Raw genomic sequence first — 61,807 nt, 5'->3', positions numbered from 1 at the left:
ATTGTTTGCATGACAACTCGGCTAATTGTTGGTTGGGATGGTCCCAAATCATCAGCACTACACTGCTGCATTTTTCCTGTAGCAAGAAAACGAAGCATCAGCACTACTTTTAATTCAGCTGGGATGGCGTTGCTGCGTGTAGTTGATGGTGAGATGACATCTCTCACTAAGTCAGTGACAAATATGATTCCTGCTCTGTCCAGTCTATATCGTTTAATTAACTGAAAGTCATCAAACATTTCAAAGACATTCTTCCGCTCTTGGAAGGTTCGCACGCATCTCTGTCTTCTAAGTGCCATCTCTGCCCCCCGGTGGTGACTCTTAACAACTTAAGAGACCTCTGGAGCAGTCTTAACTTTTCAGGAGAGTAAGAGTGATTCTTAGACTTCAGAGTTTTGATAACTGCCACTTACACTTAACTCGGTGATTAGGAGCAAATCTAAGAATTTTTCAGCACTTAAGTCCAAAATTCCACGCTAAGAAGTTTGATACATACGGGCCCTGGTTTCTATTTGCTTTTCTAATATAAAATCTGTCAAGTCTAGCTGCACTTATTTTGTCCCCAGAGATTTTTATCCAAGTGTACTGTTTTGTATGTGGATTTTTTATCTCTCCATACATCTGTCAACTCCAGTTGCTTGTTATTTGATTCAGTACTATGGAGGACTGAATGAGGCTCTTCCGCATTTCTGTCCAAAATAAAATCTGTAGTGCAGTTCTAGTCTCCTCCCACAATCACAAAACTTTAATTAATAATATCTTTTAGGAAGTCCCTCAATGTATAAAACAAACTTATTCTCTCTCTCTCCCCCCCCCCCCCCCCCCCCATTGGGGGCATAGACATTTATAAAAGTAAACTCTGTGTTTCTTATTTTGGCTTTAACCATTAAGACTCTACCAATTTCTATTTCAACAACAAGTGTCTGGGATACTATTAACTTTTTTGAAAAAAGTATTGCCACTCCTGCACTCAGACTTGACCCATGGCTTAAGAAAGAACTCCCCTCCCACCACATTCTTATTTCACTTTCATTTAATTTATCACTATGGGTTTCTTGTAAAAAAAATTACATCCATGTGCTTTTGATTGATCATTTCCATTATTTGTGCTTTTTTGAGTCTATCCCTGCCTCCATTAATATTTAGTGATCCTATCTTTAACAATTCCATAGAAAAGGAAGGGGAGAAGGAAAAATGGAAAAAAAGAACGTATAGAAAAAGAGAAAAAAGACAGTACTGCAGGGAGCCCATATGTGCCATATATATATACAGTATATACTGTATATATATATATATATATATATATATTTTTTTTTTTTTTTTTTTTTTTTTTTTTTAATTCAAAATTTATTTACCGTAATTGTTTTTTAAAGGGGTTTTTCCCCTCCGCAATTTCGTAATCAATTTTCTAAGTCTGTACCTTTTTTGTTGACTTAGCTCGTCAAAAGTTGCAGTTTTTCTTATTTTTGCTACTGTTGCTAAAACATTTTTTGTATCTGGGAAGAAACTAGCCACTTCCACAGACTTACCAAAAGTCTCATCTAGGAAATAGTTAATTTCGTTAAGGGTATAGAGCTGCTGATCTCCACCAGTTTGAGATATCTCAGAGATATCAGAAAACGTATCATCATCTTTGTCATTGTTAAAAACACTATCCTGTGCAATTAGAGCAGCCAGCGATTCCCCTACCATCCCAGCATCCTCACTGACTCCACACATTTTGTGTTTTTCCACAGTTAATTCTTCATTTTCTACATTCTGTTCCATGTTACTTACTTCACCAGACAGTACCACCGTTTGTTCCCTCTCATGACTTAGCACAACACTATCTATGTCATCAATTTCGTTCATATTTTTAACATTTTCATGAACATCTTTATTGTCTGACACCTCAGGGCTTGTTTCGCATTTTATGCCGTGACGGAGTGAGAGTGGCTGGGCACCACTACTCAGGTGCGCCGCCATCCCCACCCCACCCGGGGATCAGCAGCTCTTACTCCAAACAAACAGGTAAAGTTTGAAATCAAACGGGAGGAATTGCGTTTGTTTATTAAATAATTGTTTTATTTATTATGTGCTTAAAAGAAGAAGTTCAAAGGATCTGAAAAAAAACAAAAAATAGATTTTAGAAAATTTTTGACAATCGCTCTCACACCACGCTCAAACAAGCACTCTACCCTGCGCCACACCGAAAAACTCCCAGCATGCAACACAAAGAGAGAGAGAGAGAGAGAGAGAGAGAGAGAACAGAACAGGATCAGATCAGTTTCACTTCTGACTTCTGCTGAACTAAAGGAGAAGAGAGAGAGAGAGAGAGAGAGAGAGAGAGAGAGAGAGAGAGAGAGAGAGATGGAAAGGACAGCATACAGTTTTTTTCTTTTTATCACCTGGTCAGGGTCACGGTGGGTCCGTCTTTAATAGGTAAGACTGAATGTAATTCAGAAATACACGCTGGACAGAACGCTGATTTATTGGAGGAAATAATTTATCATTCAGTTTGATTTTAAATAAAACACAAACACATATTATTGTCATGCCTTATCCTGCAATTGTTTTCAATGCATTTTAATTTAAATCAATATTTGTTCATGCTACACTTCTGGAGAACTGGACATTTCAAAACTTTTAAGCCAAATTCTGGACTTTTATATAGTTTTGAAAGTTGATTAGCTCATTACATTATATCTTTTTTGTTAAGTTATACATGTAAATGTTACAGTAAAAGTCTAATATAGCCACATTTAGTAGTTTAGACCATTAGGTTTATAGTAGACGTACATAAAATTGACGTTATACACAGAATATTAAAAACAAAATGATGAAAAAGACAGATTACTGCAATAATTATTATTAAAGAAATTGTAAGTTGTAGCAATCAGCTATTGTGAAAATGAACATCCATGCACCTTCATATATTCAGTGAGTTTATTTATTTATTATTTAATGTTATAAGATTTTGAGGCTTGTTGATCCTGGTCATCCGTGTTCTACACTTCTCATACAGCTGTGTGGATCAACAAGGGCGGCACCTCAGTGGAGTTCCTCTAACCAGTCACACACAGATATCCACAATTCATCATTCTGGTAACAAAAAAAGGGATGGTGGAGAAAAACAGCTGCAATAATCATTAAAATTTGAGTACTACACTGAAACACAAATTCTTTCCAAGTGTATGTAAACTTTGAGATGGAACGTTTCCTGATTGGATGGCGCCACCATCGTCCCTCCTTGTCGAGCCGAAACTGCGTTCTAGCCTCCACTTCGAAATGCTCAGTCAAATCAGCCCCCATGTTGTTTGTGAAGATGTGCTTATACTAAACATTACTACGGTAAAAGCGTCTCGCTTATATATAAATATATCAGTTAAAAAATAAATACATAAATAAACTGTAATAAATTTCTTGCTACAAATTGTATTTGGAATACCATTTCAGGCTTTGAAAAAAAGGGTTGGTAATAACTGGACATTATGATTTAACTTTAAATTTAAAGTCAACTTAAATGTCATCTAAGCTCATTTCCATTTGAATTTAGATTGTTATTTAATGGAATAATCTTGATTACATAAATTGTTATTAATATTAAAAGGAATCTACTTGTTTTTACAATGAATTAAAAATATGACCGCTTACCTCTTGATGAGGTGACATGAAATGAAATAATGACATGAACTTTTCATGATATTCTGATTACCTGAAGTGCACTAGTGTACTGCACATCTTGTCTTATTTGTATCTTAATGTATGTTTCTAATATATATATATATATATATAATATATGTATATAATAAGACCTTTTCTCGTCCAGACAGCTATTAAGAAGGACTAGACATTTATGACTCGGGTAATGTTTGTAAATCCAATTTCCAACGACAGCAACACGAGTTCCTTAAGTTTTCCACAAACAGAATTTATTTTAACTTTCTTCTTACATTGACTTATCCGTTAATCCAAGTTTCTTATAAAAACTCACTATGTTCGCAATTGGCGTATAACAAACAAAACTACGATCATAAATCTGTTGCTCCACGTCCTCTTTCTTTCCGTATATTTGATAAATATCGTCGGTATATAGAGTCAGTACAATTCTGCCCCCCGCAGGCTCCACCGAAGAGGACTAATGAATACACTGATTACCAGGAAAAATCATCAATAGCTGAAATACCAAGTCACCTCAAATAAGTATTCTTTAACCAAACAGAAAATATTTATGACAATAAACATAGATCATTACAATTAGTGCAATATGGATCTTACAATATATATATAAAAAGGTTCACAGGTTTAGCCATAGTTGTTTGCGTTTGCGATAAGGTTCGTTTGGCCCCGGAAATGACGCGTGAGGAAAAACATTATTCTGGCAAAAGTTATAGAGGACCTGAAGAAGAGTAAAGCCCAATGTTCCCTTCCTTCTGGACCTGAAGATGTGGAGTGTGATTACTGTACAGAGAGAAAATCCAAAGCAGTAAAATCCTGTCTGATGTGTTTGGCCTCTTTCTGTGAAACTCACCTTCAGCCTCATTATCAAATTCCTGCTTATAAGAATCACAAGCTGGTGACAAGCTGGTGACAAACTAATAATGCGTTGGACAGTTCTTAATCCGATTTAAGTAGTTTCAGCTTCTCCTTAGATGTTTTCTCTGCTTAATGCATGCCAATAATTTGACCCTTCTGAAACAGATAAACATCTTTTCACATTCTGGTGGTTCTAGCCTATAATTTTGGATTGGAAGGGGCGGCAACAAATATCAGAACAACCAAAAGCCAATGCATACTGGAGCAGGTTGTACCCGGATTTAGATGTTAAAAGCATTTGGAAAAACACATACCAAAACTATAAAAACTTACAGCTGCAAAATTTAGATTTTTTACTAAAACACAATAAAATTTTTAACGAATTAAGATTATATAAAATAAACTTGTCAGAAACCCCAACATGCAAAATATGTTTTAAAGAGGATGAAGGTCTAAAGCATATGTTTTTTTATTGTGACGAACTAAAATGTTTCATTACAAAGTTAAAAATAATAACAACAAATTTTTTAGAGGACATAAAAGAGGAACAACCTGCATGGGAAACCCTAGTACTGTTTGGATATGAGACTAAATCAGATAAAAAATTTGTTTTAAACCTTATTTTGTCAGTGGCAAGATACTCAATATATGTACGTAAAATAATAACTAAACAAAGAGGAGCTGTTGTACCAATGTGTCAGATATTTAAGCAAAAACTTCAAAACACTTTTAAAGACTTATACTATTATTTTTATAATGAATCAAAATTAATTGATTTTGAAGAATTGGTATTGGTTAATCCCTTTATTATTTTCAATGGTAAAGAATGTAATGTGGTTTTACCGGATTGTCATGAAGAACACGATATACTGTAAAATATGAATATGTAAGGAAATGAATTTTTTTTAGAATTTTTTTTTTTTTCATGGTTATTGTAACAAAGCCCTTTTAAATGTATTAATATTTAATGTATTGAAATGTAATGATGAAAATGTAATAAAAAAAAAAAAAAAAAAAAAAAAAAAAAAGGTTGGGCTCAGTCAGTACCTAGATGGGAGACCGCCTGGGAATACTGAGTGCTGTAAGCTTTTCATTTTTTCTTAAGCCCCAAGAAAAAAAAAAAAAAAAACACCCGATCTCGGAAGCTAAGCAGGGTTGGGCCTGGTTAGTACTTGGATGGGAGACCGCCTGGGGGTACCAGGTGCTGTAAACTTTTATCCACACACACCCACCTTCACTCCAAACCTCCTGTTACACACTGACCCAGCGGCTTTTTCTTCATCAAAGCTACACAATGAGACAAAAATCAGCTGATACTTTCATTCTTACTACAGTAAAACACTTATTTTGTTCAACAGAAAATATGATGCTGATGTAATGACAAAACCTGCAACAAAGGTGAAGTTACAAAAGTTTAGAGTATTTTTAGTTTAGAGTATTTTTGGAATGTTACATGTTGAAATATGTGATGCATGTAACATGAGAGCAAGTTGGGGGTGTTAACGTGCGTGCTAGTTTAGAATTAGTTCACTTAAGGTGTGTTTTCAAGTTATATTGGGACGGTACCCGTCATGTGACTGTTATGTAAAGTACATAAGTATAACCTGTTCTGTTCGAGTGCGGATCTGTTCCGTGTCTGTGTTTGTAGTTTTGTTGATAATTGAAGTTGATGAACGCAGGTGAGTTTATACATTTCCACACTTCTGTACATTACTGTGTATTGTTACTTTATGTAGTTCAGATTGTTGATTTGATTTAAATACACTTGTTTTGAACATGACACTCACAAACTAAACCAGGGAGTCTGAGCTGCTCTAAATAACTTGCTGTGTTTACTGGTGTTTCTGTGTAGAAAAATGGCCGATTCAAAAAATTCAGTAACTCGGGGTGAGTTCAGCTGTTCAGTCTGTCTGGAAACACTGAAGGTTCCAGTAACTATTCTATGTGGACACAGTTTCTGTATGGTGTGTATTAATAACTGCTGGGATCAGGAGGATGATAAGGGAACATACAGCTGTCCACAGTGTAGACAAACTTTCACTCCAAGACCTGTTGTAAGGAAAAACATTATTCTGGCAAACGTTGTAGAGAACCTGAAGAAGAGAGAATTGCAGGGTTCCCTTCCTTTTGGACCTGACAATGTGGATTGTGATTACTGTAAAGAGAGAAATTCTAAAGCTGTTAAATCCTTTCTGGTGTGTTTGGCCTCTTTCTGTGAAAGTCACCTTCAGCCTCACTATGAATCTCCTGCTTTTAAAAATCCAAAAAGACGACTCCAAGATCAGATCTGCTCTCAACATAATAAACTGCTGGAGGTTTATTGTCATACTGATCAGCAGTGTATCTGCACTTTGTGTATGCTAGACAATCATAAAGGACATGATACAATATCAGCTGCAGCAGAAAGAACTGAGAAACAGGTAAAAATATTATGCAGTAACAACTCATTAGCATTTACACTGATGTTGTTTATGTGGTGCTCATACACAGTACAAGTAAATCCTGAATTATTTTACTTTGTTATTGTTTTACTCCAGAGAAAATTTAAGAAGCAAATCCAGAACAGAGAGAAAGAACTTTGTGAGCTGATAAACGCTGTGAAGTCTCACAAGGTAAGTTTTATAAACAAAAAGCTCTCAGGATAAGTCCGACTCTCCTCCATAAAACCAATCTCCATTAAAAATTAGATATTTTATATCTCAGGTAACTTTGTAAATGATGGAGCATTTTTGTTCATGAATTAAAAAAAATCTTCAAATTCTCCCTGGTTAGTTGGCGATAGATGCTGTACAACAATTTTGAGGTTGTGCTTATAATTATAAGGTTAATAACATCAGATTTGGATCAAGATGCTTAAACATAAAATACTGTATAAGATTTCTGGTAAAGACTTGAGAAGATCACTAAATTGAATTTCCCAGTCCTGTCCAGGTTGCTGTTTTCTGATACTCAAAAGAATTTCTGTAACAGTATGCTACCACCAGCACATTTTACAGTATATATGGTGTTTTAGGGTTTATTAGGTTTAATCCACACATATCATTTTGAATTAAGGACATACAGGATCAGGTGTGTTGTATCAAAAATATGTGAGGAAATAAAACATGCTGATAAATGAAGTAAAAACTAAAATGATGATGAACACTGAAGAAGTGCTGAAGTTTAAGGTATAAGGTAGAACACTGGAACTTTTTCTTATATTTGGGAAGTAGAGTATCAAATACTGCATCATGTGGACAAATCAAGCCATTTAGCACCATCACCAAGCTATGAGTGATGAAAGTCTTAGTCTGGCCAGTGGCTACATATGAATGTGAAGGATGTACAAATATCTGAGAGAGAAACATTTCCTCTTTCTGAATCTTTTAACAGTGTTCTGCACAGACAGCAGTGAAAAACATTGAGAGGATCTGTACTAAACTAATCAACTCAATTAACAGAAGATGCTGTGAGCTAAAAGATCTGATCAGAGATCGAGAGACAGCAGAAGTAAGTCGAGCTGAAAATATCCTGAAACAGGTGAAGCAGCAGATTGTAGAGCTGAAGAGGAAAGGTGCTGAACTGGAACAGCTTTCACACACAGCGGATCCCGTCCATTTCCTCCAGGTAACAGCACTAAACATAATTATATTATTGCTGCACCAGTCCAAGTAATAAATTACAGCGGTACCTTGTAACTTGACGTCCCCTAAACTCAAAATCTTTGAAACTTGATGCTTCATGTCTGTCGTCCATCATTTGTGATTCATCATCATCTTGTTGTTTCTCTGTGAACATTATCTGTCTGGATGTAGAATTTTCAGTCTCTCTCGGCTCCTGCTGGATCTGCAGAATCAGCCGCTATCACAATCAGTCCTTTCCTCTCATTTGATGATGTTACAAAGTCTGTATCTCAGCTGATAGAGAAAGTAGAAGAATTCTGGAAAGAGCAGTGTGAGAAGATACCAGATGAAGGTGAGTTCAAGCCCTCAGTGTAACATTGTCTCCAAAATGCTTTGGTACTCAAACATCAAACAAAACAATCAAATCCACCAACATGAACATTTTACATCTAACATCATCATTCATTTACTCATTAACCCAGTACTTGTCATGGTCACAGTGAGTCCAGGGCTGAATGAAATACACTCACACTTGGTCATTTACTCAGATTTAAGGTCACTTTAGACAAACACTTGAAGAACATGCCAAACATCTTACTGGCTATACATGTGACCGTTTCTGGTGTAACTATGTATTTACTGTGATTAGTGATTGTACTGTTATTCTTTCTGCAGTGAAGAAAGTCCGGATTACTTCACCTCCTGAACCTGAAATCAGAGAAGATTTTCTACAATGTAAGTTTCTCACAAGCACACAAACATACACAGTGCAGTAAAAAAGTATTTGCACCCCCCCCCCCCAGTTATCTGTATTTTTACATATTTGTCACACTTCAGAGGTCATGAAGTTAAAACAAGTAAAACAATCATTTAAACTGCTGTCTGTATATTTTTGATCCAGGAAATTTTCTCAATCATTTAGTCACAGAAACCACTGAAACACACACACACGCTAACATATACCAACACTCATTTACACAGACACACAAATACTCACACACATACTTACACACTCTTACACACATTCACACATTAACAGACACACACACAATTCAAAGAGCTTCATTGGTTTGTTTGTTGTTAGATTGTTTGTTGCTGGTGTGTGTCTGTGTACTGTATGTGAATGAGTCGTGTTTGTGAGATGTCTCTGTATGTACATGTAGTGTTTGTTGAGTGTTGATGTATGTTTGTGTAGTGTTCAGTTTAGTGTGTTTGAGTAGATTTTGTGTGTATGTGTAGTGTCTGTGTGTATTTGTGCAGTGTTTGTGTAATGTACTGGTGCTGGTCATGAAATTAGAATATCATGAAAAAGTTGATTTATTTCAGTAATTCCATTCAAAAAGTGAAACTTGTATATTATATTCATTCATTACACACAGACTGATATATTTCAAATGTTTATTTCTTTTAATGTTGATGATTATAACTGACAACTAATGAAAACCCCAAATTCAGTATCTCAGAAAATTAGAATATTACTTAAGACCAATACAAAAAAAGGATTTTTAGAAATGTTGGCCAACTGAAAAGTATGAACATGAAAAGTATGAGCATGTACAGCACTCAATACTTAGTTGGGGCTCCTTTTGCCTGGATTACTGCAGCAATGCGGCGTGGCATGGAGTCCATCAGTCTGTGGCACTGCTCAGGTGTTATGAGAGCCCAGTTTGCTCTGATAGTGGCCTTCAGCTCTTCTGAATTGCTGGGTCTGGCGTATCGCATCTTCCTCTTCACAATACCCCATAGATTTTCTATGGGGTTAAGGTCAGGCGAGTTTGCTGGCCAATTAAGAACAGGGATACCATGGTCCTTAAACCAGGTACTGGTAGCTTTGGCACTGTGTGCAGGTGCCAAGTCCTGTTGGAAAATGAAATCTGCATTTCCATAAAATTGGTCAGCAGCAGGAAGCATGAAGTGCTCTAAAACTTCCTGGTAGACGGCTGCGTTGACCTTGGACCTCAGAAAACACAGTGGACCAACACCAGCAGATGACATGGCACTCCAAACCATCACTGACTGTGGAAACTTTACGCTGGACCTCAAGCAACGTGGATTCTGTGCCTCTCCTCTCTTCCTCCAGACTCTGGGACCTTGATTTCCAAAGGTAATGCAAAATTTACTTTCATCAGAGAACATAACTTTGGACCACTCAGCAGTCCTTTTTGTCTTTAGCCCAGGCGAGACGCTTCTGACACTGTCTCTTGTTCAAGAGTGGCTTGACACAAGGAATGCGACAGCTGAAACCCTTGTCTGTGCGTGGTGGTTCTTGAAGCACTGACTCCAGCTGCAGTCCACTCTTTGTGAATCTCCCACACATTTTTGAATGGGTTTTGTTTCACAATCCTCTCCAGGGTGCAGTTATCCCTATTGCTTGTACACTTTTTTCTACCACATCTTTTCCTTCCCTTCGCCTCTCTATTAATGTGCTTGGACACAGAGCTCTGTGAACAGCCAGCCTCTTTAGCAATGACCTTTTGTGTCTTGCCCTCCTTGTGCAAGGTGTCAATGGTCGTCTTTTGAACAACTGTCAAGTCAGCAGTCTTCCCCATGATTGTGTAGCCTACAGAACTAGACTGAGAGACCATTTAAAGGCCTTTGCAGGTGTTTTGAGTTAATTAGCTGATTAGAGTGTGGCACCAGGTGTCTTCAATATTGTACCTTGTCACAATATTCTAATTTTCTGAGATACTGAATTTCGGGTTTTCATTAGTTGTCAGTTATAATCATCAACATTAAAAGAAATAAACATTTGAAATATATCAGTCTGTGCGTAATGTAGCGGAAACGTGATAGAAAGGATTATTACTGGATTAAAACTGGACGTTTATCTCGTTTCTCTGCATATTGAGATCTCCAGCGACAGTTTATCTTCAAAGACTGTTTATGACGTTCCCCTGTTGGAATGTCTCCAAGTTTACAACCCCACAGAGGGAACCCTAAAACCTTTCGGCATGGACATGTTAATCCCCCAAGGGACATTTATGATTGGTCAGAGCTCTAAAGTTGCCAAGGTAATTTGTGGGCTTCACCAGATCTGGACATTAAGTTGAGCTTTTGGTGCCGGCAAGACCAGCCAGATGCCACCATTAAACTCCAATTGTTTACATTTAAGGATGGTAAAGACTTGAAAAATGTGTATTCCATTCAGGGACAGGCATTGTAAAGGATAGAAACCTGGTTTTTAACCCCCACACTGGCTGCACCTAATCCACTTTTACGACCCCAGAGACAGTATGTGTCCTGACACACACCCACACACCTACTCTGGAATTCAGGGACTAGGACAATATGGAAAATGAACTAAAACAAGTTAATTCTAACCAAAGGACCTTTAACAATTACCTTGTGTAGTTTTGTTTATGTTTCTATTTACTCTTTATCCCCTAGAAGTGCTAAGGACTGCTATCATATATGAAGATGTGAACATCTGTTTTGTATCTGTTTTAATTTCCATATGTATTGCTCTCTGTATGTTGTACTTGTGTGATCCATGAATGACTGTTTAGATTTTCTTTTATAATCTTAGTTACTATTAAGAGTTGATTTGGAAGAACTTCCACAAAGATTTAACTCTTACAAAACTTAATTTGTGAACGAACTTAATCAACTCATGTATTGTTGTATCTTAGCGCCACCTGCTGGTTGTCAGTAGTTAAAAGTACATGGTGGGAGGAGACCTGTCGCCACATGACCTCAAAAGAGAAGTTTAAACTGATTGGCTGTGCCTTAGATAACTCCGCCCTTCGTCGAGTGGTTTAAAAAACCCAAGGTGGGCTTTCAGTTCAGAGTTTGGAGGTGGCAGAACTGCAGTTGAAGAGCAAGATGGAGTGAGTTCCAGTTTGTTCTAGAAGGCCACAAGGCCTTTGAACAAAAGGGAACACATGGTAGCAAGCCTGCTAACCATTAGCATTCGCAAGTTTGGGTTAAACAAAAGTTCGCGTTTGGACAAACAAAGTCCTTATTTGACTGCGTGTAGGAATCCAACTTTTTAAGGGAATAGCACAACACGTGGTGACCGGAGAATCCGGACCTGTTGAGAGACAAAGCGAGGAAAGGTGCATCAGTTGGCCAGAAAGAACACCCCCTGTACGCGTGTGTGTTTGAGATTCTTTGGTGAAGAGACGGACATCATTCTACATCAGAGACGGCCATCATTCTACGGACCAAAAAGCCCGAAATAGAGTCAACAAGGACCACAGCTAGGTGATCTAAAACCTGGGCCTCTCTCGCTTCTACCTCCTACTGCTGACGTCTCCAGGTAACACGGTTTATGTGCTCTTGTTAAAAGGTTGGTTTCACTGCAAATATTTTATTCGTTTCACTATTTTCGTATATTCTTTAATTAGATCTTAGAAGGGTTTCCTTCCATCATTCCATCGTAAATCTCAACCTGATTTCACATAATAGTCCATCTAACAATGTATGCATGAATCTTAGACCATTTAAGTAATAAGCATTGTATTCGTAGTGTTCTTGTTCGATTAATAAACCTTATAATTGTATGTAACTTGGCACGGTGTTTTTAATTACTTGATGCGAGAAATAGTCCCTTTTAAGTACTTACATTAGAGAAAAAAAGACTGATTCGTCCAAAACTGAGGTTTCCCAGGGATCAACCTTTAAATCCAAAATCGCTGGTGGTGCTCCGTTCTAAAGGCTATTAATTATATAATTAATTAATCGATTATTATTTTATCCCAAATAACAATATAGTAATGAATGAATATAATATACAAGTTTCACTTTTTGAATGGAATTACTGAAATAAATCAACTTTTTCATGATATTCTAATTTTATGACCAGTACCAGTATGTGTGTGTTTGTGTGTATGTGTAGGGTTTGTATGTGTTTGTGAAGCGTTTGTGTGTTTGTGTAATGTATGTGTGTGATTGTAGTGTCTGTGTGTACGTGTAGGGTTTGTGTACTGTTTGTGTAGTATTCATGTGTGCTTGAGTAGTGTCTGTGTGTTTGTGCAGTATTTGTGTAATGTATGTGTGTGTTTGTGTAGTGTTTGTAGTGTTTATGTATGTTTGTGTAGTGTTCATGTGTTTGTGTAGCACTCGTGTGTGTATGTGTAGTGTTTGTATGATTGTGTAGTGTCTGTGTATGTGTTGTGTCTTTATATGTCTCTGCAGTGTCTGTGTGTTTGGTGTTGAATAATGTTGTACTGTATTTGTGGTTGTGCTGTGTTTTTGTGTATTTGTGTTTTGTCACACTCACACTCTCACATGCACACAATTAAACACACACACACACTCTCTCTCTCTCTTCTATGTTAATTGGTTTATTTTGTGTTTCCTCTTCAGATTTTTGTCAGTTCACACTGGATCCAAACACAGTAAATAAAAACCTCCGTCTGTCTGAGGAGAACAAAGTGGTCACCTGGAGTAAAACATTACAGTCGTATCCTGATCATCCAGATAGATTTAATATTTGGCCTCAGGTTCTGTGTAGAGAGAGTGTGAGTGGACGCTGTTACTGGGAGGTTGAGTGGAGTGCGGATGAGTGGGTTGATATAGCAGTGTCATATAAAAGCATCAGCAGGAAGGGAGGTGGTGATGAGTGTGTGTTTGGATGGAATGTTCAGTCCTGGAGTTTGTTCTGTTCTCCATCCAGCTTTTCATTCTGGCACAATAACAAAAAGACTGTAATTCCCATAATGCTGAGTTCCTCTAGAATAGGAGTGTATGTGGATTATGAAGCAGGAACTCTGTCCTTCTACAGCATCTCTGATACAATGAAGCTCCTCCACAGAGTTCAGACCACGTTCACTCGGCTCCTCTACCCGGGGTTTTATCTTAATATAGGATCAATGAAACTGTCAGATTTAACAAATTAAATGTAAAATTTACATGAAAGTGTAACATTAAACTGTTTGAGTGATTTTAGAATCTGTGAGGCAGTGATACATTTATGAAGATTTTCTTTTTCAATTTATTAACCACCATTTATTCAGTGCTGTGAAAAAGTATTTACCCCCTTTCCTGATTTCTTCTTTTCTTAAATATTTATCATATAAATGGATTCAGATATTAAAACTAAATTAAATAAAAGACAAACTGAATATTTTAAAACATAAAAGAGAACATTTGTATGCATTACAAAATGGTAAATGTGATCATTTCCACCTTAAACTTCTTTCTTCCCAAGTCTATTTTAGGAAAAATCTTATTATAAAAATGAGCATTTTCCTTTTGAACCACAGGTTGGTCATTTCAGCAGTAGCGAGCGCTTATGAGCAGTAATAACTGAGAGACGTTTGGTGTTCCTAGGCTGTTTAGTACATTAAGAGACATTAGGTGTTTTAGAGTCTCCTGAAGAAGCTGATTCTCACCTGATTTCTCCTGAGCTGTAAAACACAAGTTTAAAAGTGAAACCAGCACATGGTGAGGAATAATACAGCAGAACTTAGATATGTGTGGATGGTTTCAGAGGGGATTTGATTCTGTCACAGAAATAGTTATTTGTATTGTGGTACGTTTGTTCAGCCTTCATCAGTTTATTTCTGTTTATTCAGCCTACAGCAGTTTAGACCCGCCCACTTATCCACCAATTTGCCTCCAGGATGAGCCTGTATAGAGAGAGAGATTAGATTTTTTTAAATTACATTTTATTACAATGTGCAAATTTACAAATTACTTTTTAACAAACAATTTTTGTACAGTAAACAAATATAACAGTAACATTCAAAATTAAAGTGCATAATGCTTTTCTACAACACCATGTTTTGGTCTTGCTCAAGGGCCCAACAGTGGCAACCTGGCTGATGCAGGGCTTGAACCAGCAACCTTCTGATTACTAGTCCTGTACCTTAACCACTGTGCTACCACTGCCCTCAGTTTATAAAAACGATAATGTATCAATATTTTACACTTAACCAGAACATAAAATAAAACTACTGCATCATGTCCAGGTTGTTTTTCTATCTTGTTCTTCCTGCTGCTATAAATGTTCATGTTGGCTTGATCTAGAATAAAATTCAGTGGAATCAGTAAAATCTGTATGATGTGGTAATATGTAGAGATGGGACGATCGATCGGCTATGAATCGGTATCGGCCGATTTTTAATCAAAATATGCTATCGGCGATCGGCGATATTTCCTAAAAGTAGCCGATTCGATCGTGTGATATATAAAGACCACGTTAAGTTAACAGCTCAGTGGATTGATCCAGACTTTGAGCTACGACGCGCCAACCATCACATCACCATTCATCAACCATCGTACAGAAACCACAGTGAAAGCTCTTCATGACCTAAAAAAAACATCATTAACGTTGTGCATCGTACATACGATGTAATTTTGCTGATTGTAATATTTACTTTAAAAAGATAATTCAACCCGGTCACATCTGAGTCGATTCTATCAGCACGTTATATAAACTCCTGGTTCACTTTGGTAAATCGTAAGTGGTTCTTACTTGTGATGTAGATGAGAACAGAAAACGTTACAGAGCCAATCAGAGGCAAAAGTTTATTCATTACCAAATTCGTTAGTTCAGGATCATCTGCTAAACTTTTAGGGTAATCAGAACTTGTAGCTCCACAGACGGAACGAGTCTGACTCGGTGACCGCTCTGTGGTAATAGCGGTTTAATTAAGCTTTTTAATGAAGCTTTTTAATGTAAGAAAGTCACACAAAATGTTCTGTAGTAGCTGGTGTTTATTTAAAACCACAGCATTTATTAATAACAGTAAAAACGGAGAGAGAAACTTACGCGTCACATTCGACTCCTGAATCAGAATCATTTAAAGCGACACTGTGAACAAAGCGTTTTTTTTTAAAGAAACACACACACGCTGTTGCTTTCGGTTTATCTTCACTGTGAGGCTCTTTTTAAGGTTTTTTTAGACTAAACTGGATAACATTAAACCTGTGTGTGTGTGTGTGTGGTCAGTTAGACTAATAAGATATGTCTCCTGTGGGTGAAAAAAATAATTGTTTGGTTACTTTATTATTTACTGCTGATTTTGCGCTAAAAATTGCATGTCAACGCCCCTCGAAATCGACTATCGTCCGATTGCCCTGAAAGGAGATCGGAGATCGCAATCGGTGCCAAAAACCCCGATCGTCCCATCTCTAGTAATATGAGATCTTCTAACCTTGTTGGAAAAAAAGTATTATTATTTTATATTACTTTTTTGCAATTCTCCAAAAGTACCACATGAGGGCGACATGTGCAGTACAGTATAAATGAGCCTCATAAAGTCAGTAGAAAAGTAAGTATTCTTCAAGTGTCTGGTGGGGTGATTTAAAAATAAATTAATTTGCTTATTTTATTAGAGATCTAAAATTGGTCTATAACACTTCCTTTAGTTTTTTAATGGAATTTTAAAATGTGCATAATTTTACCATGTTATGTCCTTATGTTGTCAAAATATAAACAAAAGTATTTATAACAAGTAGATAAGAAAATGGTTTTTAAAAATACAGAGATTTTATTGAAATTTGTGTTTTAATAACAGAGAAGGTCTGAATGTCCACATTTTTAGATCTACATATAGGTTGTATGCATAGGTTTCTATGCATCAGAATAATGCTTGTATATTAAACTGTAAAGAGATTATTTACCTTCTTCAACGCTTCACAACTGTATTACCGTAAAACAGGGTTTAGACGTGCAGTAAAAGTGACAATAATGTGACCGCGGTAGGACCCGGGTTGTTAGCTCTGGGTGGGATTTTTCATCTTTAGACCTAAATATACTACAAAATAACAAAAACACCACAGTCCTTCTAAATTTTGTATCTGGGACAGCAAAACTGGCAATATGGAAAACCAGAAAGAACAAAATGCTAGAACAAGGGTTTTAGCACTTAATTAAAAAAAAAACTGTGGGTGGATAGAATATGTAATCGTTTTTAAACAGATCATGGGCATTACAATTGCCCATCACCCAACGCTTACTTCAGAACACCTACATGACCATGTACATGTGGACAAAAACAACATCTGGATGTTAGCATACGATCTGGGAGGAGCCGTACAAAGCCCCGGGTTAATGACACCTTATCCTTAAGACATAAACCATAGGCCTAGGAGTACAGTGCAACCCAAGAGAGGCAGATCAAATAGAGCCACTCCCAGTAATGCAGGACACAGTAGAGCCACATCCAGCAACTCAGCGTCCACCAAACCCCAGCGTCCCACTGCAGCATCGACCAGATCCCAGCATCTCACTGCAGCACCGACCAGATCCGACCCAATGAAGTGCTGATGCATTTTTAAATAAATTATAAGATAAGATATACTTTATTTGTCACATATACAGGTGTACAGTACAATGAAATTCTTTCTTCGCATATCCCGGCTTGTTTTGGAAGCTGGGGTCAGCCATCGTACGGCACCCCTGGAGCAGATAGGGTTAAGGGCCTTGCTTAAGGACCAAACAGTGGCTGCATAGCAGAGCCTGGATTTGAACCGCCAATCTTCCGGTTGATAGCCCAAAGCTCTACCTACTAGGCTACCACTGTCCCAGTATGCTGTCATTTTAAATTCACCGGCTAATTCCATGAAATTGCGACTGAAAAGTAAATGATGTAAATACAAGTTAGTTCAGCGGTACCATGTGTTTGTTCAAACCAAGTACGAGTAAAAAAGAAAAGTGGATCTCGAGCATATAAAATTTAACCCCGAATGGACATACAAGTATTTTCTCATGTCTGGTGTGCTTGCGACCACATTAATCAGTTGGTGTCCACTGACCATTAAGACATTTCTTTTAACTACCTGATTTTATGTAACTGTATTTAGTGCTGGGCGATTTTCACGATTAATTCGGTTAATTCGCATGAACGTTTTCACCCGATGTTAGAAATGTGACAATCGCGATTGTTTACATACTTTATAATTTAATTAAAATACCAACATGTCACCAGACGCTCGCGGAATATAAATCAGGGAAAGTTTTATATCAAAAGGGCAAAAACAGTGTACAAAGTCAAGTAATGTCCAAAATCAGAGGATAAACAGACAGGCAGCAAACGGAAGACAACAAGGATTATACACGGTAATGGTTAGATTTAGAAATAAGGACGCAAACACGATCAGCAAAACTTCACAACGAGACACACAAACAGAAAAGTTTAAATAAGATGTGCATGGAACCGAACACAGCTGAACTGAATCAAAACTCCGGAGCCGATGGGCGCGATCAGGATTGGCTGACCCGGGACATGTGATAGTCACGTGAGAATCCGTGGGAGCATGGGAATTGTAGCACATATTGTTAGAAGCAGCCTGTGCCTCCTCCATCCACCCCCCAGTCACAAGAGGACAAAATCAAAGCTGAGCTGACTGCTTACTCAATGTCCTCCAGTTTAGATACTGATACAGACTCACTTATATGGTGGAAACAGTAAACAGGCTCGTGTTCCTTTTTGTGAACTTTTTGTGGTTTTGCACTTTTCTTATGCTGCTTGTTGTTTGTTGTTTGTGAGCTTTTTATATAAAGAATATAGCTAGTTAAGATGTCTATTTTGTTTAAATTATTGTTAATTATTATTATATTGTTATTGTTATAAAGTTTGAGTTCCTTGAAAGGATAATTAGGTGGTGCTGTTACTATTTTTGCATTTCTGCAGTCTTTTAAATTAAAATTTTTCAATTGCATTATACAAAAACAAAAAAATTCACAATCGTGAATCGTTAATACATTTGAAAATAATTGAGATTTTCTTTTCACCCAGCCCTAACTGTATTACAAATTCACGTGGACAGGTCTGTAAAAATTTAATTTGTGGCCCTCTGGTTTAAGTGTTTATGTGAAATCGGCCCTTGGTAAAAAGAAGTTGTGCACCCCTGGTATAAGGACAATTTATCACCATATTTGTCAGAAACTAAAAGATATTCAACACATATTTGGCTAAAATTAAATAAAAACATAATTGAATGTGAAAATGACTTGTACATATGTGCAGTTTACACCCCCCCTCTATAGAGTCTCTGTACTATCAGGATTGTTTCTTTGAGAATCTTCAGCAGGAAATCAGACATTTTCAGGCCCAGGGGAATGTCATGCTTGTTGGAGATTTAAATGCCAGAACAGGCAATGAGAACGATACCATCGATTCTACTGGTAACAAATATATATTTAAACAAACCTCCATCAACTTCAGCACTATCTTCTCCCAAAGAAACAGTCCTGACCACGTCCTGAACAGGAATGGTAAAGAGCTAGTGCACCTCTGTCGATCCTCAGGTCTGTATATTCTTAATGGTAGGATCCGAGGGGACTCTTTAGGGAGGTTTACATACTGTTCAGGTCTTGGAGCTAGTGTAGTCGACTATGCGATCACTGACATGGACCCCTCCACTATTAGTGCGTTCACTGTCAGACCACAACTCCCACTTTCTGATCACTGTCAAATCAATGTTTACCTTAAACGACTCAGTCAGCATCAAACCATGAAATATGAGCCCTGCAAAACATCCCAGTTAAACCGAACATTCAGATGGAATCATGACAAATTTAAATCTGCTGTTGGTTCCTCAAAAATCACTAATAATTTTTTAATCAGAATCATTTGAATTAAACCAATCAGGGGTTAATAAAGCTGTTTCACAAATTAATGGAATATATTCCATTGATTACCAAATTTCACAGGAAGAATTGAATACCCAAATTAAAAAACTTAAATCCAGAAAAGCCTGTGAACCTGACAGCATCAGGACCGAGATGCTGAAGTGCAGCAGTCCTCAGCTGCAGCAGGCTCTGCTTGGGTTGTTCAATATCGTTCTCCAATCCGGCTGCTTTCCTGAGATCTGGAACAGGGGGCTTATTTCCCCAATCTATAAGAGTGGAGACAAATTCGACCCCAACAACTACCGAGGCATCTGTGTGAGCAGTAACCTGGGGAAGGTGTTCTGCTGTATCATTAACGCCCGGATACAGGCCTTCCTTACCGAGCACAGTGTCCTGAGTAATGGACAGATTGGCTTTTTACCAAATCATCGCACTACTGACCATATTTACACCCTACACACCCTAATCCACCAACATCTACACAAACAAAATCATGCTAAAGTTTTTGCATGTTTTATAGATTTTAGAAAAGCATTTGATTCAATCTGGCAAGAAGGATTATATTATAAAATTATCCAAAATGGTGTAGGGAGTAAAGTCTATGACATCATTAAATCAATGTATGTCAATAATAAATGTGGAGTAAAAATTGGCAATAAAATGACTGAGGTCTTCACTCAGGGGCGTGGTGTCAGGCAGGGTTGCAGCTTGTCTCCTACTCTATTTAATATCTATATCAATGATTTAGCGGTGTTATTGGAGCAATCTGCAAATCCCGGCCTGACACTAAATAAAACGGAAGTTAAATTTCTTCTCTATGCGGATGACCTGGTGCTGATGTCGCCCACAGAAAAGGGGCTTCAGCAGCATCTGGATCTGCTGGAGAAGTACTGTCAGACCTGGGCCCTGACAGTAAATCCTGATAAATATAAAATCATGATCTTCCAAAAGAAAGCCAGATCTCAGGAGAACAGGTACACTTTCAATCTAGGAGACACCGCCCTAGACCACACCCTTTCTTATGATTACCTGGGGCTCAAAATCAGCGCCTCAGGAGGCTTCGGTCTGGCAGTGGATGCACTGAAAGAGAAGGCCTGCAGAGCCCTCTATTCAATTAAAAACAAATTCATTAAGATTGACGTCCCAATTGGAATCTGGTTAAAGATCTTTGATAGTATAATCCTGCCCATTGCGCTATACGGTAGTGAAGTATGGAGTCCACTCAGTCATCATGACTACACTAGATGGGACAAGCATCCCGCTGAAGTCCTGCATGCAGAATTCTGCAGAATGATTTTACATGTACAAAGAAAAACCCCAACCAATGCATGCAGGGCTGAATTAGGCCGATACCAATTAGTCATTAATATTAAAAAAAGAGCCCTTAAATTCTGGATGCACCTAAAATCCAGTCCCACAACAAGCCTGCAGTTTCAGGCACTCCAATCCCAAGAGCTCTACCCTGAAAAGAGTCCCCTGTGTCAGCTGGTCCAGAGACTGCCCAACACTCTGACCCCTAACAACCCTAACTCTCTGACCAGCACTGCTTCCCAAACACCAATCAGGATCACCCAAATTATCAAACACCTCAAAAACACTTATCTGGAACATTGGAGAACCCAAACTCAATCCCAAAACAGACTGAACTGCTATCTGACCCTAAAACATGAATACAACCTGGCCACGTATCTCCTCACTGTCCGAGATACGAAGCAGAGACACATTCTCACCAAATACAGACTGAGTGACCACAGCCTGGCCATCGAGAGAGGCAGGTTAAAAAAGTCCTGGATCCCCAGAGAGGAGAGACTGTGTGGTCACTGCAGGACAGGTGAGGTAGAGACAGAGGTGCACTTCCTTCTAAACTGCCCAAAATACACAACAATTAGACACAAATATTTTGATCAGTTTGGAAGAGAGGTGAGCGGCTTCAGAACGCTGACAGACAGCGAGAAACTGGCCATTATATTAGGAGAGGGACCATCAGCCTCCACTGCAGCCAGATATGTACAGGAGTGTCACACACTCCGGGACAGTGAGTGAAACACCAGATCATCCCCCCACCCACCCCCCGCACACACACCACACACACACCACACACACAACACACACACACACACACATCACACACACACACAGTAATATTTTCTCTTTTTTTTGTGTGAATAATTGTCTAATTACATAATGAATATTTTATTACCATTTTTTTTCTATGTATATACTTGTTCTTTTTTTCAAATATTTATATATACTAATGTAAGCTTTGACAATACAAATATGTAAATTTGTCATGTCAATAAAGCAAATTGAATTGAGAGAGAGAGAGAGAGAGAGAGAGAGAGAGATAGATGATAGATAGAGAGAGAGAGATGATAGATAGAGAGAGAGAGATAGATGATAGAGAGAGAGAGAGAGAGAGAGATGATAGAGAGAGAGAGAGAGAGAGAGAGAGAGAGAGAGAGAGAGAGAGAGAGAGAGAGAGAGAGAGAGAGAGAGAGAGAGAGAGAGAGAGAGAGAGAGAGAGAGAGAGATAGATAGATGATGGATGGATAGATGATGGATGGATAGATAGATAGATAGATAGATAGATAGATAGATAGATAGATAGATAGATAGATAGATAGATAGATAGATAGATAGATAGATAGATAGATAGATAGATAGATAGATAGATAGATAGATAGATAGATAGATAGATAGACCGAGAGAGAGATAGTAAAGTATATAGTGGAACTCCTGAAAGATGCCCCTCATGGTTTTACCACCATTCAGTCTCCATGTTACAGTTTTCCATCTACATTAACAATAAAAAGATTGAAAGTACAGATCTGTATTAACAAAACATCTTGTGTATTAGCCAAGTACATACAGAACGTAATAAATGCTCAACATATTCACTCAGTATGTAACTTTAAACTCAACTTTAACTTTAAACAACTGTTATTGTACATATTTGCACATAAGAATGAAATATCTTTTGTGTTGTTGTGATGGTTATTTAAAAATGATTGGCTTCTTTAGCTGGATGAAGGCAGGTATAAACCAGGTTAAATAAAACCTTAACACACAGCATTATTAGATCATGTACTCAAATGAAACGTGTATCTTTGTCTTTTTAAGAACAGGGGTCACTAGCCTATTTGAAGAACAATGAATCACCTAATATGTGTGTATACATACATATACTTTACAGCATAAAACAGACTTGTTGTACAGTTAGTCATTGTGTAACACTGTTAAACGTTGCTCATGTTTATGTATAAATAACTTTAGCGCCATCTTTTGATCATATTCCGCAATCACAATCACGCAATCACAATCACCTTTTCCTGTGAGGATGATCCCCAGCAGACTGACCGAGCACTGCAGGGGGTCAGATAAGCAATAAGCAGAGCTCCCATGCAGGGGCAGGGAAACATTCTATTTTATTTTGGTAGTTTAGTTTCTAACTGCAGTTTGAAATGTTGGAAGGGGTGTCCCTAGGTCCCCGTCCCTAGGTCCCCATATCCAGTCTGGTTTGGCTGACAGTAGATGAGGTGTGTACATTACTAGATGATGGTGACTGCAGTGTTGAGTAGCGAGGATAAATATCAACAGGATAGTGAGAGGAGTGACAGGGAGCCAAGTCATTTCCATTTCCATTTTTTTTTTCATTTTGTGGATTTGGCCCTTGTGCCTGCGTGGATTGAGTAGATCTGGGATTGTAAACACTTTGTTGGATTTGCATGTTTATGTTGGGAATGTTTGGTTTTCAGTGGGTCAGAAACAGTGATGCTGAGGTTGCAGCTCCACTTCAAATAATTTAATTTGAATAATTTAGATATAATTCATTTTTAAAATATTGAAATAAAAGAAAGGTTTGTGGATAGTTTAAAACCCGTATTGACAAACTAAATATTCAGATTTTTGTTCCTTGTTTTTAAAATATATCTATAAAAGGAAAGTTTGATTATAAGAACACAGCTGAATGTTTTAATTCAAAAGTTTGAGTTTAATTTTTAAAGTTTGAGTTTTAAAAATTGAAACAGTACAATTTTTACTTGTGTAAACTAGTATATGCTATATAATGTAATAATGGTAATAAAAATAAGTTAATTTTTTCTTCATTCCAAATGTTTAGTTATTAATCTGTAATAAATAAATGAATATTTACAAAAATAAGGTTTGTAGTAGGTGAGGACCATTAATTGTACAGTGTATCACAAAAGTGAGTACACCCCTCACATTTCTGCAGATATTTAAGTATATCTTTTCATGGGACAACACTGACAAAATGACACTTTGACACAATGAAAAGTAGTCTGTGTGCAGCTTATATAACAGTGTAAATTTATTCTTCCCTCAAAATAACTCAATATACAGCCATTAATGTCTAAACCATCGGCAACAAAAGTGAGTACACCCCTAAGAGACTACACCCCTAAATGTCCAAATTGAGCACTGCTTGTCATTTTCCCTCCAAAATGTCATGTGATTTGTTAGTGTTACTAGGTCTCAGGTGTGCATAGGGAGTAGGTGTGTTCAATTTAGTAGTACAGCTCTCACACTCTCTCATACTGGTCACTGAAAGTTCCAACATGGCACCTCATGGCAAAGAACTCTCTGAGGATCTTAAAAGACGAATTTTTGCGCTACATGAAGATGGCCAAGGCTACAAGAAGATTGCCAACACCCTGAAACTGAGCTGCAGCACAGTGGCCAAGATCATCCAGCATTTTAAAAGAGCAGGGTCCACTCAGAACAGACCTCGTGTTGGTCGTCCAAAGAAGCTGAGTGCACGTGCTCAGCGTCACATCCAGCTGCTGTCTTTGAAAGATAGGCGCAGGAGTGCTGTCAGCATTGCTGCAGAGATTGAAAAGGTGGGGGGTCAGCCTGTCAGTGCTCAGACCATACGCCGCACACTACATCAAATTGGTCTGCATGGCTGTCACCCCAGAAGGAAGCCTCTTCTGAAGTCTCTACACAAGAAAGCCCGCAAACAGTTTGCTGAAGACATGTCAACAAAGGACATGGATTACTGGAACCATGTCCTATGGTCTGATGAGACCAAGATTAATTTGTTTGGTTCAGATGGTCTCAAGCATGTGTGGCGGCAATCAGGTGAGGAGTACAAAGATAAGTGTGTCATGCCTACAGTCAAGCATGGTGGTGGGAATGCCATGGTCTGGGGCTGCATGAGTGCAGCAGGTGTTGGGGAGTTACATTTCATTGAGGGACACATGAACTCCAATATGTACTGTGAAATACTGAGCAGAGCATGATCCCCTCCCTCCGGAAACTGGGTCGCAGGGCAGTGTTCCAGCATGATAATGACCCCAAACACACCTCTAAGACGACCACTGCTTTATTGAAGAGGCTGAGGGTAAAGGTGATGGACTGGCCAAGCATGTTTCCAGACCTAAACCCAATAGAACATCTTTGGGGCATCCTCAAGCGGAAGGTGGAGGAATGCAAAATCTCGAATATCCGCCGGGTCCGTGATGTCGTCATGGAGGAGTGGAAAAGCATTCCAGTGGCAACCTGTGAAGCTCTGGTAAACTCCATGCCCAGGAGAGTTAAGGCAGTTCTGGGAAATAATGGTGGCCACACAAAATATTGACACTTCAGGAACTTTCACTAAGGGGTGTACTCACTTTTGTTGCCGGTGGTTTAGACATTAATGGCTGTATATTGAGTTATTTTGAGGGAAGAATAAATTTACACTGTTATATAAGCTGCACACAGACTACTTTTCATTGTGTCAAAGTGTCATTTTGTCAGTGTTGTCCCATGAAAAGATATACTTAAATATCTGCAAAAATGTGAGGGGTGTACTCACTTTTGTGATACACTGTATATAAAAATAAATAATGTCATTTTTCGAGACATTGATGCTTATTTAAAACAATGTTAATAAATAAATACAAACTTTTTTGTAGGGGGTAAAAAGTTTTTTAGTTTGACATTAATGCATCAAACTGTAGCAGACTTTAATAGGTTGATTTGTCTGAATAAATGCACAATAAATGTTTCCTACGTTTTTCTGTTAGTTTTAGAGATACGTCATTTCCATTTTTTTCCATTTTGTGGATTTGGCCCTTGTGAATGCATGGATTTTGAGTAGATCTTGTGTAAGAATTTGTAAAAGAAGTCGTATGTGTTTTGTGTTTGGTCCAGCACTAATATAGATCTGATCTGAATATTAAAATAACTTCACTGAGCAAACAAATGATGCTATTTTTCCCAACAACAGCACTAATGAAATACCAAGCTTGTAGTTTAATAAGTTCATATAAAACACTGAAATATAAAAATACAACAAACGCTGCACTTAAGCTTTAGTCAATTTTATTTAAGGATTAGTAATCAGAAGGTTGTTGGTTCAAGCCCCGTTGCTGCAAAGTTGCCACATTTTGGCCCCTGAGCAAGGACTTGAACACACATTTCTTTTGAATTAAACTTCTTTAACTGAAGTAATCAGAAGGTTGTTGGTTCAAGCCCCGGTGCTGCAAAGTTGCCACATTTTGGCCCCTGAGCAAGAACTTGAACACACATTTCTTTTGAATTAAACTTCTTTAACTGAAGTAATCAGAAGGTTGTTGGTTCAAGCCCCGGTGCTGCAAAGTTGCCACATTTTGGCCCCTGAGCAAGAACTTGAACACACATTTCTTTTGAATTGAACTTCTTTCTTTTCACTGACCGGTGACTTTGTTATCGGTAACAGCCAGTGTATCACTGGTACCGGTCAGTGCTTTCTGGATCTTCTGAGCCAGGCTGACTAAAGCTGGTCCTGCCCGGCCTACAAACTTGAAGAGTCGAGTGAACATATCAAATCTAATTATGAAACCAGCAGCAAATTCAGTACGAGTCCAGTACTCTGACGGTTCGTTGATTTCAGAACCGAAGAACTCAAAACTGTACTCGAAGGTGTACACTCTGTGGCAGCCTAAACAAGAGCAGAACCATTATTAGTATTATTATCATCACTTCCTATAGTCACTATATATCATATATACATTTTCTCTCCACACACACTTACTCTGACCCAGGATTTCCATCAGTGTCAGTGCCTGGCTCCCGTCCTCAGACACGGTTTGTACCGGTGCCTGTTCCACTATGCTCCCCTCCTCAGACCCGGTTTGTACCGGTGCCTGTTCCACCTTGCTCCCGTCCTCAGACCCGGTTTGTACCGGTATCTGTTCCACTATGCTCCCGTCCTCAGACCCGGTTTGTACCGGTATCTGTTCCACTATGCTCCCGTCCTCAGACACGGTTTGTACCGGTATCTGTTCTACTATGCTCCCGTCCTCAGACCCGGTTTGTACCGGTGTCTGTTCCACCTTGCTTCTCTCCTCAGACCCGGTTTGTACCGGTGCCTGTTCCACCTTGCTCCCGTCCTCAGACCCGGTTTGTACCGGTATCTGTTCCACTATGCTCCCGTCCTCAGACCCGGTTTGTACCGGTATCTGTTCCACTATGCTCCCGTCCTCAGACACGGTTTGTACCGGTATCTGTTCTACTATGCTCCCGTCCTCAGACCCGGTTTGTACCGGCGCCTGTTCCACCTTGCTCCCCTCCTCAGACCCGGTTTGTACCGGCGCCTGTTCCACCTTGCTCCCCTCCTCAGACCCGGTTTGTACCGGCGTCTGTTCCACCTTGCTCCCCTCCTCAGACCCGGTTTGCACCGGCGCCTGTTCCACCTTGCTCCCCTCCTCAGACCCGGTTTGCACCGGCGTCTGTTCCACCTTGCTCCCCTCCTCAGACCCGGTTTGTACCGGCGTCTGTTCCACCTTGCTCCCCTCCTCAGACCCGGTTTGTACCGGCGTCTGTTCCACCTTGCTCCCGTCCTCAGACCCGGTTTGTACCGGTGCCTGTTCCACCTTGCTCCCCTCCTCAGACCCGGTTTGTACCGGTGCCTGTTCCACCTTGCTCCCGTCCTCAGGAATGTGTTCCTCCGCCTCCGCCGCCTCTGCGACACCTCTGGTGCTCTTGCGCGCTTTACGCCATTTTTGGTAGAGTAAATAACAGCCGGCCGCAGCAGCAGCTGTAACGCCGACCGCGACACCCGCTGAGCGCAGTCCGCCCCCCGATATAAATCCCTGGAACGCCATGCTAAACACGGTGAGTGTGAGAGAGTAACCGCCGCGTGTGTGTCCTGTATCTCTGTCAGTGAAGAGTGATGGAGGATCCCGCTCTCCCCGCTATTTATACCCGGTGTGGAGTGGAATCCTTACTACGTCATAAAGGTTTCATCCACCTGTAGGTACCACGTCACTCTACACGTCACTCTAATACCGGGATTCATAAACAAACACACAGTGCAGAGTGTGCGTGTGTGTGTGTGTGTGTGTGTGTGTGTGTGTTTGGGGGGGGGGGGGGTACTGAGAGTAAACGTTACTGAGTTAGTTGTTTAACAGAAGGAGGAACATCATTTGTAACAGAAGTTGATAGATGAATGATGAATGATGAAGCAGACACACACACAGCTCACCAGCCATGCAGCATATCAGCAGCTCATGTGTGGATTTAAGCTCTACACACCGAACACCCTGTAACTGCTCTTATCAGTTCAATACAGCATCATTTCTGTGTATCCTCAGTAACAGGGTTAGGCTGGTAAAGTCGCACCTATCAAAAATATAACGGGTCTTACACCAGCATAGGAACAAACCAGCTACATCTCACAATCACATTTATGCTGTCCGTTTTACTTCAATAATTACTCAAACAATAATGAACATAAAAAAATCACAATATTTCATAATGCTTTGCTATCGTTGCAAAATGAAAGCCAACCGTAAACAGCAGAACCGCGACCCAGATCAGTCACACAGCAACAGAAAATCATAAGCACTTATGTGCTTACTTGATCTATATCCATGTGTTGTTCCATTAGGGATATAATCCACAAGACCATCCTGTATGTTTCCAGATTATATAAATCCATCCCCAACTGTTTTATCCTCCTAACTAATGTATGTAAACTATTGTAGATCATTTATTCTCTCGGCCAGTGTTGCCAACTCCTCAGTAAGGAAAGTAGCTATTGGCTGTCCTAAAAGTCGCTAAATGACGTCATCACCTAATTTGCATAAGGTCAATTTGCATGTAATTGACGCTGTAGAAGAGAGGAATAACATCGTGGGAGAGACAAAAAGTGGGTAAAAACACCCTAAATATGTTTAGAACTACAAATGAACATTCTTCTGTTGATTTGTGGTTTGTTTTTGTTTTTTAAGACAACATTGAGCTACTCTGGGCAGGGTTACCAGATTGCGACAGTAATTTTCAGCCAAAATGCATGAAAAAATGCCCAAAACACAGGATAAGCAGATGATGTTTAGCATTTCACAAATAATAAACCAGTTAAACCATCATGACGTACAAATTAATATCTTAAAATGTACAGATCAGTAATTATACATATAAAGAACAAATAATTTTTGCTTGCATGTCTTTAAAACAATTTCCAACAAAACCCGCTATTCTGGTGGAAAACAGCCCAATCTGGCAACTCTGACTGTGATACTGACCGCCCGTGAGTGCTTTGGGGGGGCGGGGGGGCTCACAGCAGCACCCGCTGCTCGGTGAGGACAGTAACTGCAGAACAATATGTGTTTTCACGTTCGAGTCTCCAAGTCTCCAGTAACACCAGAAAAAGTCGCTAGATTTGTCGCTAGTCGCTTTTTTGAAAAAAAGTCGCTAAAGGGGTCTGAAAAGTCGCTAAATATAGCGACAAAGTCGCTAAGTTGGCAACACTGCTCTCGGCTTTCCCGGTAAAAAGCTTAAATTGGTGATTCGTTCACTAAACTGTCATTTATACAACAACCAATAAAGAAAGAGATTGAAATTCCGCCCAGACTGTGAATTCTGAAGCTCTGATTGCTTTATACATCTGAATCTCTTCACCAAATGAACCGATTCATGGAGTTGTTTATGCACAACATCATAATGAAACAGAGTGAGTCGTTTCTGACTCGTTAACTCGTGATTCAGTTCGCAGCCACAAATGCGTAAATGCTCCGCAGGATCGAACAGCCTAACGGGCCGGTTTCATGTCCACTTCTTTACAGGTTGTAAAATCTACTAAAAAAAAGTACACAAAAAAACTCCTCAATTACAGTAACGCGAGTAAATGTCATTCCTTACTTTCCACCTCTGAGTTTGGGTCACAGTGTTACCCACTGATCCACCATGTGGCCCATACAGCTCAAATAATGGTGTCATTTTTAAACTCATTTATTAACAACATCAATAATAATAATAATAATAACACATTCTGAGTCTCTGGAGGATGAGTGTCTACATGTTTATGTAGTTTGGGTGTGATTTGTTAAATCATCTACTGTCACACTGCACCTGAAATAAACAGCTAACAATGCTACAAATCAGTAAATAATGTTCACAAGAACTTTTAAATAAAAAAGTTAAATGAGATGAAATCTGTAGAGCTGCTCTAAACATCTACCATTTCAGCCCCGCTGTCATGAAGTTCCCTCAGCTTCCTAATTCCTATTCATTCATGGAGACACTGGCACAAGATACAAACTGGTTTAACTAAATGTGAACTAGTTTAAAATGTTCAGTAACAATAATACCTCCAGTTACGTTCTATGTATATATTTTACCACCCTTAGAGGCATCCATGTTACAGTTTTCCATCTACATTAACAATACAAACATTAAAATTACAGATCTGTATTAACAAAACTTCTTGTGTTTTAGCCAACTTCTGTGCACTGATAAAAATAGATAATTCCATAGATAGTAAATACGCTATATGTGCATGCACAGTAGTGTAGGTTAGCTGTACGTTCATTAAATATACGTTTAATGAAATGTATTTAATAATACAGATAAATAAAGCTCATCATGTATAACACAGACTGGTGAGTATAGAAACATAATTGTGTACATCAGGTTTGGATCCTGATTTGAAACAGTGGTTAATAGAAGTGCTTCAAAATATTTATCATATTTTGTCTGATTATCTGATTTAATATTAAAGGCTTGATTATTCAGGACTAGTTAGATTTCTGTAGCAGGATTAGTTTATTTCTGTTGCGAGTGTTTTGTCTGTAGCTCAGTAGGCAGAGCTCTGGGCTGTCAATTCCCAGTTGTGTATAGCAGAAATTGTTGGACCCTTGAGCATGGCTTTAACTCTCAAAGCTCTGACCCCAGCTTCTAAACAGACTAGCTGGAACATGTTGAGTAGTTTACTCAAAATAAACGTACACTCATTTGTGTGCATGTGTGTACCTGTACTCTGTGCTGTTGTACTTTTGATGATCCACCTGACCAGGCAGCAGTTCAGTATTGGTGAGAATGAAAGGCGTGGCTTGATGATGCGGAGATCAGCGCTGCTTCCTACCTGTGCCAGTGTCTGCCCGTCAGTACCAGAGTGTAAAACAGCGCCTACACACTTCTGACCCACAGCCTGAGAGAAAGAGAGAGGGAGGAGATGATGATGGTGTCAATGAAGCGGAAAAGTCGGACTAGTTTAATTAGTTTAGGTTCCGTTTATAGATCTGGTAGATGGTGTTCGGGGCATTGATGGTGTTTGTGGGGTTGTTGGTGGTGCTGGTGGTGTTTATGACTCTCACTGTGGTTCAGTAGAGTTGGAAAAAAGGACAGAATCACAATTTCTGCTCTCTACCAGAAAATCCTGAGGTAAAGCGTTGCGTAATGTGATTTTATTGTGAACAGGATTTGAACCTAAACAGGGAGAAAGTTCAGTAGGATTCTTGTGGGACACAAAGAGGAAGGTTCACTTTATTTTCTGATATAAATATGTTACATTCATTATTATAATCTGAACACAATTATACATTTTTATCAGTGTTAAATCCACAATCCTCTGTTTCAAGGTGTGGCTCCTTAATTAAAAGTCCAGGCCGCTGTGAGCAGGGTTCAAACCTGCGCGGGGAGACCCCATTGGATTTCAAGCCCAACGCCTTAACCTCTCAGCCATCACAGCTGTATAAGGGATGATTCTTAGCTGTTTTCTGTACTGGGGTTTCCTAAATTCTGTTTTTTTTAACAATAATTTACATTATGAGACAGGATATAAACAGAATATAAAGAACATCAGACCAGCACGCTCACTTTAAAGTTAAATAATAATATAAGATTGTAATAAATGATAAAATTAGTTTAAAATCAGTTTTCTTACCTTCCGATCTTTTGCTCTTTCTGCTTTTTCTTGTTTGCATGTTTCCATGGTCTCCAGTCTGTGTGAAAGCCGCTGAGATGTTCCTCCAGTGTCGCAGTGCAGCTCAGTGATTTTGTGAAGCCGAGAGAGAGGAAAGGACAGAGCGAACCCGAGAGGGGACGAAGAGCCCGAACATCTCACGTGTCCTTCAGAGTAAGTCGTCCTATAGATCCGCTCACTACACAACAACTACGCAAACAATGAAGGTGCACAGAGACTGTTATAAAACTTTATTCATTCTTAAAATATCAATCTGTGTTTCTCTGGGATTTCAATCTTCCACCCAGTGACACTGAATTAGCAAAAAGCACAAACGTTTCATTTTACTTCAAACTGAGGTAAATAATAAACTCGCAACAGTGAAACGTGGTGGTGGTAGTGTGATGATGTGGATGCTTTGCAGCTTCAGGGCCTGAGTGATATTACAGAACCATAAATTCTGCTCTCTATCTGAAAATCCTGATATATATATATATAAAGTTAATAAAATTAACACACTGTGGTTTGTGGTTTCAGTTAATTAAATTGAACAGAACCACAGATTCTGCTCTCAACCAGAAAATCCTGAGGTAAATATTGTGATGTTACGTATAGGAGGATAACTAGTTTTACATTAATCATGATCTGATTGCAATCATACAACTTTATCAGTGTTTATCAGTATATACGTTAAGCTTTCATTAAAACTCATGATCGCTGTGAGCAGGATTTGAACCTGCGCAGGGAGACCCCATTGGATTTCAAGTACAACGCCTTAACCACTCGGCCATCACAGCTGTATGGAGGTTGTAGACCTGAAGGTGTCTGGTACTTCCTACATTAATCAATCAAATTTGGAGCATTTGTGGGTCCATCCATCCTTATACTGTAAGTTTCCCTGAAGCAGCAAAGCATCCCCACATCATCACACTACCACCACCACACTTCACTGTTAGTATGATAATCATATTGTTGTTGATGTTGTTGTTGAATTGGTTAAGTTTTTGTTAGAGAGCTCCTGTGTTCCTCAGGCTATGATGGCCGAGTGGTTAAAGCGTTGGACTTGATATCCAATGGAGTCTCCCCGTGCAGGTTTGAACCTTGCTCACAGCGCTGCTCTGTGCTTTTATTAAAACATAAATAAATACACACGTGAGCAAAGGCGGCTCGTTCATTAGGGCGATCGTGCGACGCACCACCAAAGTGCGAAAGGGAAGAAATGTTTCTATCACATTCAACCAGTGTTAAACTAGCTGTGACTGTTCTGGAGTCTGTTTTGTCTCTGAATATCGCAGTCCAATCAGTGTGGAGTTGTGTTCCGTACAGTACCGGCCCTTTCGGGGCGATCAGGCTCTAACTGAAAATCGCCCCAGATCGCTCTCATAGACTCTCATGTTAAAGCTCTTTTTTTTCGTATTGAGGGCGCTCTAATGCATTTTGAATGACTTCCGGAAGGGCTCGCACTTACGTGCCTGCGTCACACATAATCGTTCCTTATTTGGAAACTAAACGTGGTGTTCCATATTTTTATCAATGGGAGATAAACGCTGCAGATTAGACTGAGACAGCGCGATTATGTATGACACTGCTGCTACCGCGGGAATTAAAAGGGGTTCGGTTATTATTGTAAGTAGTGTTCACTTTTAGTCTTAGTAACGCCGTGTGCCTAAAATATGGTTTTGATTTATTATTATAAAGAATGAAAATAATAAATGTTAAACAGCCTAAATAAAACTGTGTATGACCCGTTATATTTTTTATAGCCTACGGTTAGGGTTGCACAGTTCTGAAAGTTTGCAACCCTAGTTGGAGCAGCTAGCACCTAAAATAAAATGCTATCTGATAAAGACTATTAAATTGTTAGTGTGAAGGCTTTACTTAAAATTATCATATTATTATTATTATTATTATTATTAGTTATTAGTTATTATTATCTCCACGTTCAAAGTTATTTGTGAGGGCAAACTGACAGATGACTTAAGATGTTAATTATTTAAGCATTAATTTACCCATTGGTCACCTTGGCCATCATCGCAACAATTGCCCCCCCCTATACAACTATAGTTATATTACATACAACTATATTCTGGTCACACTAACACATCAATGAAGATGCACACAGTCGCTGTGAGCAGGGTTCGAATCTGCGTGGGGAGACCCCATTGGACTTCAAGTTCAACGCCTTAACCACTCGGCCATCACAGCTGTACACATGTTCAGACACTTGGGGTTGATGGGGCAGCTGGAAATGCTGCCATGTGGTGTGATTGGAGATGTCTGTGGGGCCTCTGGGATATATGGAAAAGGTTTGGTGAATAGCACAGTGCTGGAGAATAGATTAGTGACTGTTAATCAAAGGAAATTAATAAAGGACCTGTGAATTATTTAATTCTAATTATTTAATACAGACTGATGTTAATCTCAGTTAAGCTTCATCCCTTATTGACACCTTGGGATCAAAAACTAGCTACAACAATGAAAACCTGAAACTAAGTCAGCTTATACCAGAAGCCTCCATTAATCAGGAGTAAGAAGCATAAACTAAAGGGAAACATTTGCAGTTGCTCTAAACAGGATTTGAACCTGAGCAGGGATAAAGTTCAGTAGGATGGTTGTGTATGGGAATATGTTACATCAATCATAACCTGTGCATTTTTGTACATTTCTATCAGCGCTGCACCCACACATGAGCAGGGTTCAAATCTGCGCGGGGAGACCCCAATGGATTTCAATTACAATGCCTTAACCTCTCGGCCATCACAGCTGTGAACGCATCATTTCCTTTCCGTTCTCTGAACTACAGATTATATTATAACATTGTTTCCCAACAAGAAACGTCGTTTCATCCTAACAGTGAAACGTGGTGGTGGTAGTGCGATGATGTGGAGATGCTTTGCCGCTTTAGTGCTGGAGTGGATGGAGGTTTCTCTACAGATGGACCAACAACTCTGGCAGCTGTGATGGCCGAGAGGTTAAGGCGTTGGACTTGACATCCAATGGGGTCTCCCCGCGCAGGTTCAAACCCTGCTCACAGCGAGTAGAAATGTTAATGACGGAGCTCCATCTTAAAGCAGAACGTTGTGGATTTAATACTGATGAAGTTGTGTGATTATAAACAGGTTGTGATTAATGAACCTGGCAGATATTTAATGATAACGTTCAGCCTTTTTCGCCCCAGATTTAAATCACGTTTACGGTGAAACTAAAGTAACACAAGCAGAGCTGGCGCTATGGGGGCGCTATGGGGGCGCTATGGGGGCGCTGGGGTGGGCATTTTCTCACTGCCCCCCTAAGCAACACAGTACAGAACCGGAGCTGCATGTCAGTGTGAAGATGGATTATGTAAAAATTTTGTTGCACTGAGAGAAAATGTTCCATAATGTTCTTCATGTTGTTTTGCCTAAAATATGGTTTTGATTTATTATTATAAAGAATGAAAATAATAAAGCCCAGGGTGTTCCTTATTTCCAGTACCCGGGGTGGCTAATTCAGGTTACACAGTTCGAAATGAATTTAAAATCAACCATTTTAATTATTTTGTTAAATTAACCCACATTAATTTTATGGTTGAATGGCTTTTGTATAAACGTCGAAATATCTAAATTCGACTAATGTTCTACTCCAGTAAACAGTTTGCTAAATTACCCACAATGCATTGTTGGTCTGTTAGCTACTAGTACCACAACTTTAGTAACAGAGGCGCAGTGTCGTTTCTTTTCATGAAAGTGTTTTGTAAGTATTTAAACACTTTTATAAAGTCAATATTTAAACATATATTTATCCTATTTGATTTATTTTCATGCGTTAGTGTTTCATTTATCAGTTCGCCACACACTTTTTACTGAATCAAACAACAGGGAGTCGATTTAAAAAGAGTCGATTCTTTGATTCTATCCCTCAAGAATCCCGCTGACGTTCTGTCGGTTTGTCCTTAATTATCGAAATGTATTCCTGTACTAAATATTTAAGTTTTATCGATCTATTCTTATTAAAACTATGTCTATATATTATTATAAACTATACAGTGGGTACGGAAAGTATTCAGACCCCTTTAAATTTTTCACTCTTTGTTTCATTGCAGCCAATTGGTAAGATCAAAAAAGTTCTTTTTTTTTGCTCATTAATGTACACTCTGCACCCCATCTTGACAGAAAAAAAACAGAAATGTAGATATTTTTGCCAATTTATTAAACAAGAAAAACTGAAATATCACATGGTCATAAGTATTCAGACCCTTTGCTATGACACTCATATTTAACTCACATGCTGTCCATTTCTTTCTGATCCTCCTTGAGATGGTTCTACTCCTTCATTGGAGTCCAGCTGTGTTTAATTAAACTGATTGGACTTGATTAGGAAAGGCACACACCTGTCTATATAAGACCACACAGCTCACAGTGCATGTCAGAGCACATGAGAATCATGAGGTCTAAGGAACTGCCAAGGAGCTCAGAGACAGAATTGTGGCAAGGCACAGATCTGGCCCAGGTTACAAAAGAATGTCTGCAGCACTCAAGGTTCCTAAGAGCACAGTGGCCTCCATAATCCTTAAATGGAAGAAGTTTGGGACGACCACAATTCTTCCTCGACCTGGCCGTCCAGCCAAACTAAGCAATCGTGGGAGAAGGTAAAGAAGAACCCCAAGATCACTGTGGCTGAGCTCCAGAGATGCAGTAGGGAGATGGGAGAAAGTTCCACAAAGTCAACTATCACTGCAGCCCTCCACCAGTCGGGGCTTTATGGCAGAGTGTGCCGACGGAAGCCTCTCCTCAGTACAAGACATATGAAAGCCCGCATACAGTTTGCAAAAAAACACATGAAGGGCTCCCAGACTATGAGAAAGAAGATTCTATGGTCTGATGAGACGAAGATTGAACTTTTTGGTGTTAATTCTAAGCGGTATGTGCTCATCACCTGCCAAATACATGTGCTCAGGCACTGCTCATCACCTGCCAAATACAATCCCAACAGTGAAACATGGTGGTGGCAGCATCATGCTATGGGGGTGTTTTTCAGCTGCAGGGACAGGACGACTGGTTGCAATTGAAGGAAAGATGAATGCGGCCAAGTACAGAGATATCCTGGAGGAAAACCTCTTCCAGAGTGCTCTGGACCTCAGACTGGGCCGAAGGTTCACCTTCTTGACTGGCCCAGCCAGAGCCCTGACCTAAACCCAATTGAGCATCTCTGGAGAGACTTGAAAATGGCTGTCCACCAAGACCCACACAGACACAGGAAAGAACCCACCTGTAAATCGAGCCCAGGACCTTATTGCTGTGAGGTGACAGTGTTGGCCAGTGATAGCTAAGTGGTTAAGGTACTGGACTAGTAAACAGAAGGTTGCCGGTTCAAGCCTCGCCACCACCAAGTTGCCCTTAATCCTCAATTGCTCATCGTGTTCCGCTCATTGTGTTAGTCGCTTTGGATAAAAGCGTCTGCTAAATGCTGACAATGTAAATGTTACCCACTGATCCACCATGTGGCCCATACATCTTGTGAATGGAAATTTTATATTTTATTAGTTATTTGTATTAAACTCATAAGTTTCTGCTTTCTTAGTTCAATTAGCAGAGGTAGAAGAGACTTTTGGAAGGTTTCTTAGGTCCAGAGATATGTTGACCTTGGCATGGGCTTCTTGCTTGCGTGGGAATGCATGGGTGTCGGGACTGTGTGTGCGGGGGTGCACACAGAGTTTTGATACAGGTGCATTCTTGTGGAAGTACGCCATGTTTCTAACAAACTGACTATTCTTGTAGGATGATAAACAAGTTTAGTGAGGAAGATTGGCCTTGAGCTGGGTTGCTGAGCAGAGTTAGCCTGAAGGGGCAGTAAGCGGGGTATAAATACTACGACAGGGCAGACCGTAGTCGCCCTTTCTCTCCTGTAAAGGCATGTGTGCGTTTGCATTGAGATTGGCCCTCAGCTGAGTAATGAATTGATTATTTGCTTTTATCATTATCCCGGTTGTCTGTGTCGATCTTTAGGGGTTATTTTGAATTCCCACAACAATCTCAAATAATGGTGTCATTTTTAAACTGACAACAACAATAATAATAATAATAATAATAATAATAATAACACATTCTGAGTCTCTGGAGGATAGCATTATTAGATCATGTACTCAAATGAAACGTGTATCTTTGTCTTTTTAAGAACAGGGGTCACTAGCCTATTTGAAGAACAATGGATCACCTAATATGTGTGTATACATACATATACATTACAGCATAAAACAGACTTGTTGTACAGTTAGTCATTGTGTAACACTGTTAAACGTTGCTCATGTTTATGTATAAATACCTTTAGCGCCATCTTTTGATCATATTCCGCAATCACAATCACGCAATCACAATCACCTTTTCCTGTGAGGATGATCCCCAGCAGACTGACCGAGCACTGCAGGGGGTCAGATAAGCAATAAGCAGAGCTCCCATGCAGGGGCAGGGGAACATTCTATTTTATTTTGGTAGTTTAGTTTCTAACTGCAGTTTGAAATGTTGGAAGGGGTGTCCCTATGTCCCCGTCCCTATGTCCCCGTCCCTAGGTCCCCATGTCTGGTTTGGCTGACAGTAGATGAGGAGTGTACTGGGTAGATGGTAGTCATCCAGCCAGCCTCCCGGCACTCAGCAGCCAGCTCTGAGTACTTGGCCTTCTTGCGTTCATGGGCAGCCTCCATCCCCTCCTCCGCTGGTATTGTGAGCTCGATAAGGAGCACGGCTTTTGCCTTGGTGGACCATACCACTATGTCAGGGCGGAGAGATGTAGCAATGATTTCGACCGGGAAATGGAGCTGCCTGTCCAGGTCAACTCTCATGTTCCACTCCTAATCGGGAGAAAAGGGCCTAGGTGTTTCTTTCGGCTTTATGCTTTTCCTCCCCCCACCTTCCATAACGAAGCTGATGTGGTTGTGGGTTCTTGCTGGTAGTAGCCCTTTGCTGCCCTGCCGACACCCCTCTAGTACTTCAGCTACACTGTAAAAACTAATCTGTTAAATTAACGGGAAAAAAACTGGCAGCTGTGGTTGCCAGAACTTTACCATAAAAATTATCGTGAAAATGTATACAACATTACGGTATGCTTTTTGGCAACCGTAAGTCTTACAGTTGCAAACTGTTGTTTGTTTATGGAAAAATACTATGTAAAATACAGAATTACTGCTAACCTGTTTACGGCAATTTGCTTTAAAATTAAAGTCATTTTGTAAAACTATTAATGGTAAATCTCTTTAAAATATACCAGCTACAAATAAACCTGTTTACAGTAATATACTCTAAAAGCAACAGACACATAAGTCCAATTACAGACTATCTCAGTGATAAACACAGTATAACTGTATTATGTGTTATGGTATATTACTGCAAAAGTCAACTTTACAGTAATTTACTGGCAGCTGTGGTTGCCAGAAATTCCATGTAAATATATCGGTATAATAACATATGACATTACGGTTAATTGGATTAAATTTTACAGTGAACAGTTTTGTATGGTAAATCAAAAATTAAATACCAAAAAAGGCACACTGGAAATCAAGGCACAGGTTAACACCAAACATTTATTAATCCGTAAATTGTTCATGCAGTACTCACAAAGCATTGTTGAAAAAAACAGGATGTATCCATTGGATGAACGGTGAAATGCATGAAAGAATTATCCACTTGCCGCTTCATCAAGAGCAACAGTCATTTAGTCCAGAATTAACAGAAGAGGATGCTCAGCTTGGGATATCTGACACAGATGAAATGTTTGAAAAATTGGAACTATTTATAGTCAGCTCTGAATGAGAACTAAAGAAACAAATGCCTTAACATAAAAACACTGTTCAGAATGCCAGTGGTTAACAGTTACAGCAAAGGCCATTGCTGCTTACAGCTAGTACTGTAACAATTCAGTCTTAACAGTCCAGCTAGATAAGTCCATTTTCAACATGTCTCTCTCCACTCATAATCAGAGAGATCTGCAATGAGAGTGAGGACTCTTGGGTTAACGGACAGCTGCTTCTTGTTTTTCTTTGTTTCTACTTTTGTTCCCTTCTCTGGATTGATGATGAAGAAACACCTTTGGAAACACAAGAATTCATAATCAACCATTGTGTTTACTCTAACAAAAATGGGTGCAATATGGCAAAAGTCCCAAATAACATCACAGTCAATTCACATTTTCATCACAGGGCAACCTCTCTCTGAAGTAGTGGGACAAAAATGTGCAGGCTTAGCAAAAACAAGTAAACGCCATACACAAAAAGAACCCAGAACCATTTAGCTGTGAGGCGGTTGCACAATCAAACTAAACTCCCCATAATACAACACTACAAGAAAAAAGGGTAATATACTTTTGCCCAAAGTAGCCTTTTAAAAAGATGCTAATCTATATGTGCAAAGTTATATATATTAGTTATATATATTAGAGATGGGACGATCGGGGTTTTTGGCACCGATTGCGATCTCCGATCTCCTTTCAGGGCAATCGGACGATAGTCGATTTCGATCGCGGGGGGGGGGGGGGGGGGGGGAGGGTTGGGTGGCGATGACGTAATTTTTAGCGCAAAATCAGCAGTAAATAATAAAGTAACCAAACAATTATTTTTTTCACCCACAGGAGACATATCTTATTAGTCTAACTGACCACACACACACACGCAGGTTTAATGTTATCCAGTTTAGTCTGAAAAAAACTTAAAAAGAGCCTCACAGTGAAAATAAACCGAAAGCAACAGCGTGTGTGTGTTTCTTTAAAAAAAACGCTTTGTTCACAGTGTCGCTTTAAATGATTCTGATTCAGGAGTCGAATGTGACGCGTAAGTTTTTCTCTCCGTTTTTACTGTTATTAATAAATGCTGTGGTTTTAAATAAACACCAGCTACTACAGAACATTTTGTGTGACTTTCTTACAATAAAAAGCTTAATTAAAAAGCTTAATTAAACCGCTATTACCACAGAGCGGTCACCGAGTCAGACTCGTTCCGTCTGTGGAGCTAAAAGTTCTGATTACCCTAAAAGTTTAGCAGATGATCCTGAACTAACGAATTTGGTAATGAATAAACTTTTGCCTCTGATTGGCTCTGTAACGTTTTCTGTTCTCATCTACATCACAAGTAAGAACCGCTTACGATTTACCAAAGTGAACCAGGAGTTTATATAACGTGCTGATAGAATCAACTCAGATGTGACCGGGTTGAATTATCTTTTTAAAGTAAATATTTCAATCAGCAAAATTACATCGTATGTATGATGCACAACGTTAATGATGTTATTTTAGGTCATGAAGAGCTTTCACTGTGGTTTCTGTACGATGGTTAATGAATGGTGATGTGATGGTTGGTGCTTCGTAGCTCAAAGTCTGGATCAATCCACTGAGCTGTTAACTTAACGTGATCTTTATACATCACACGATCGAATCGGCTACTTTTAGGAAATATCGCCGATCGCATATTTTGATTAAAAATCGGCCGATACCGATTCATAGCCGATCGATCGTCCCATCTCTAATATATATATATATATATATATATATATATATATATATATATATATATATATATATATATATATATATATTAGGGCTGTCAAACGATTAAAATTTTTAATCACGATTAATCTCAGAATTTCATATAGTTAATCGCGATTAATCGCATTAAATAAAATCTGTGTAAATGTTATAGAAAACAAGGTTTTTTAAGTGAAATGTGAAAAGTGGACGTTTCTACATGAAGTGAGTGTGTTTTGACCCTTTGGGGCTTCCATAGTTCATGGACTAGCGCGCTTGACTCCGGTATTCAGTGCCGTAACAGATTAAGTTAATAAAGTGTTTTGCTCCCGACAACTTGTGAATATACCGTGTATTTATTTCTTTATTATGCAAGTGCATCCCTACTACGCTCAGTTATATTATTTTAACAAACCGCAAATGAACAACGGTGGCAAGTCCGACATTAAAACGTTGGTTCTACCAGTCAAGTCTCAACATGAACTAGAATTTGCGTTAACGGCACTATTTTTTTTAATCGCGTTAAATTGAGATCGCGTTAATGCGTTATTATCGCGTTAACTTCGACAGCCCTAATATATATATATATATATATATACATATATATATATATATATATATATTGTATATATATATATACTGTATATATATATATATTTATATATATATATACATATACATATTAGTTATTTTAGTTTAGTTAATATTAGTTTTCAAATCTATATCTATCTCAATATATAGCTGGATAGTGTTTTTATTCATAACTTCCTGCTTGTTAAAAATATAATACAAACACGTTTTATTATTTATCCGTGTGTCTATAGGGTGATTGGTTATAAAAGGTAATAACCAGGAACTATCAAGTGCACATAACATTTTTGGTCTGGTTCTGGGAGGTGCACCTGAGGATGCTACTCATTGCTCATCTGCTATACATTAACATTTTATTCTGGACTAGTTTAAGTAAAACAAACAATACATATTACCATAATGTTTTAATACTCAAGTTTTCATATTTTTTTACAATCTGGAACCTTTTTATTTCCACTGTTCTTGGTCATTAAAACTTGGTTAAACCAGCAATTGTAGCTATAAGACAGATTTATGTAGAATGAATAAATATGTAGAGTGAATTTGCACACCCTACTGTAACAGATCAATATATATATATTAGGGCTGTCGAAGTTAACGCGATAATAACGCATTAACGCGATTTCAATTTAACGCGATTAAAAATAATAGTGCCGTTAACGCAAATTCTAGTTAATGTTGAGACTTGACTGGTAGAACTACAACGCTCGGTTACATTATGTTAACATTATGTTAAAACAAACGTTTTAATGTCGGATTTGCCACCGTTTTTCATTTGCGGTTTGTTAACATAATGTAACCGAGCGTGTAGTGATGCACTTATAAAGAAATAAATACACGCTATATTCACAAGTTGTCGGGAGCAGAACACTTTTATTAACTTATTCTGTTAAGGTACCAAATACCGGAAAGCTGAGTCAAGCACGTTAGTCCATGCACTATGGAAGCCCCAAAGGGTCAAAACACACTCACTTCGTGTAGAAACGGCCATCAAACCATTGTCACAATACAACCACAGAAAAGTCTGTTACAATAACTACGCCTTATCCCACCTAAAGCACCGCTGATCTACAATGTTTGCTGATGGAGAAATTCTAAACTACAATCTGACATTTACTGCCTAGTATGTGAGTGAATAAAACTCCCTTACAGTTTTCTCTTGTCCCAGCAGTTTTTAACATCAGTACATTTAGCATAAAATGTGTTCACCATTTTAATTGTAACATTTCACATAAAAATCCTTGTTTTCTATAACATTTACACAGATTTTTTTTAAATGCGATTAATCGTGATTAACTATATGAAATTATGAGATTAATCATGATAAAAAATTTTAATCGTTTGACAGCCCTAATATATATATATATATATATATATACAGTGTATCACAAAAGTGAGTACACCCCTCACATTTCTGCAAATATTTCATTATATCTTTTCATGGGACAACACTATAGACATGAAACTTGGATATAACTTAGAGTAGTCAGTGTACAACTTGTATAGCAGTGTAGATTTACTGTCTTCTGAAAATAACTCAACACACAGCCATTAATGTCTAAATAGCTGGCAACATAAGTGAGTACACCCCACAGTGAACATGTCCAAATTGTGCCCAAATGTGTCGTTGTCCCTCCCTGGTATCATGTGTCAAGGTCCCAGGTGTAAATGGGGAGCAGGGCTGTTAAATTTGGTGTTTTGGGTACAATTCTCTCATACTGGCCACTGGATATTCAACATGGCACCTCATGGCAAAGAACTCTCTGAGGATGTGAGAAATAGAATTGTTGCTCTCCACAAAGATGGCCTGGGCTATAAGAAGATTGCTAACACCCTGAAACTGAGCTACAGCATGGTGGCCAAGGTCATACAGCGGTTTTCCAGGACAGGTTCCACTCGGAACAGGCTTCGCCAGGGTCGACCAAAGAAGTTGAGTCCACGTGTTCGGCGTCATATCCAGAGGTTGGCTTTAAAAAATAGACACATGAGTGCTGCCAGCATTGCTGCAGAGGTTGAAGACGTGGGAGGTCAGCCTGTCAGTGCTCAGACCATACGCCGCACACTGCATCAACTTGGTCTGCATGGTCGTCATCCCAGAAGGAAGCTGACGCACAAGAAAGCTCGCAAACAGTTTGCTGAAGACAAGCAGTCCAAGAACATGGATTACTGGAATGCCCTGTGGTCTGACGAGACCAAGATAAACTTGTTTGGCTCAGATGGTGTCCAGCATGTGTGGCGGCGCCCTGGTGAGAAGTACCAAGACAACTGCATCTTGCCTACAGTCAAGCATGGTGGTGGTAGCATCATGGTCTTGGGCTGCATGAGTGTTGCTTGCACTGGGGAGCTGCAGTTCATTGAGGGAAACATGAATTCCAACATGTACTGTGACATTCTGAAACAGAGCATGATCCCCTCCCTTCGAAAACTGGGCCTCATGGCAGTTTTCCAACAGGATAACGACCCCAAACACAACCTCCAAGATGACAACTGCCTTGCTGAGGAAGCTGAAGGTAAAGGTGATGGACTAAACCCAATTGAGCACCTGTGGCGCATCCTCAAGTGGAAGGTGGAGGAGTTCAAGGTGTCTAACATCCACCAGCTCCGTGATGTCATCATGGAGGAGTGGAAGAGGATTCCAGTAGCAACCTGTGCAGCTCTGGTGAATTCCATGCCCAGGAGGGTTAAGGCAGTGCTGAATAATAATGGTGGTCACACAAAATATTGACACTTTGGGCACAATTTGGACATGTTCACTGTGGGGTGTACTCACTTATGTTGCCAGCCATTTAGACATTAATGGCTGTGTGTTGAGTTATTTTCAGAAGACAGTAAATCTACACTGCTATACAAGCTGTACACTGACTACTCTAAGTTATATCCAAGTTTTATTTCTATAGTGTTGTCCCATGAAAAGATATAATAAAATATTTGCAGAAATGTGAGGGGTGTACTCACTTTTGTGATACACTGTATATATGATTGTGTGTGTGTGTGTATATATATATACCTTACCCTTACCTCTGAAGAAATTCAAGAGTGGATCCCAGTTCCACAGGGTAGTGGATGTTTAGACAATAATAGCATCCAAACATTAAACAGATGGCAGAGACGAAGGTGGGGATTTGGTCATGCACAACCTTGCGGTCTACACTCAACATGAACTGCCTTGCAGCATAGCAGGAGGTGCCTGCAAAGATACAGGTTGAAAATCATTAACAACTCCCAATTACCATCCAAACGTCATATAATAAATTATAAGAAAAAAATTCTTTTTCATTTAGTGATATTTACGAGTGTTATATACTGTTCACAAAATATAGGGGATACTTAAAATCTCCCCTAATATTTGTGAGCAGATCCTCCAAATATAAACTTTCATATAGTGAAAACAAGTGCTTCATATGAACCATCTTTCTTCAGAAGTGGATTAACACCAGAAAACTTATAATATTAGCTCGAACACACTCAAACCTGCACAATATTAGTGTAATCAATTAGTCTAACGCATGTCTTTGGAATGTGGGAGTAAACTACAGCACCCAAAGTAAGCCTACACAAAGTCAGGGAAGACATGCAGACTCCACACAGAAAGGACCCAGGACGTCCCTCCTTCTTGTTGTAAGCTCATGCTGACCACTATCAAGCTGCCCTGATAAATTAAGATGCACAATAAGAAGAGCAATTGTGCATTCTTCAGTGTGTTTTTCCGCTTAAAATAGTGGTTTGCTGGTCCACATACACTTTATTGATTTTGAAAAAGAACGATTCAAACTTGTTAAATGCATGATAGTGCACTTCATGCAGTCACATTACATTAGCTTAGGACCCTTCAGTAAAAATGAGTATCAACTTACCGCATACAATAATGCAAGATGTCACTGGCAAAATGTCCATGTTTACTTCGCTTGCCAGACATGTTTCATCTACATAGTGAAAGAGGCTCTCTTCTTTTTCATCAAAATAGGAGAGAAGCAATAGCACCATATCTTTGACATCTTCTGAGCAGCCCTCCAACTGTCCTCTCAGAATCTTTAGCTTTGTGACAGCCTGCAAAACTCGTTTGTTCTTGTCTGCACAAATGGTTCTCATGAAGTCCAGAAGCCGTTTCCCCTTTTTTCCCACACTAGTGAGGAAGGTATCCTTTAATGGTACCCCAGGGAGCTCTTGGTAGTGAACTGTCATGCCAATCTCCTTAAACAAAAAAGGCCACTCCTCCATGAGAGACTGCAGGTCTGTTCCCTTGTTTACCTCTTTACGTTGGGAGTAGTAGGTGCACATCATCAGAGTTTGTACCTAGTCTGGGTTGAAGTTAGTCTGTTCAATAAGCACTTTCATTCTGTCTTTTTTCTCCTGTTGGCTTTTTGGTGTCTCACTCACTGGCATGAATTTCATGTCCCACATTATGCAGCCATATGTGTCTTGAACAGCAGCCCTTCGTTTAGTTGGGATTTAATCTGTGTCACAGTCATCTGCCTCCTGTTTGCGCTTAATCGTCTTCGGTATTGAAAACCGTCTCACATTATCAATTCGGGCTTGTAACTGTTTGACCAGTGAGTGATAACCTGGACCCACAATGTCGCCTTCTATGACGTCTTGCAGTGATTGTGGATACTTGGCAACCATTTTTTTGGCAACTTCCGTCGAGGCTTGTTTAGTCGGAGAAGCACAGACTTTCATCATCTCGGACACAACAATCCGAATCATTTCTCTCCGTAACTTTGGGCTTGGTCGTTTTCCCCTTTCCAAACACTGAATCAGTGCTTCAGGACACATCTCCCATGGAATATGGAAGGTGTCAACTCAATCTGCAGCAGCACATGGGTGTCTAGGCGAGGGAGAGGAAGAGAGTGAGGACTGGGTCGAGGAACCTGGAGAGCTTAATGCTGCCTGGCTGTGAACTTCAATGTCCTGTTCTGTACAAAATAATGAAATTAACAAAATGCATTTATTGATGTTTAAACTGTGGTTATAATTCAAAATAAATTCTAACATAAATTCTGTCAGAATGCACTTACTGGTTTGTTGCCAGGCAGCTACCAATTTCCTTGCTTGAATTGGTCTGAGAACTGAAAGCAGATCAGCTTCCTGAATGAAGTGAAAATCCTCAGTGGTCTCCACCCCCAATGACTGTAGTGTCTCCTCTAAAATACTTAGAATTGAGGCTGGGAGATCTGGCAACACTTTGGTAATGGCACTGCCTATGTTGCTTTGTTCTGAAGCCATTTCTGAATTTTCTGAAAGTGTAAACAAAGCTCAATTAATTTCAAAATAACAGGCCAGGATATTCATTACTGTGACAACACACTTTAGTGTTTTAGTGGAACTATTTGGTACCCATCCTTGATGTAAGATGACAATGGATAGAAATCAATCAAGTCACTGATGTTCAGACACAACATTTTTCCATTGTCGTTCTTAACTGAGTACATATGGTACTGAGGAATGAATTCTGCTCTACATAGTAACACCAGAAAATGAACATCGTCATTTTTGATCAGAATAAGCAGTAGCTCACCAAACTCCACAGAATCAGGGTTCCCTGTGACAAGAAATTGTCCTTTCTTGTATAATGTTCCCTTATAGAGCATTTCAGTCACGACCTTTGTGTTGGTCTCAGTAAAACCAAAGTGGCTCACTGCATCTTGAATGGCTTTACTGTATAGTACTGAGTAAAATGCAGAAGCACCTTTAGCTTGCATGACATCTTGACCTATTGATCCTGCTGAAAGATAAGCATGCAACATCTGATGTCTTTCAGACAGAGTAAGGCAGAGGTTTTTAAAATTCTTTAAAGTCCTTGCACATCTCTTGAAATAACTGTGCTTACCCTCAAAGCGCATTGTCCACAGTCTGATCAAGGGGCCAAATTTCAAAATCAGTGCTGGATAATGGCGTACATAATGATGTTTTGGCTTCAGGTTACTAGTAGGGAATAGACATTTTCTTGAATCTAAATATTCTTGAATAAGAATATCAAGATATGCAAGCTGAGGCACAGAGATTTTCTGAGCACAGATCATGTCCACAATGTCTTTCAACTGCAGAGTCAACTGCCATACATTATCTGTTGTATCTTCTATTCTGTCACCAATTATGAGAGGCAGCAACCTAAGAAAATTCCAATTCTGGATGGCATGTCCTGAGAGTTTAACAGCTTGAGAACTGACTTCACATGGCTTTGTAGAAGAATCAGAGCCACAGTATTTGAACTGCTTAATGCGACGATTTAAAGTCGAGTAAGTGAACCATCCCTTATTTTTTATAAAATATTTAAGATAGAGCGCAACATCATAAGCCAGAACACCCTCAAAAATGTCATGTCCTAGACAAGGTGGCAAACCTGGCTGACAGACATTGAAGTATTTTAAAGAATTGAATACTGACTTAAACTTTACTCCTTCAATATATGGTGTACCTTCAGTTTGGAGGCGATCAACAGCAGAACTGTAGCTCTCAATGGTGCTCAGATCTGGAAAATCAGATCGGGTTATTAGGCAATACCTACAAAAATGTTCTGATCGACTGAAATTTTCCGTGAAGCCACCAATGCAATGTGAGCCCAAATTATCTCCAGCAATGCAATACAGGGTTCCTTTGACTACTGTTTCATCTGATACTACAATCCCATTCTCCTCCAATTGCTTTAAGTCTGATAGTAATTCAGAAAAGACCTTAGCATGGCCAAACTCTTTGAAGTCTTTCTCCCTACACAGTAAAACAAGTGACATGTGGTTTGTGTCTGACCGTACATGAGGGGGCAAATTAGCAACAGATACATAAACAGCTAATATTTTATGTTTTGTCTTTGCAGAGCCTAAAGGATTAACAACTTCAAATGCATCCTGGTATAATACTGACTTAAGACATGATGCATTTTGACTAAAAAACTTACTGGATTTGAATATTTGACCATCGATAATGTCGCTTAGAACATCTGAGGGAGACTCTGTCATGTGTTCACCTGGCACACAATTCTGCCACAGATCAGATTTTAACAAACACTTTAAAGTCTCTCTCACAGGCACATAATATGCAAACCTATCTCTCCTGTTCTCATCTCTTCCCAGAAACATTTTTTTAGTCTCCACATAGTTGAACATTTTTTTAAAAGATTGTGTTCTTGAGAATGCTGTTCTCATTGCCCCTGTATGACATTCAGAGAACAAGTCAAATCCCCTGACAGAATCACAAACTTTGGTGATGTCACTATCTGATAATGATGTGTCATTTTTTTTTAGCAACGAAGCAAGTTTACCCAAAGTGTATGTCTGACCCAACTCATGTATGTTTTGCATTTCCTCAACTATGTTCTGTATGATTAAAGCAGGTAATAGAAACTGCCCCTGTAATTTCAAGTAAAATAAAAAGACATTTCTGAAAAAAAGATCAGTAAAATTTTCTGACATATCTAGATCACCTTCACACACTTGAGTGACAATGTCATCTGATTCAGTTAGAACCGATGATGACTGAGATACAGGTTCTCTGTATATGTCACTGACACTGCTGTCTGCAAAATCTCTGTGGTTTCGTGACATATGGGCAGTAAACGAAGATCTGACCTTGAAGACTTTTGTGCATCCTTTCACTGGACAAGTCACCACACGTCCTTCCACAATATGCTCCTTCAAGTGAGCTATTAAATCCTTAGTATCTAGACACTGACGTTCACACAACGACACTGCACATTTAAACGAGGTGGCTGGCATTCCATCAGTAACGGCAACAGGAACGCCTGCATTGTGCCTCCGGTAAAAATGAGCCTTAAAAGCTCCATATCTACAAAATGTCTGAAACACTTAAACAAACAACGTGGCTCATTTCTATGAAGTTTACAATGAAGCACATAACCCCTCAACGTCTTAACCGACTTACCACAGAAATCACAACTGAACATTTTCCTATAAATTTAACTGATCTGAACTCATACAATAACTCATAAGGGTACGACTGCAGGGAATAAAGTGTTAAATTAAGCGTTAGCTAGTTATAGCTAAGACAACTGTAAACCAGGCTACAGAATTAGCGTTAGCAAACTCGAGGTACAGTTAACGTTTTAGTAACGTTATCACCAGCTTAATTTAACCATATGCCAGCGAAACAAACGAAGAAAGTTTTATGTATTTACCAACAGGTACAATTTTGAGAAAAAGGTAGTTTGTACGCGAATAAGTGAAGTCTTCAGTTGTCGGGACAACGTGCCATCAATGTAGATTTCCACACAAGTGAAACACTCCGCGGTAAAGTGGCGCCAACCGCTAGACAAAATTAGGTCACAACGGTCGGCGTGTTTAAACGATAGTTGCCCGTTTCAAATCAGCAAGTTACTCGGCACTATGAAGTACTTAAAAAACGTAATAATTATTCGTATGGCTTATAGCAGTGATTCAAAGCTAGAAAAATAGACCCAGTTATCTTTTAATAACGTCTTTATTTATGATACACACAAAGAAGTATATGTTTCTTTTAAACTGTATATATTTCAGAGTCACATTATAAGCCAATTGTGTATTTATTTTTAAGGTTAATTGTTCTCTCAAATTGTAACTTTGATCATGTAAAAATAGAAAGTTGAATGAATATAAAATCCGAGTGTCTTTAGAATATGACAATACAAACCATTATTATACCATTTTAAATATAGGTTAACTCCTGTCAGCAATCTTCCAAATGGTCTGTGTATTCTTACACTATAGGCCTAATACTGAGTTGTCATTTAGCTCATCTTAGCAAACACAACACCCCAACAACCATTACACCCTTAGCAACACCTGGGCAACCATATAAATTGACAACATTGTTCCACAGCAATCATTTCCTTTAAGAAATGCATCTTTGTAGTTATATTTCAGTTTTTCATTGATTGCACTGATTATAAAGGTGTTCTGTGGTATTTGGCACCAGATATTAGCAACAAATCCTTATGTGGGTAATCTGTTGGAATAGACTGAACAAAATAGCCTTGGCCCCACAAGAACATGAGTGAGTTTCCAGTGCCCATGATCCTGTCTGGGTCACTGGTTGACTGGACCACTTTTAGGAGGTACTGACCACTATATATATGTATATATGTATATATATATATATCTTTTTTTTTTCCTGCTTCCATCACATCAACATTGAGAAGTGACTATTCACTAGCTGCCTAACATATTGCACCCATTGATGGTGTAATTGTAACAAGATATATATTATATTTTCCCTGAAATTAACATCATTTAAGAAAAATACTATATTTTCAACATCTCGTTTCTGGAAAAATTAAGGTATGTATTTGCTAAAAGGTTAAAGGTTTTACACTGTAAAAGTTTATGTACAAAATAGAAAATGATGTAGTTTAGACAGAATAATAGCATTAATTTGAAGGTATTTACTTGCTGTTGATATTACAGTATTTTTCATTAACTTTTAAAAATATTTGATATTTACACAGTTGTTTTCTGTGTTTTCTACATAATATGAAAGTACAATTGAAAATTTTGCACGATTTTGTATTTTACAGTAATTAAATTTATTTCTTATGGTGATATACTATATTAGAATTTATGGTCTTTTACTGCTACCGTTTTACAGTTTATTACTGTAAATTCTACTAAGATTTTTTACAGTGCATGATTTTAACCCTGTTTTACGGTACTGATCACATGGTCTATGCTAAAAAAAATTATGCGCATCTAAACCTTGTTTTTTGGTACCCTTAAACTTTATAATAAAGGCCTTTTATATTGTCACATTTCTAGAATGTATTTGTAACCTACATGTTGTGTACTATCATTATGAAGTGGAATTGTTCTGTGGAAACAAAATAATTCCTTTTAATAACAATAACAATCAAGATTATTCCATTTAATAACAATCTAAATTAAAACGGAAATGAGCTTAGATTATGTTTTAGTTCACTTTAAGATAAAGTACTTTAAAATAAAGGAAAATCATAATGTATAATAATCATAAATACAGGTAAATCTATAGGTGGGTGTTTCCTCTTATAGTTTTCTTATTGTTAAATGTTATTAAATGTAAATAACTTCTCTGCTGAGATAAATAGGTGTAGTTAGACTTCACCCATCATGCTTTGTGGCTCCATCTACTTCATTTGCACACGTTCCATAGATAATGAGCTAGTACTTCACACAAGAAGGTGTGAATGGTTGGCTGATGATTGACCAATGCAGAGTTTTGAACTGGTCTTGGGTCTTTGTCCTCAGCTCTATTGAAGGACTAAACTCTAGACTTGTAGCTGAGTCACTTGGTAAGAAGGATCTTCTGCACGTTCTTCATTAGAAACGACCTGCTGGAGACACCAGCTTTGTTAAAGTGGCTGCCAGGATTCTAACAGGAAGGTAAAGGGTTTTCTTGTTTGTTTCTTTTACATTTATGTTGCATTTGTTGTTCTTTTTATTTTATGATGTTATTTAATATTATCAGGTTAATATATTCAGACTGTTTAAAATAGCTTTATGCTCATAATTGTGGTGATTTATGAAGCCTTTTTTACTCCCAGCACACCAAAGATTTACACTTGTGAGCTAATTATTAGTCCTGTCATGAACTGGATTAGATTTGCTTGGTGCAGGACTGATGTTGAGAAAGTCAGATCTCTTATATCTTTATTTATATCAAGTTATTTATAGTTATTTACTTATTAGTATCTGCAGTATTTATAAGTATTTTTTTCTGATGTTCTTTGAATTCAGATTCTCACTTAGACGTGAAGTGAATTTCATGTTTTTATTACTAGGTGATGAGTTTAATAATATTGTGGTATTAATGTAGTAAAAGTAATTCTAATTAATCGACTTGTTTCTTTGTTTCTGTTGCTTTCCAAGGAAACAGTTTCTACAGTCTTATCAAAGCATAAACATGAAGAACTTTCATCACTGCTCAGAGTGTGGGAAGAGTTTTACTACACAGAGTCATCTCCAACGACACCAGCGCATTCATACAGGAGAGAAGCCATATCACTGCTCAGAGTGTGGGAAGAGTTTTATTAAGCAGAGTAATCTCAAACAACACCAGCGCATTCATACAGGAGAGAAGCCAAATCACTGCTCAGAGTGTGGGAAGAGTTTTACTACACAGAGTAATCTCAAACAACACCAGCGCGTTCATACAGGAGAGAAACCACATCACTGCTCAGAGTGTGGGAAGAGTTTTACTACACAGAGTAATTTTCAACGACACCAGCGTATTCACACAGGAGAGAAGCCATATCAGTGTTCAGAGTGTGTAAAGAGTTTCACTCAAAGTAGTGACCTTAAAGTACACCAGCGTGTTCACACACGAGATAAACCGTATAACTGCACTGAGTGTGGAAAAAGTTTTACTCAACGTAGTGACCTTAAAGTACACCAGCGTATTCACACAGGAGAGAATCTGTATCAGTGTTCAGAGTGTGGAAAAAGTTTTACTCAACGATGTAAACTTCAACAACACCAGCGTGTTCACACAGGAGAGAAGCTGTATCACTGCTCAGAGTGTGGAAAGAGTTTTGCTGAACATAGTACCCTTCAAAAACACCAGCGTATTCACACAGGACAGAAACCATATCACTGCTCAGAGTGTGGAAAGAGTTTTGCTCAACAGGGTACCCTTCAAAAGCACCAGCGTGTTCACACTGGAGAGAAGCCGTATCACTGCTCAGTGTGTGGAAAAAGTTTTACTCAACGAAGTAAACTCCAACAACACCAGCGTATTCACACAGGAGAGAAACCATATCACTGCTCAGAGAGTGGAAAGAGTTTTGCTCAACAGGGTACCCTTCAAAACCACCAGCATATTCACACAGGAGAGAAACCATATCACTGCTCAGAGTGTGGAAAGATTTTTGCTCATGAAAATAATCTCAAACGGCATCAGCGTATTCACATAGAGAAACTACATCACTGTTAAGAGTGTGGGAAGTATTTTATTGCACATTATGTTCTCCAACAACACCAGCGCATTCACACAGGAGAGAAGTAATATCACTGTTCACTGTCTGAAATGAACACCACACCAGCGCATTCACATAAGAGGATGACCCATAGTGCTGCTTATAGTGCGGATGAAGTTTTTCTGGAAGCAGCATTTTTAATAGACACCAGTACGGTCACACAGAAGTTACGTTTTTGTGACTGAAGTCGTCTTGAAAAACACCAGCGCATTCAGAGGAGAAAATAAAATGATACTCCACTACTGTGTGAATGGAGGGCTGTGGACTGAACAGTGTTGCATTGTTCTATCATCATGAGTCTTTGTTCTTTGTGTTTATCTATAGACCAAATTAGTGGTAGCTAAACTTCTTTGTTAAAAGAAATTCTCATATTTACGTTTAATTATCCCACCATCTTCTAGTGCATAAAACTCAGTTCATATAAATCCTAATACAGACTGCACTGACATGTTTTAAAATTACATTTAAAAATAAATAAATACTATTGTGGTAGTTCAGGTGTTTTCTTATCATGGAGGTGACCAACTGACCAAGACCAATTGAGGGGTCAGGAGACAAGTGTTTCTTTATTGATGAATAAATGTATTTGTTAAACTGTAAATTCCATCCGAGTCCTCTGTGTGATGAGAGTTTGGTTTTGAATCTGATGTCAGCAAATGTGTCCACGGTTGTTAAATGGGACTAAACTCACGGTCCATGTATTTGTATGTAAGCTTGAGCTGGACGTCTATAAGAAGCAGCAGGGTCGGGCCTGGTTAGTACTTGGATGGGAGACTGCCTGGGAATACCAGGTGCTGGAAGCTTTTATCCACACACACCCACCTTCACTCCAAACCTCCTGTTACACACTGACCCAGCGGCTTTTTCTTCATCAAAGCTACACAATCAGACAGAGATCAGCTCATACTTTCATTCTTACTACAGTAAAACACTCACCATCCCGCTCGTACTACAGGAAATTATGCTGTAAAAATTACAGAAAATGTAAATAGGTAACTTTGTTAAACTGAGCAAGTCATGTGACCCGTGTGTACTATCCAATGAAAGGTCAGTGTGTGTGTCTCTGTGGCACTCCCACAGTCCAAAGACATGCAAGTGAGGTGAATTGGAGACACTAAATTGTCCATGACTGTGTTTGATATAAACTTGTATAATTACAATGTTAATTAGCCTGAAGTAAATGTTAGCAATTCACGTGACCCGTGTGTACCGTCCAGTGAAACTGCTGTGCGTTTTTCTCTGTGGTGCAATCGGTTAACGCGTTTGGCTGGTTACTGAAAGGTTCGAGCCCACGCAGAGACGAGTGTCTTTTATTGCACAACCTGTCTGTTGATCAGACGGATATGAGACACAACAACAATGTGTAGTCCCACAGAATAGTGGTAATAAGTAACTGAAAACATCCAGTAAACAACAGTCCTACAAGCACAAATATCCTCCTGATAAGTTACCAGAGACCGGCTGTCCAAAGTTGAAGAACGTCCTTTTGGTTTCTGTAGATGTTAAATGAAGATACTAACCCAACGTGGGGCTCGAACCCACAACCCTGAGATTAAGAGTCTCATGCTCTACCGACTGAGCTAGCCGGGCTTAAGCAGCATGTCAGAACAGACAGCTCATTGGTCAGACCATCATAGAGATGTAGGTTTAATTCACTAACATCACGACCAGGGGGGTATTCCAGAAAGCAGGTTAAGTGATTAAACTGGGTAAATTAACTCAGAATTAAAGAAAACTCGGGGTTTTCCGTTCCAGAAACCGGGATTAAAGAGAACCTGTGTCAGTTACTATAGCAACTAACGCTCTGAAGCTAACCTGCTCGCTGGCAGGTTAACTTAAACCTAACCCGGAGTTACTCACACTTTCCTCATGTAAACCCGGCGTGTCCTTTACTCCAGGATCCAGTGGATACAAACGCGCTAAGTATTCGAAGAGATCTTAATCGGAAACGAGTCATTAAACTCAGATTAGTCATTTCCCGATTAATTTCTCTGCGAACCTTTCCGTTTTTATCAGTCAGTCAATTCGGGAGAGAGGGGACGGTTGCAACAAGGGGCAGTTGCAACATTATTAATCACAATATTAATAAAAAGGCTTGTTATAGCATTAATTATAACATTATGAATGGAATGTTATGGATTAATATAGAATACCTTAAACACACACACAGTTTAGTAAGCTAAAATCATTTGTGGTTCAAATTAATTGTAGTAATTAACCCCAAACATGATTGTTACTTAAAACAGGGCCTATATATGTATATATACAGTCACATTAATGAATGAAAACCCTATCTGTACACAAGAAAGTCTTTGCAAAATTATGTCAAAGAATGATTTTACTACATATCGATGAATGTTGCAACTGCCCTGTTATGGGTCTATTCAAGTATTATTTTTTACACATTTGCAATATTACACTTTGTGGATCAGCCCTCACTTCTTTGCAGACTTTATGCATTTTTGTATGTTGGTCCATCCAAAAGTATGCCTAGCATTGAAACTCTTGTTTGTCTGTAATAAACATCAAAGATGAATGCCACAGAATAGCAGGTTTGTCTTTAATAATAAAGATAAAAACTGAAAAGTAATAAAATATAGCTCTGCACCATCTTAAGGATTCCCAAGGGTTAGTGGCTGCATGGATGGAGCCCACATTCCCATTAAAGCACCAGCAGAAAATGAAAAGGATTAGGTGAACAGCAGACAGAATATCCCTCCACGTACAGGTAGTGACCGTTATCTTAAAAAATAAACAAATGTTTTAAATAAAACAGTGTAACATTTAATACACATTCTGCAACTTATTGTTCTCCATCAAGATCTTATGTGATGCTACCCACATTACAAATATTGAAGCCAAATGGTCAGGCTGCGTGCATGATCACTGAAAATAAAACAGTGCAACAAGTTCATTTCCTTGTCCTTATTCTTTAGTAAGAACACCGACACCCATCTTAAATTCAAGCAACTGAATTTCTAGCCTGGTCTGTTTTATATGCTCCACCTGAGGATCACACTTTGCAATTTGTTTCTCCAGATGGACCTTGTATAGTCCATCTTATTTACACCCAACTTGAAAGAAAGAGACAAAAATAGCATGTTATGATCAAACATAGCTTTTTGTGTTCTAAATATTTCAGATATTTGGTAAGACATTTTTACTGTTCTAAGCTGAGTTTTGGAGGTGGATGGTCCCTCATTTGATTCGGAACTGCCCATCACATTCTGTTAGAGGACAGTCACACACACATTATAATGGTAGATCAAATGAAATGCCATGCTCTATGTTCAACATATACTGTACCTCTATAGGCCTCCCAGTATCATCCCACTCTGAGGCAGAGGAGATGGTTTCTTTATCGTCCTTCAACAGTGGGTTTTTTTTTGTATTAAAGAACATTATTTATATTTATTAGGATCTATAGGAACATTTAGATCACTAACAATTGCAGGAGGCTCAAAACCACTCCACCAATCACTGGAGAGATGGCAATATAAAGTGTTCAGACTGTACCAATGCAGTTCTTAATATTCCACAGTTTATGCACTACAAACTAATGATTTACATGTAATGAACATGCCTTGAACATAGACAGTTTTTGTGTTTCATTTTTATCTGCTGCCATGTGCATCTGATTCCACTTGGATTACACCTAGATTGAGTAAATGAACGAAAAAAAAATGTTTAAAATCGAGGCAAATATTACAACTGACATATTAAACAATTTTACCCTATCCTTCTGCTAAATGTTTAATTATGGTTACGTTTTTTTTATTAATTGAAACTCTAACTTTTTTTTGCCATTTGCGACGTCCTTTTTTTACGGACGCTGCTGTATTACTTTTACATTTAAAACATTTTCATGATCTGCACATGCAAACATTAAAAATAACAGTTCTATTGGTGTAAAATACGACGGACTACTTTTTCTTTCATTCACATCCATGATGAATCTATTTATCGCCACACCATTTAGAATGCTTGTTTATAGGTAACCGTGAACGCGCTTCTGCTGGGTTCAATCTACTCAGACTTGAGTAATCTAACCCTGAACCGCTTTTCTGGAACCGAAAACTCCGGCTATGACACGATGAGATAAGTCAACTCAGAGTTCATGTTTAAGTTTGAAGTTTGTTAAACCTGCTTTCTGGAATACCCCCCTGGTCGTGATGTTAGTAAATTAAACCTACATCTCTCTGATGGTCTGACCGATGAGCTGTCTGTTCTGACATGCTGATTAAGCCTGGCTAGCTCAGTCGGTAGAGCATAGGTCGTAGGTTCGAGCCCCACGTTGGACGAGTATCTTCATTTAACATCTACGGAAACCAAAAGAACGTTCTTCCACTTTGTGACTTATCAGGTGGATGTTTGTGCTTGTAGGACTGTTGTTTACTGGATGTTTTCAGTTACTTATTTCCACTATTCTGTGGAGCTACACATTGTTGTTGTGTCTCATATACGGTTGATTAACAGGCAGGTTGTGCAATAAAAGGCACTCATCCCTGGGTGGGCTCGAACCACCAACCTTTCGGTTAACAGCTGAACGCACTAACCGATTGCACCACAGAGACGCACACAGCTATTCCTTGGACAGTACACACAGGTCACATGACTTGCTAATGTTTAAGTCAGGCTAATAAACAGTATAATACTGAGTGATGCCAGTTTAGCTGCATTTAGTGAGTTTTCAGACCCTCTAGCGACTTTTTCTGGTGATATTGCAGACTTTTGGAGACTTTGAGGTAAAAGCACATATCGTTCTGCAGTTACTGTCCTCACCGAGCAGCGGGTGATGCTGTTGTTCTGTTGATTTATTTTACCCAATACCATCGATTTGTCCTACCGAGCATGTGCACATCTGTTTTTGACTCGTTGAGGGGAACGCCTATAATTCTGTGCTACCTTTGCCTAATTTATTTCTGCTAGCGGTAAGTAATGTGTGGTTTTAGTTTTAATTCCTTTAAAAGTATAAAGTTTAAGTGTATGTAATGCCGTTATCATGTGACTTATTTTGTATTCTATTTCAGATCTATGCAAGGTTCTCAGATTAGCTATACGTGATTGTATACAGTTGAATAACAGTTGTTTATCTAATGCTATGTGTTAACGTTTTATTTAACCACGTTTATACATGCGTTCTAGGGAATGCATCTAGGGAAGCCAATTATTTTTATATAATCATCTGCGACCTTAACATCACGACAACACAAATTGTAATCGGTTATTTTTCAGTTTTGTGCTTTCTTAGCAGTTCAGCTGGTACAGTAAAGGTACGTGTCTAATAAAGTTCATTACTGAGTGAATATGTTCAGCATTTATTACATTCTCTTGCACTTGTATACGTAAAACAGTGTTGTTGCTTTTCCCTTGTCAGTTCAGTTCTAATTATTTGTTCCTTATTCCATGTTTTTGTAGCTATAGATAAGATCTGTGTGATCTATAGTTTTCTCACTGGGATCTTATCCAACAGGGTCTGATAAATCACGGAGGTAAAACCTTAGAAGATATTCCTTATAGAGGGTTAGAATATTATTTACTACATGCCTGAGATACATGTAAACATACTACATGTTTACTATATGGCTGAGATACAGATCAATGGATCTATCAAGATGTGCTACCTTTAGCTTATAATAATATATAGATCTATCCACATGTGCTAAGCCTTCGCAAATTAGGCGATGCTGTCATTTAGCAACTCATAGCGACTTTTAGGACAGCCAAAAGCTACTTTCCTTACTGAGGAGTTGGCAGCACTGGCAGTGACCCACAGTATCCTCAGTGCAGGACTATCAGCCAATCACAGTAATACCACAGAAACAACCGGGAAAGTAAAAACACAAGTTTAGTAATTAGTGTAAAATGAAGAAACTGTAAACATGAAACATGAGGAACAGCGGAGCCAAAATACAGAAAAGGTTTAGAGCTTTTACTTCATCAGATAGTTTATCAGTTAAACATAAAGCGTAAAACCATAAACACTATTTATAAATAAATACATTTCTTTAGTCGCCCACTTGAGATTTTTGTTTACATATGCCTGAAATTTGACAACCTAACGACGGTCCTCTATAAGAAGCAGGTTGTTTACAACGTCTCTCGTTTACGGCCACACCACCCTGAGAACACCTGTTCTCGGAAGCTACAAGTAATGTGTCATTTTTTCTACACAACTACTGTGTCCTGCGGTCTGTAACATGTTTTGTGTCATTTCTGGCCCCTTCTTACACAGACGCGTGTAAAGTAACTCCAATAGTTATTCTACACATTCATGTGTGGAACTGTGAGAAAATACATTGTGTAAAAATATATATTTATTCAATTTTACTTACATTTGTTGGATAAAATAATGGCATTTCTGACTAGAAACATAGATTATTTACCATGGAAGATTAAAAATAAATTAATAAATAAAAAATATGCGTTAACCAATCACATTTCTATCATGTATATCTGTGTTTCATGGTTGATTCCCTCTTTTTGGACCATGCAAGGAAAGGAGCAGGACTGTGACCTGTTTTAACTTACAATAGACTCACAATTGACTTAGTTAGGTAAAAAAGGAGGCACTGAATTACATTAATATAATCCTGAGTTTGCTTTTCTGTTCCTAATCAGTAATAAATGTTCTGTTAAACCTGACTAGTCTTTCTTTTTATTGGTATTATTTATTGTTAGCTAACTGGCTAACCGTAAATTGGACTTTTAGTTTGGTCAAAATGGTGCCACACCAGAATGACTGTGGATGAGGTTACCATAGCAACCCTCTGTGTGTTCAGTGTTCTCAGGGTAATTTACTTAACTGATCTATTGGGACTGTGTGCTTACAGTGATTCAGTAACATTATTTCAGTTAAATCTCATTATGAGAAGCGAATTTTAATCATTTTAACATTTTTCTTTAGCTTAGTTTAGCTCAGTTCGTTTTACTGAATCGGTTCTTTTAAATCATCCGTTTAAACGAATCGAAAAACTGAATCGATTGATTCATTAGGATACCCCATGGCAGTCCGGCCTATTTTTGTGCATTTTTCGCCTGAAAGACATACCTAGTTTCTAAGGCTTCTCATTTAGAAAGTTTATAAGATAACACAAAAATTATACTTCAGTGTTATAGAAAACCCTTTAAAGTATCAGAAAAACACAGCCAAATGCCATAATTATATTTTACCATGCTCAAATAATTATAAAATAACCCAAAAATTTAGGCGCTTTTTACTTTTTTTTTTGAAAATCCAAAGTTTCAGTGAGTATAAGTAGGACTGCAGGTCTGTATATCACCTAAACAACACCAGAGAGTTGTGCTCAAGGGTGTTTTCTAACATCAAATTAAATTTTAGGCCTCTAACCCATTCTGATCTGGAGTTATTGAAGTTGGAACAATGTGAGACCCCGCTGCTCTCCAAATCTCTCCAAAGCTTTCCAACTCAAAATAAACAGATTATACTGCAGATTAAATGTGTAAAAAGCATTATTTATACTTTATAAAGTGATTATTTATAACATATGTATGTGTTTTGGGCTGTAAAAAGTTCTCACGGTCTGTCCCTGCAGCTATAATGCACCCCTCCCCCTCTCCCTGCTCTCCTGCCTGAAAGCAATACATTGTATCACAAGCTGCACGCAGGCAGAAAGAGTCGTTTCAAACCAAAGATTCGTTTCAATCGAATCAGAGGGCTTTCACAAGCATTTCTGCTAAAGAATCACTCACTGATTTGACTCAGTGATGAGAAATGTGTGTGCGTAAACACAAGCGCGAGTGTATCCATGGGTGACAGTGGGTGAAATACAGCTGTTTTGACCAATCCGAAAGGCTAAATTTAAAATGAAGGGCGGGATATTACCTGGTCCTCCAATCACAAGCAAAATATGCTAATATTTTTGCATTTCTCCAATGAAAATCATTTATTTCATGGTTCTATGAATAACTGTCTCAGCATTGGCTGTATAGACAGAAGGTGACACTAACCGTAACCAATGAGCAGA

The 61,807-nt window shown here is 38.6% G+C and overlaps 1 protein-coding gene, 1 long non-coding RNA gene and 4 other non-coding genes across 6 annotated transcripts; 2 read left to right on the top strand and 4 right to left on the bottom strand.

The window, feature by feature from the left end:
• The first annotated feature begins 6,361 nt into the window (after positions 1-6,361).
• On the top strand, positions 6,362-13,957 carry LOC134326287 (tripartite motif-containing protein 16-like). The gene is made up of 7 exons (XM_063008449.1): positions 6,362-6,951; positions 7,006-7,010; positions 7,053-7,127; positions 7,888-8,121; positions 8,310-8,469; positions 8,793-8,852; positions 13,425-13,957. Exons 1-7 carry the CDS (start codon positions 6,372-6,374, stop codon positions 13,955-13,957), a joined length of 1,647 nt encoding a protein of 548 aa, XP_062864519.1. The 5' UTR covers positions 6,362-6,371.
• Positions 13,958-29,968: 16,011 nt separating this feature from the next.
• Positions 29,969-31,856, bottom strand: LOC134326391 (uncharacterized). Its single transcript, XR_010014502.1, has 4 exons — positions 31,793-31,856; positions 30,880-31,057; positions 30,089-30,151; positions 29,969-29,992 (listed from the first exon to the last, which is right to left on the bottom strand). It is a non-coding gene; the product is annotated as an uncharacterized LOC134326391 (long non-coding RNA).
• trnas-uga (transfer RNA serine (anticodon UGA)) lies at positions 31,516-31,597 on the bottom strand. Its single transcript has one exon. It is a non-coding gene; the product is annotated as a tRNA-Ser (tRNA).
• Positions 31,857-32,525: 669 nt separating the features above from the next.
• Positions 32,526-32,607, bottom strand: trnas-uga (transfer RNA serine (anticodon UGA)). The gene has a single exon. It is a non-coding gene; the product is annotated as a tRNA-Ser (tRNA).
• Positions 32,608-33,933: 1,326 nt separating this feature from the next.
• Positions 33,934-34,015, bottom strand: trnas-uga (transfer RNA serine (anticodon UGA)). Its single transcript has one exon. It is a non-coding gene; the product is annotated as a tRNA-Ser (tRNA).
• A 749-nt stretch (positions 34,016-34,764) lies between these two features.
• Positions 34,765-34,846, top strand: trnas-uga (transfer RNA serine (anticodon UGA)). Its single transcript has one exon. It is a non-coding gene; the product is annotated as a tRNA-Ser (tRNA).
• The last annotated feature ends 26,961 nt before the right edge of the window (positions 34,847-61,807 follow it).

The sequence above is a fragment of the Trichomycterus rosablanca genome, chromosome 14 (assembly GCF_030014385.1).
Source record: "Trichomycterus rosablanca isolate fTriRos1 chromosome 14, fTriRos1.hap1, whole genome shotgun sequence".
Taxonomy (NCBI): Eukaryota; Metazoa; Chordata; class Actinopteri; order Siluriformes; family Trichomycteridae; genus Trichomycterus; species Trichomycterus rosablanca.
The sequence above is the reverse complement of the archived record's forward strand: the minus strand, read 5'-3'. Positions and strand labels throughout refer to the sequence as shown.

Bases quoted from the DNA above. Each gene is read 5' to 3' on its own strand.
- LOC134326287 (XM_063008449.1), top strand. From the start codon at position 6,372: ATGGCCGATTCAAAAAATTCAGTAACTCGGGGTGAGTTCAGCTGTTCA. The intron at 7,128-7,887 runs GTAAGTTTTATA...ATCTTTTAACAG, and splicing joins ACGCTGTGAAGTCTCACAAG to TGTTCTGCACAGACAGCAGT. The intron at 8,470-8,792 runs GTGAGTTCAAGC...TTCTTTCTGCAG, and splicing joins TGAGAAGATACCAGATGAAG to TGAAGAAAGTCCGGATTACT.